General features: G+C 42.6%; 1 protein-coding gene and 1 long non-coding RNA gene across 3 annotated transcripts; both read left to right on the top strand.

Annotated features, from left to right (window-relative positions):
* The first annotated feature begins 12,258 nt into the window (after nucleotides 1-12,258).
* Nucleotides 12,259-16,355, top strand: FOXD1 (forkhead box D1). The gene is made up of 2 exons (XM_067464568.1): nucleotides 12,259-13,663; nucleotides 13,734-16,355. Exon 1 carries the CDS (start codon nucleotides 12,348-12,350, stop codon nucleotides 13,629-13,631), a length of 1,284 nt encoding a protein of 427 aa, XP_067320669.1. The 5' UTR covers nucleotides 12,259-12,347; the 3' UTR covers nucleotides 13,632-13,663; nucleotides 13,734-16,355.
* Nucleotides 16,356-18,356: 2,001 nt separating this feature from the next.
* Nucleotides 18,357-39,946, top strand: LOC137096147 (uncharacterized). Of its 2 annotated transcripts, XR_010909344.1 has the most exons (4): nucleotides 18,357-19,002; nucleotides 25,447-25,814; nucleotides 29,787-29,932; nucleotides 39,056-39,946. It is a non-coding gene; the product is annotated as an uncharacterized lncRNA (long non-coding RNA). The 2 variants fall into 2 exon arrangements; XR_010909343.1 differs by lacking the exon at nucleotides 18,357-19,002 and having other exon boundaries at nucleotides 25,059-25,814.
* The last annotated feature ends 32,143 nt before the right edge of the window (nucleotides 39,947-72,089 follow it).

Below are 72,089 nucleotides of genomic sequence, written 5' to 3'. Positions count from 1 at the left end.
ACAACAACAACAACAACAACAATCCTATCTCATCAGCCAAAAGCAGGCCCACACTTCCCATTGAAGTACTAATAAGTTTATATTTTTAAAAATTGTTCTTCATTTTAATTATTGCATTGTTTTAAAGGGGTTTTTTTTTTGCACTACAAATCAGATATGTGCAGTGTGCATAGGAATTCATTCGGGTTTTTTTTTTTTCCAAATTATTATCTGGCTCTCCAGTTTGAAGGACTGTGACCTGGCCCTCTGTTTAAAAAGTTTGAGGACCCCTCTTCTACTGTGTAGATGCACCCGATGCAAGGTTGTGGGGTTCTTTTAGAAAACAATTCCTAATACAATGAAAAAAATATTAAAATAATAATATTTATTCTCGCATGAGAGATACATCTTGGAACACGAGTGCTCCCCAACATACTTCTGAAAGAGAATGAAAGTCTAAGGGTGCATCTATATCAAGTTTGGGCATGCTTGGGCCCTCCAGGTGTTTTGGACTTCAATTCCCACCATTCCTAATACCCTCAGGCATGGGCAAACCAGGCATAGGGCAAACTTGGGCCCTCCAGGTGTTTTGGACTTCAACTCCCACCATTCCCAATAGTCTCAAGCCCCTTCCTTTTCCCCCTCAGCCTGAGGCTGTTAGGAATGCTGGGAGTTGAAGTTCAAAACACCAGAAGGGGCCAAGTTTGCCTTTGTCTGATCTATACTGTTGAATGAATGCAGTTTGACATCCCATGGCTCAATCCTATGCGATAATGGGAGCTGGGGTTTGTGGAGGCATCTTTTGGCAAAGATGCAAAACTACAGATCCCATAATTCGATAGCATTGAGATTTGGCAGCAAAAGTGATGTCAATCAGGCATGAGTAAATTTTGGCCCTCCCCAGGTGTTTTGGACTTCAACTCCCACCATTCCTAACGGCCTACCGGCTGTTAGGAATGGTGGGAGTTAAAGTCCAAAACACCAGGAGGGCCGAAGTCTCCCATGCCAGGTGTAGAGGCACCCGGAAATGGAGCCAATAGATAACCACCTGGCTTTCCTCGAGAGGGCTGCACCGTCCTTCCACAAACAGGAATGACCAATCCTGGGAAGCGAAAGCCCTGCTCCTTGGGTTCCCGGCCACTAGATGGCGCGCTTCCTCTACACAGAACCTCCTCCCGGCCCAAAGCGCCCGGGGAGAAGAGAGAGGTTGCTCTATTTTGCAGGTAGATCTAAAGACCTTGTAAAACTACCACTCCCAAGATTCTATAGCAGTTAAAATGGTGACAAATCTGTATTCATTCTACAGTGTAGATGCACCAGTAGAGTCAGAGGCAGCTGGGGAATCCCCTGCCGATGAGGTGGCTATCAAAAAGGTCTGTGTCCCTTCGTATACATTCTGAAGTGCCTCCAGGCTTCCTTATATAAGGCAAAGGTTTTTTCCCCTGACATTAAGTCCAATCGTGTCCGACTCTGGGGGTTGGTGCTCATCTCCATTTCTGAGCCGAAGAGCCGGCGTTGTCCGTAGACACCTCCAAGGTCATGTGGCCGGCATGACTGCATGGAGCCATATATATGTATGTGTGTGTATAAAAAATATTTATAATATTATATTATTATTATATAATATAATATAATATTATAATGTAATGCAATATAATACTACTAATAATAATATGATATTATAATTATATATTTATATTACATGTAATATTACTAATAATATTACAATATAATTGTATAGTACAATATAATAATATTTAATCATTATATTGTACTATGCTAATAATATAATATATTGTGTGTATATATCTGGTAAGCCGCTCTGAGTCCCCTTCGGGGTGAGATGGGCGGCATATAAATGTCGTAAATAAATAAATAAATAAATAAAATATCTATTTAAATAAACAGATGTTTGCGTCCTCCCTTGTGTAAATAAAGTAATGTACGCCGCCGGTGGATGGATGGTGTATTTCCTCTTTTTTTTTCTCCCTGACCTCACTGCCCCCCCTTCCACCCACACAACCACATCGACTTTATTTATATATACACATGTGAAATTCTGGCTAAAGTCTCATGCGTCCAAGGAAGGGCACAAAAGTCGCTGCCATAATAAATCAGTCTTTTAAGAGGCTACTGAGCTCTTGTGTTTTGTTTTGTTTTTTTTTTCTTTTTCCTGCCACAATCTCCCTGGAGATATATTTCAATGTCTAAATAAAAAGAGCTGTAGGGAAAAGTGCCTTGTGACGTCTTTTGGGTGCATCTACATCTCAGAATTAATGCAGTTTGAAACCACCTTCACTCTCATGGACCAATGCTATGGGATCATGGACGTTGTAGTTTGGTGAGCCGCCATCCTCTTTCGCAGAAAAAAAAGGTAAAGGCCTTGTAAAACTATAACACCCATGACTCCATAGCATTGAGCCAACACTAGTCAAAATGCTGTCAGAATGTATTAAATCTGCAGTGTGGGTGTATCCTTTGAGACACTTTGTTTTCAGCGTGAGCTTTCATGAGTTCCAGGAGAAAGCCCATGCTGAAATAAATTGGTTATGCTCAGGAGTGCTCTAAGGCGCCTTTCCTTCTGGTACTGAAGCACAAATGCCTCATTCGCTGCTTCTACCGCCCCCAGCCCAAAATAGAGGCAATTTTCTGCTCAAATTGGGAACCCTTCCCATTACAAAAATATGGAGTTCTTTGAAAGAGGTGGAAACAGCACCAAAGATTTGCAACACTTCAAGATTTACCGTTCAAGCCTAATCTAGGGCTACTGAGAAGTAACAGGATGGCATGTTTATTTTGGCATAAGCCCCGAAGAAGGAGAGCTGGAGAAAGTTTATGCCATTGTATTTTCCCCAGTTTAAGACATGCCACAAGACTGTCTGGGTTGTTTTGTTGGAACACACTCACTAAGGGTGTTCCTCTGGAAATGCCGCCATTTAGTAAAAACGCCCATTGAGTTTAAGGATTAGTTGGAATTTTTATTTTTATATCAGCACGTTTAGAAAAACTAAAGGTTCCTCGAAGAATTTCAACCTAAATATATAGCGATTCTGAATATGCAAGGGCAAGTGAAAACAGGACCATCCAGAGCAAGGAAACATATATATCCGGAGGAGGAGGAGTTGTGTGTGTTTTTCCCTGCCTATCTATATCTATATCTAGACAGATATATTTAGATAGATAGATAGATAGATAGATAGATAGATAGATAGATAGATAGAACACCTCGTCGTCCTTAGGATATATATATATCTGTGCTCTGGATGGTCCTGCTTTCACTTGCCCTTGCATATTCAGAATTGCTATGTGTGTATATAATCCAGAACACTGTAATATATATGCTGCAATGTTATGGATTATAGATATTCCTCTGTGTATATGCACACACACATCCATACCCTTTTTATTATTGTTATATTATTATTGTTATTATTAGTAGTAGTAGTAGTAGTAAGAAAGTATATATTATATACACAGAAACAAAAAAAACCCACAAGCACACACACACACATGGTCCACACACATATATGATGTGTACACACATATATGATGTGTGTGTGTATACACTAGCCTTCCCCTGCCATGCGTTGCTGTGGCCCAGTCTGTGTATATGTGTTTTGTGTGTGTATGTATGTGTATGTGTGTATATATATGGTTTTGTGCATGCGGAGTTTTGGGAGTTTTTTGCTTTTAAAGTCTCTTCTGCTGTGTTTTCCAGTGTTTTTATGAGTGATGGTCACTCGTTGGCCTGATAGGTGTATTGTGTCCAAATTTGGTGTCAATTCGTCCAGTGGTTTGTGAGTTATGTTAATCCCACAAACGAGCATTACATTTTTATTTATATAGATATATATAATCCAGGACACTGTATATATATATATATATAGAGAGAGAGAGAGAGAGAGAGAGCGCAGTGTTTTGGATTATACACACACACACACGCATATATCCATACCCTTTTTATTACTGTTATATTATTATTATTATTATTATTATTATTATTAAGATATATATTATATACAGAGATAAACACTCGTAAGCACACACACACATATATGATGTTTATATATGATCCAGAAAACTGTAACATATATATTGCAGTGACATATATATCCATACCATTTTTATTATTGTATTATTATTATTATTATTATTATTATTATCATCATCAAGAAAGTGTAGATTACATACACAGAGACAAACACACATTTGTGATCCAGAACACTGCAATGTTCTGGATTTTGTATACATAGGTACATATACATACACACATCCTCTTCTTCCTCCTCCTCCTCCTCCTCCTCCTCCTCCTCCTCCTCTTCTTCTTCTTAGGAAATTGGTAAAGTGACCAATAAGAGGTCGATCAGTTCCTCCCCCTTTGGAATCATTCCAGTTCCTCTAAATTACTGCTGTGTGCTTTTTCTTTCATGGGAGAGAACCTTTTTGGATGAAAATATTTCAGATTAATTAATAAATCTTTTAATAAGGGAGGGCGAGAAGTATGAAATGAAATGAAATGAAATGAAACGAAATAGCCACCGTGGCGGAACTTTTGTGAGATCTGTTAATTCTCGTATTTTGGAAACCTGACCTAAAGGGCTAATTGGAGACCTGCTAAAATCATAAGGACTACCAATGCAGTCGTGGGCAGGTAGGCCTACTCAGGAACAAGGAGTATCGCCGTTCTGTGGGAATGACAGCCAGGGAAGTAGATACTGGAAAGGACTGCTCCACACCAACGCTTCCAAGTTCATTTGGAAGCTATTTCCACCAAAGTTAGGTCCATCTTACCGCTGAGTAGCCATGCAAAGGGTCAATGTTGTTGACACATTTATTGCTTGCAAGACAATTACGAAAATGATTTCAGATCACTGTCTTGGCAATTGCTCCCATACTTTTTCCGTGGGATATTGTTTTCCTAATAATACCTAAGACCAAACTTTTACATTTTATTTTAGAGATCCTTGGCTATCATACAATTAGCGATACAATTAGTTAAATGGCAATGGCTTCGATCATAGACGATTTCCTAAACATTTCCTCAAGTTTTGTTTATGGAACTGCCAGAAAATGTGGTTGAATGAAGGCTGTGCATAGACACAATGCTTTTGGGCAACAAAGGGTCAATCAAAGATCACTCCTATTCGGATTAGGACAATTGAAGTGAAGGGGATTTGTTAATAACATACCAATAAAATTAAATAAAACTCTCTGCTCTTTCCTAGGCAGGGCAAGCCCACAATGGGAATAAAACAATACATCCTTGTATATAATGCCCTGTTTATAATATGCTTCCTAATGTTATCTATTTAGCTGTAAAACTCTGTATCTTCCATTCTTTCTGTGGGATGCCCGAATAATTATAGTATAGTGGTATAGTACAATACAATAATATAGTACATATATAATGTATATTAATATATAATAATATTAATTATATATTATATATTATATCATATATAATACTAATATTGTGATATGCTAATAATATAATGTATTGTATACACATATAATATTTACAATAATATTATAATGTAATATAATAATAATAATAATAATACAATATAGTGGTTGTATATTATATATTGCATGTGATACTGCTGGTAATATTGCAGTGTGGTGTTGTGGTACAGTATAGTAATGTATAGTACTGGTGTTGTTCTGTGCTGGTAATATAGTGGCTTGTATATACATATAATATTGATGGTGATGTTATGGTGTCATACAGGACAGTACTAACAGTAGTGCAATATAATATATTATAATAGTATTGTGGTATGGTAGTGCTAATAATATAATATATTGTATATACAGATAATATTTACAATAATATTATAATGCAATACAACATAATACCACTACTAATACAATATAGTGGTTGTCTGTTATATATTGTATGTGATACTGCTGGTGATATTGCAGTGTGGTGTTGTGGTACAGTGTAGTAATGTATAGTACTGGTGTTGTGCTGGTAATGTAGTGTATTGTATATATACATATAATATTGATGGTGTTTTTATGAATGAATTGTTTATTGTACCAGCCATAACCATGACATGACATAATATACAACCTCTAAAAACACAATAAGCACTTTCCAATATAAACATTAAAACTTATTCCATATACTGGCTCCTTAAAATTATAGTAGCAGTGACATGAGAACAATCACAAATATCTGATTTGTATCATCCCAAACTATCTCCATTTCTAGCCTCTGCTGTGGACTTTACTAATTTAGCTTGGATTTTTTGGGCTGAGATGATGATTATGATGATGTTATGGAGTCGTACAGAACAGAACTAATAGTAGTGCAATATAATAATAACAATAATAATAATAAATGTGGTGTGGTAGTGCTGATGTCTTTAATGTAATTATTACTGATTATATATAATAATATATAATGATATACTGCTTTATTATTGTATATTCGTATATTTGAAGTTGTAATGTTTGTGATTGTGAGCTACTTTGAGTCTCCGTATGGAGAGATAAAGCGGGAAATAAATAAATTCATAAATAAATAACTATTTAATAATGATGATGATGATATTGCTAAAGTTAATCACTCTGATATGTTTGGGTTTGAGTTGTTGGCAAATCAGACAGATTATCCGAGAAGTTTGCTTAGGAACAAGAGCTGAAGAGCAGAGTTCTCATTCTATTTGGTCATAGAAACTGACCGAATGACCTTGGGAAGATCACACTCTCTCAGCCTCAGAGGAAGGATCCGAAAAAAACATACCACGAAAACCCGGGAAAGAGTGTTGCCTTAGGCCCACCCTGAGCTGGAAAGGGCATGAAGGCAAACAAGAAGTGTTCAAGTCCTATTATAGGAGTTGTCTCTCCTCTTATTTACTTTTTCTTCCAGCAAAGACCTTGGCAGTTAATAAACCCCATCGGATCCCTTTCAGGACACTTGTCTTTTCCAAAGAAGCGTACTGAGGCTGTGATTCTTTGCCTAAGAAAAGCCTATGGAAGTCACCAGCGATTTGAAAGCACATCCACAGAGACGTTCATCTCCCCTGTCCTGGGAATAAACCTCTGAATTGGATTGCACTATTAAAATCTGAGGATTCCTCTCATGCGGAGTGGGGGGCTCAAAGGTTAATTAACAAGAATTTCCAAGCGCATTCACCCCAAATATCTGTAATCGTTTCATCTTTCAACAGGCTTGTAATTATCATCACCCTCCTTTTCATCCTTCCTTCTCCTCCTCCTCCTCCTCTTCATCTACTATCATCCTCATCCCCATCTCCCCCTAACTCCAAGGCTATGTTATAATAGCTATGTAATTATTATTATTATTATTGATAGTAATTAAATTATTATTATTGTTTTTATTGATGATGATGATATCGAATAATGATACAAATATGCAGCCTAACCTATCTTGGTTTTTAGGCCTGTTCCTAGGATTATTTGGGGCCCTGATTCAGGAAATGGTGCTGGATAGACCTCATAGGCTCTAGAACAGGGGTCCTCTAACTTTTAAAACAGGGTCACAGTCCCTCAAACTGTTAGAGGGCCGAATTATAATTTGAAAAAAAACATGAATGAATTCCTATGCACATTGCACATATCTTATTTGTAGTGCAAAAAATACTTAAAAATAATACAATAATTAAAATGAAGAACAATTTCAACAAATATAAAATTATTAGTATTTCAATGGGAAGTATCTCTTTTGGCTGATGAGATAGGATTGTTGATGTTGTTGTTGTGTGCTTTCAAGTAGTTTCAGACTTAGGCTGACCCTGAGCGAGGGAGGGCCGGGTAAATGACCTTGGAGGGCCACATCTGGCCCCCCGGGCCATAGTTTGAAGACCCCTGCTCTAGAACAAGCATGAGCAAACTTGGGCCCTTCAGGTGCTTTGGACTTCCACAATTCCTAACAGCCTCAGGCCCCTTCCTTTTCCCTTTCAGCCGCTTAAGGGAAAGGGAAGGAAAGGGAAGGAAAGGGAAAAGGGAGGGGCCTGAGGCTGTTAGGAATTGTGGGAGTAGAAGTCCAAAACATCTGAAGGGCCCAAGTTTGCCCATGCCTGCTCTAGAGTCATAAATAGAGCAGCTATTATCATTGTTTTCTATAGGCAAGATGAAGTGGTATAGGGCATCTTTAAGTTCTTATTATTACTTTGTTATTAAGTTTAGAGTTAGGTTTGTTAGAAATAGCAACCTGTAAGTGTGTATAATTGTTAACCCATACTGTATTTACATTTTGATTTGTCAGTTTGACTGTTTAGTGTGGGAGGGGCTTCAGACACAGTACTCCATTTTATATTTAGTGTGTTTTTAGACCTCAATGGAGGTGGATTGTATGTCTGTTTTCAGACTTCAGTGAGTAGAGTTAGACAGTTTGGACTGTATCTATTTGTTTAAAGACATTGGACTAATATGCTGACTATATACAAAAAGTTTGTCAGTAAACAAGATATGTTATTTTCCAAAGTAGTATAAACAGAGTGCATATTTTAACTAAAAGGTTTCAAGTGCATATGTTTTTGGGCAACTGCAACTTCAAAGAAACAACCATCCTCTGCTAATCAAATATATTTCTGTAGTGGCATGTCTTTATCCTTGGCAGTTTAAAAGCATGGTTCTTTAGCTTATCAGCAGAATTACCTGTGTGCCATTGCATGGATGTTTATGAATATCACTTGTTCAAAGAGTTGACTTCTAACAAGGTCATACTTTTCTTGACTAGTGGTTTTCAAAAGGTGGTCTCCACATGTTCATGGAGATTCACATTTGCCAAACCTATGTGACATAATTTTTACCTTTTCAATAAGGTTATGGTGCAGTTATTTCCTATAGGTTATTGAATTTCCAATAAGGTTGCTTTTATATTGTTCAGTATGGTTTGTCCTGATGTTATTTGTTTGAATATTTTCCCCTTTTTGATATTGAATGTTTGCCACACATGTTGGAAACCATCCTGAGTCCCTTTGGGGAGATAGGACAGCCTAATAATAAAGTTGTTGTTGTTGTTGTTGTTGTTGTTGTTGTTGTTGTTGTTGTTATGTGTTGTGTATCTCAAAAACTACAGCTGATGAGGGTAACTGGTGCCATTTTTTGAATCAGCAGGTGAAATATGCCAGGAACAGGACTAACTGTTGGCAGTGGAAGCATGCTGGGCCCATAACCCTTTGTTGGGGAATCTGAAGTGTTGGGCTCAAAAATAACCCTCAGTTGAGGGTGATTCCACCATAAATATAGCAGAAGTAAGCTTCATAACCAGCAAAAACTTACATGTGATGAGCTGGGATAAGCTTCTATTCCTTAGGATTGTACAGGATTGCAGAGTCAGAACTATAGGTTGAAAAGTGGAGAAGAACTGTGGCAAGGAGGAAGAGTAAAGACAAAGCCCTTTTGAGAAACATGCATAGGAAGTCGGGGAGGGTGGAATCCCTCAGGGATGGAGCCCAACACTAATATTTGAAGCACCACATTTTGTGTTGGTCGGCATTATTATTATTACTACTAGTAGTAGTAGTAGTAGTAGTATCGCTAATTGTATTGTTGTTATAGTTATAACAGTGTAGCCTTGAGGTTAGGAGATGAAGATCTCCCTCCCTTTGTGCCTGACCTCTGTGCAGTGAAAATATAGACATATTTGTGGCCTGTCGATTGGGCAGAACTCCCCAAAGCACTCCCTGGGCTCTTCCTTCCCACTAAGGACCGAACTCAGAAGTTCCTGCTTGCAGGAGAATGTCCTAAGAAGTCGCCTCTGGCGATAGACACAGACAGACGCGAGCACGCACACACACAATAAGATCCCTTCGAGGGGAGAGACTGAGAACTTGTCCATTTGTTGTGTTCCTGCACTGAGGTCTTGCCCAAATGTTATTCATCCACATTTTGGGCAAATGTTATTTCTCAGGCGAGTCCTTCCTTCTCCACCACCCTCCACTGAAATCATAGAGACTCTCTTCCCTCCCAACCCACAAACTCGGTCCTGAAAATTCAGGCATTGTCAGAGTTTGCTCAAGTTGTCAAGTTTCCTTCTATTTCACGTCACACTCTCCAATAGCTTTTGATCCCGACTTTCCTTCCTAAGGAATGGAGGGGGGGGGGGTGAAGCGTGGACAAGAATGTTGTTTGGACGGAGTGTGTGTTCGCGTGGCAGGAACTCGCGTGAGCGAGGGTAAGGACACGGGAGACCCCTCCAGCCCTCCCCTGCCTCGCTTTCTGACCCCTGCTTTGTTCCGAGAAATATTCCAAGGGAGACAAGACATGGGCGCTTCCACCCAGGGAAATCGCAGAGGCTTGGGAAGAGAAAAGGATGGTGACACTGCACTGCGCCCCGCGCGTGTTTTCCCCCCAGGACCTAGCTCACCTTTCCTAACCCTCGCCCACGCGAGTCCTTGCCACGCGAGCACACACTCCGTCCAAACAACATCCTCCAAGGCAGGGAAGAAGGGGGAGAGGCTGGAGGAGGGATGGGAAGGTGCAATGGTGGAGGTATAAGGGGCCGTAGGCACTCTCACGTGTGCGTGAGAGAGGAGAAAGTGGACTGATTCTCCCGCTCGACAGCCTAACCCCCACCCCTCCTAGCTCCACAATGGGGCCATTCAAGGGATCAGGATTGTGGATATATGGAGAAGGGGGTGTTTACATATTTAGTCTTTTTCTCTGTCTTGTGCAGACATGGGCAAACTTGGACCCTCCGGGTGTTTTGGACTCCAACTCCCACCATCCCTAACGGCCTCAGGCCCGTTCCTTTTCCCCCTCAGCCCCTCTGAAAGTTGCAGTTGGCAGCCTTAATTAGCATTTAATGGCCTTGCAGTTTCAAAGTCTGGGGAAAACCTTTGTTGGGGTTTTTTAGCTGGCCTTAATTGATTCTTGTCTGGAATTCCCCTGTTGTTTGAGTGTTGCTCTTTATTTACCATCCTGATTTTAGAGATTTTAAATATTGGTAGCCAGTTTTTGTTAATTTTCATGGTTTCCTTCATGATTTTGAAATCGTCCACATGCTTGTGGATTTCAATGGCTTCTCTGTGTAGCCTGACATGATAGTTGTTGAGTCAAAAAACTCTAAAATCGGGACAGTAAATGAAGAGCAATACTTGAAAAGCAGGGGAGAATCAATCAGGGCCAGCTAACACCTCCCAACTGAGGTCTGTAGGAAATAATAAAGCATTTGTGGCGAGATGCAAAAATTAAAAATTCAAGCAATACTATTCGAATTACATTCAAATTCCACCATCTCTCCCCTCAAAATCCCACCCACATCCCCCCCCCCCCCCCAGCAGTGTGTCCGTCATTCTTTCGCAAATCCCTGATGGCAAAGACTTGTCTTTGGGAAAGAGGGAATTGGTCTTCCCCAGCACGCATCATATTGGTCATAGACTGGAGGAGCCACGCGGGGGATCTTGTTATGATTTCTCCCGGAAGGGTCTGCTTGCGTGTGTCTCCCGTGTCCTCCCACCCAGCCAGCCATCCAGCCATCCACCCCCTTCGCCCTGCTGTGGCCTGTGACGCGGAGAGCCACGTGACGCCCCTCTGCCCTCCGCCGGCGAGGGCGAAGAGAAGAGAGGAGGAAAGGCCGCCCCCTCTCAGACCCCGCGCCCAAGGCTCGCCTGCCCTAAACGCCGCCGCCGCCTCTGCCGCTCCTCTTCGCGGCTCACCCCGCCCCCTCCTGTCTCTCCCGGCCAAGGCGGAGCCCCTCTCTCCCTCCCTTTCGCCCTCTCCCCCCAGCCCCCAAACCGTCCCCACCCCCCTCCTGGGTCTCATTCATGTCTGAAGGCAGCGGCGCAAAGCACGCAACTTGCCCCGGCGCGCCTCCCGAGGAGGAGGAGGAGAAAAAAAGGAGGAGGAAGAGGAGAAGGAAGAAGAAGGAACCGGTGGAGGGAAGGAGGAACCGGGCAGAGGCGGAGAAGGAGGTGAGGTGAGGAAGGAAGAGTAGGGAAAAGGGGAGGAAGAGAAGGAAGAGGCGAAGAAGAGGAAAAAGGAGGAGTGAGGGAGGAGGTGAAGAAGGAGGAGGAGGAGGAGGAAGAGGAGGAGGAGAAGAAAAAGGAGGAAGAGGAGGAGGAGGAGAAGAAAGCTGAGGAAGAGGAGGAGGAGAAGAAAAAGGAGGAGGTGAAGAAGAAAAAGGAGGAGGAAGAGAAGGAGAAGAAAAAAGGAGGAGGAGGAAGAGGAGGAGAAGCAAAAAGGAGGAAGAGGAGGAAGAAGAGGAGGAGGAGAAAAAGGAGGAGGTGGTAAAGGCGGAGGAGGAGGAGGAGAGAAAGAAGGAGTACGTCCCTTCCTTTTAACACCAGAAGCCCCCTCCTGCCAGACCCCTCTTGCCCTCCCTTTCCTCCTCCTCTTCCTCCTCTTTCTCTTCCTCCTCCTCCTCCTCTTTTGCTTATGCCCGGCTGCGCCCAGCGATGACCCTGAGCTCGGAGATGTCCGATGCCGCCTCGGTTCTGGCCGAAGAGACGGACATCGACGTGGTCGGAGAAGGAGACGAGGACGAGGAGGACGAAGAAGACGAGGACGAGGAAGAAGAGGCGGACGGCGAGCCTCTCCCCCGGCGGCCTTACGAGGAGGAAGAGGAAGAAGAGGAGGAGGAGGAAGGCTGCGAGGAGGAGCTGTGCCTGGCCCGGGCGCGGACAACCGGGGGCTCCTCTTCCTCCTCCTCGCCTTCCTCCTCCTCTTCCTCGGCGTCTCCGCAGCAGGGCTCCCTGCGCTGCTCGTCCTCGGGCGTCGTCGCGGGGCCGGGCTCGTGCTCCCCTCCCGGGCCGGGCTCTGCTCCGGCGGGGAAGCACAGCCTGGTGAAGCCCCCTTACTCCTACATCGCGCTGATCACCATGGCCATCCTGCAGAGCGCCAAGAAGCGCCTGACGCTGAGCGAGATCTGCGAGTTCATCAGCGGGCGCTTCCCTTACTACCGGGAGAAGTTCCCGGCCTGGCAGAACTCCATCCGGCACAACCTCTCGCTCAACGACTGCTTCGTCAAGATCCCCCGCGAGCCGGGCAACCCGGGCAAGGGAAACTACTGGACGCTGGACCCGGAGTCGGCAGACATGTTCGACAACGGCTCCTTCCTCCGGCGCAGGAAGCGCTTCAAGAGGCAGCAGCAGCAGCAGCAGCAAGGGGTGCCCTCCGTGGGGCCCGCGGGGCCCGAGCTCCTCCTCCTCCGCGGGATGGAGCCCGCCGCTTTCCTCCAACACCAGCCGCCCCCTCCGCCTCCCCCTCCGCCACCCCCCTTCGCCTACGGGCCCTACAGCTGCGGGTACGGCCTCCAGCTCCAGCCCTACGCCCCGCACTCGGCCCTCTTCGCCTTCCAGGCCCCGGCAGCAAGGCGGCAGAACCACCACCACCATCAGCAGCAGCAACAGCAGCAACAACAACAGCCCCCTCCTCCGCCTCCGCTGCTCCCGGCCCCGGAGCTGCCCTCCAGGACGAGCCCGGCCTTCGCCTTCCCGGCCCAGCTCAGCCCGGCCTCCCTGCAGGCCGCCGCCAAAGCCGTGCCCAGGTCGCCCTTCTCCATCGAGAGCCTCATCGGGGGAGGACTCAGCCCCGCGGCGCCGGCGGGGGAGGGGGGCGCCCCGCAATCCTCCCTGGCGCGTCCCTTGGCACCCCCGGCCCTCGCTTCCTTGGGGAGCCTCCACCAAGGGGCCGCCTTAGCCAGCGCCCAGGACTTCGCCGCCAGGATTCCCAACTGCTAGAACTCCTCCTGGGCCCTCTCTCTCGCTCGGAGCTCTCCCTGCAGTTAGCCAAACCCTTTGGCTTTGACTAGACGCCGAAATATGTGCCGGTTTGGTTGGTACCTCTGTTTATGCAAAGCCATTTCTTACACAGGACAGAGAAGGGTTCCTCCATTCCTTCCCTAGGTGCCCTCTGCCAAGAGATGGCCCTGTGGCTTTGGGTGGCACCAGAAGAGACTTTGACTAGACGCCGAAATATGTGCCGGTTTGATTGGCACCTCTGTTTATGCAAAGCCATTTCTTACACAGGACAGAGAAGGGTTCCTCCATTCCTTCCCTAGGTGCCCTCTGCCAAGAGATGGCCCTGTGGCTTTGGGTGGCATCAGAAGAGACTTTGACTAGACGCCGAAATATGTGCCGGTTTGATTGGCACCTCTGTTTATGCAAAGCCATTTCTAACACAGGACAGAGAAGGGTTCCTCCATCCCTTCCCTAGGCACCCTCTGCCAAGAGATGGCCAAGGTTGGCACCGCAAGAGAATTTGACTAGACGCCTCAATGTTTGGTACCTCTGTTTATGCAAAGCCATTTCAACCACAGAGGGACGAAGGGCAGAGAAGGGTCCTTCCACCCCTTCCCTGGGGACCCTCCCCTCCGCCAAGGGATGGCCCTGAACAGTGTCGAAAACTTCGCCGAGAGAATTTCCCATTGCCAAACTGTCCGGACTCCAAGGTAGGGTTGGTCTCTCTCTCTGTGTGTTTGATATTCTGATCTCGTCCAGCAGTTAACCATCTACTTGGGTTTTGGATGGAAGGAGAGATGGAATGAGAGGAGAGACTTTGACTAGACGCCTCAGTGTGTGCTTTCTCCAGGCTCCCCAGCCTTCGATCCCTCTATTTATGCAAAGCCAAGAAGGAGTTCTTCCTTCCTTCCTTGAAGGACAGCAGAGAAGTGGCCCTTCATTCCTTCCTCAACAAAAGACAAACATGGTCCTTCTTTTGGTCCCCAACACTTTCCTCATCAAGAGACAACATGGAACACTTGCCCACGAGGATTTCCAGTTGTTCAACCTGTGTCCGGCCCTCCAGGTAGGATTGGTCTCTCTGTTTTGCTTTCTCTCTGAGAGTTTCCCTCGGGTGGAACGAGCAGAGACTTGGACTAGGAGCCTGCATTCGTCCCGGTTTCAGTAGCTGTGTTTACATGAAACCATTTGTAACATCAAGAGAGACGAAGGCAGAGGAGTGGCCCTTCCTCCATTCCTTCCCAGAAAAAAGCAAAGAGACACCGCCTGTTTTGATTGTTTTTATATTTTTGGACCCCTCTCCTCCCCATTTTGTTCCCATTGCAAAGATCCCAGGGATTAAAATAACTGCAAACTGTAGCAAAAGATATAGACAAACAGTGACACCATGGGAAGGGGAGGAAATAGGAAAAGAAGACCTCGAGAGAGAGGAAGAAGAGGCCTTCTCGCTTGACTTCCATGCTTTTGTATTAACAATGTTTACACAGAAGAAAACCGAGATTATCAATTCTTATTTTAACCTGTGTTTTTTTGTATCATAATAGGTTTATGGAATCCCTCCCTTTCTTTTATTATTTTGTACACCTAATTCTTTACGAGGAATATTGTTTATGATGATCTGCAAGTATTATTGTTCCATTCTAATTGTAATTATAATAACAATACCCGACTTTTTTTTACACGTTTTCCAAAATAAAAGCAATTAATTTCCAACAAAAATAAACGCCATTCCTGGTTGAAGGCCTTCGGATCGTTAGTGTTTTCCACTACTACCGAGCTTTTAATACATGCCTTATTGATCTTATTCTGTTCTGCGGGTTAGCTTTGATACCGAGGGGGAGGAATATTATGATGGAGAAGATACAGGAAAGGGCTTTCCTGGCCAAATAAAAAGATTGTGAAATATATATATATATAGGCAGTGTCCCCTGGGCAACGTCCTTGAAGACGGCCAATTCTCTCACACCCTTGCGATTTCTCAAGTCGCTCCTGACACACACACATACACACACACACATATATATGTATATATACATATATACACACACATACATACATCCGTGTCAGGAGCGACTTGAGAAACTGCAAGGGTGTGAGAGAACTGGCCGTCTTCAAGGACGTTGCCCAGGGGGAGATAGATAGATAGATAGATAGATATAGCATATAATTTAACAATCGTTTTATTTGACCAGGAAAGCCCTTTCCTGTAGCTTCTTGAGACTTGAGAAACTGCAAGTTGCTTCTGGTATGAGAGGATTGGCCGTCTTCAAGGACGTTGCCCAGGGGACCCTGCCTTTGACTCTGTTGTCCCCATAGCATTTGGTGGGACTGACATCCTAAATATGAAAGCTTAGTTGGGATAAAAGCCTCGCTCCTTTGACTCCCCTGAACTTCTGTAAGTAGAGAGAATCACTGTCATCTTTAAAGTAGTGTACTTCTGACTGAAGGAATCAACAGGGTCCGTTCTCCAGTTAAATGGGATCGGCTTACTTTCTGGACGGTATTTAAGCTTCCCTCTCACATTAGGCGAATTGTTATATAGCAGATGGTGAAAATCTTATTTTTTTTCCTCTAAGTCCAGGTGACTAAACAAAAAAAAAATCAAACGAGAGTCACCAAAGAAAAGAAGACTAACTCTTCTAAGGAGACATTTCAGACTCCGGTTATGAATGCAACATTTTGTATTTGAATGAAATAAATGTACATTATTTTAACAGTTTTAAAGCGTTGTCTGTGGGTCTGCAGCATGGGACCTTTGTGGTTCTGGGGAGCAATGTTGTGTTTACCTTAAACCGACATATAGCAAGTTATTGTCTGGGTTCAGAATATTTACCCCTAGAAACTGAGAAATAATTTGTACTTCTCTATAATATCTCTATAATATAAAGTATTATGTTTAAAAGTATTATGTTTAAAAGGGAACATTAGGTATCAGTTAAATGAACAGATACCAATGCTTTCTATTTTGCTTTCAAATGTGTTCTATGCTTTCTATTTTGCTTTCCAATATATGAAGGGTTGGGAAACAGATTTGAGATTGTATTGTATAAAAATAGCCATCAATCTGGATAAAATCACCAGATTTAATCAGTATTAAGGTCTAATGTATTGTCGAAAGCTTCCACGGCTGGAATCACTGGGTTGTAGGTTTTTCGGGTTATATGGCCCTGTTCTAGAAGCATTCTCTCCTGACGTTTCGCCTGCATCTATGGCAGGCACCCTCAGAGGTTGCCTGCCTCACAACCTCTGAGAATGCCTCCCATAGATGCAGGCGAAACTTCAGGAGAGAATGCTTCTAGAACATGGCCATATAGCCCGAAAAACCTACAACAATCCAGATTTGAGATTGCGTTGTCGAAGGCTTTCATTGTCGAAATCCCTGTGTTGCTGTGAGTTTTCCGGGCTGTATAGCCATCTTCCAGAATCAATCTCTCCTGAACGTCAGGAGAGAATGCTTCTGCAACATAGCCATACAGTCCGGAAAACTCACAGCAACTCAGGCTTCAGATTATTCATCATTTTTGAAACTGGAAAGCATTTCAAAATGTCTAAATGTATTGATCAAAACTAGAGTTGGTGCCACCTAGGCCAGCATCAGGCCTTCCCATTTTGAAATCCCAGTTCAAATAATAAGATTTTTTTTTCTCCTAATGAATGTTTTTAGGAGAAATCTGGAGAAGACTGTTTTATTGATTGAGGTCGGGTGAGATTTTGTTTAGCTTTATAAATATTTAACTTTTCCTTCTTATGAATCTGCAAAACAGGGATTGGGGGCCTTTCCACACAGCCCTATACCCCAACATATCAAGGCAGAAAATCCCACAATATCTGCTTTGGACTGGGTTATCTGAGTCCACACTCAGATAACGTGGGATTTCCTGCCTTGATATTCTGGGATATAGGGCAGTGTGGAAGGTCCTGAGGATTCTAGGAAATTCTAATGCCTTAGGGATCGTGGAATAAATAAATGGGGAGACCTAGATTTTCCAGAGGCTTGAACGAAAAGGAGAACCAAGTTCCAACCACATTCCTTTGTCAAAAGTTTGGCTAAAGTAGGAGACATGATTATTATATGCCTGATGTTCATCATATTCAGACTCTTTTCAAAGGCAGGAATGGATGCTCTGAGTTGTGTTATCTTCAACTGCTGTTGTTTATCGTCACCCCAGAGAAATGCAAAACAACATGTCAATCCCTCTCAAGAGGAAAGTTGCAAGAGTTCTTTAGAGACCCAACAGTAAAACACATGAGATGGTATATTGATGGGTTGCTGTGAGTTTTCAAGGCCGTATGGCCACGTTCCAGCAGCATTCTCTCCTGATGTTTCGCCCACATCTACGACAGGCATCCTCAGAAGTTGGGAGATCTGTAATATTATATATTATATTAATATTTATCATATTCAGGCCTTATTGTAAGTAGGAATGAATGGTAGGAATGTTTTCTTCAGCGGTTGTGGTTTATTGACACTCCAGAGAAATGCAACAGTATTTCCTTTAAAGAAGGAAGTGTATTGTCGAAAGCTTTCTTGACCGGTAACACTGGGTTGTTGTAGTTTTTCGGGATGTATGGCAATGTTCTAGAAGCATTCTCTCCTAACGTTTCGCCTGCATCTGTCGCAAGCATCCCTGAGGATGCTTGCGACAGATGCAGGCGAAACGTCAGGAGAGAATGCTTCTAGAACATGGCCATACAGACCGAAAAACTAACCCAATAGTTTTTTTTTTCCCAGTCCGTTCAGCCATGTTTTAAAGCAGGAATAGATGGTAGGAGTTATGTTTTCTTCAACCTCAGAGAAATGCAACTGTGTATTTGGCAAAAGGAGGAAATCGCAAGAGTTGTTCCCAGTCAAACCCTCGAAATGTGCCACGTTGGATATAATCTGGCGTAAAATGTGTGTGTGTCTCGCCAGAAGGAGCAGGTGCCGGCTAGTGAATCGTGACTAGGAAATCGTACAGGGAGAAATACTAATTTCACTTCTTTCCAGATGTGTGTCAGGGCTTTACAAAACATCAGGTGAAGGTATCTAGCTTGAAACGAGTAGGAAGCAGAGGATGGATTATTTTTTTTCCTCACAGTTTAGTACTAGACCAGGCCTAAATGCATTTGTTTACCTGGAAGTGAAAGGAGCGCCATTCATTTCCGCTTTCCAAACGAGGAGGCCGCTTTGGAAATGGGATGCGACGGAAGGCAAGGCAAGGCCACCTCCTCCTTCCCTGTGGCGCATTTTACGAGGGTCCAGAAGTCTCTGCTGTGGGCAGAAATACCACGTCTTTTTCCCGACGAAGGAGGAGGCCACCATCCTCTCCACCCCGCTTCCTTCCGGAAGACTGCGCTTCCACTCAAGCCCAGGTTGCTGCTGCCCTGGCAGGTGAGCTTCCGCATCGGTTTGTCTCTTGATATCAGGAAAAGGGGGGGGGGGGGGAATGGAGCGGTTTAAGTTCAATACTGTGTTGTTGCTGCGCGTAATGGGCGGCTGGGGTGGGTGTTGTGGCTCCCTAAGGCCCCATCTACGATTTTTCTGCGGTTTTCCTGCATCTTGGCAAGGCGTTGGTGTGGATGGCCCACGAGGTCTCTTCCAACGCTATGATCAAGGGTCTGGAGAACAAGCCCTATGAGGAGTGGCTGAAAGAGCTGGGCATTGTATTGTCGAAGGCTTTCATGACCGGAATCACTGGGTTGTTGTAGGTTTTTTCGGGCTATATGGCCATGGTCTAGAGGCAGGCGAAACGTCAGGAGAGAATGCCTCTAGACCATGGCCATATAGCCCGAAAAAACTTACAACAACCCAGAGCTGGGCATGTTTAGCCTGAAGAAGAGAAGGCTGAGAGGAGACATGATAGCCATGTATAAATATGTGAGAGGAAGTCATAGGGAGGAGGGAGCAAGCTTGTTTTCTGCTGCCCTGGAGACTAGGACGAGGAACTATGGCTTCAAACTACAAGAAAGGAGATTCCATCTGAACATGGGGAAGAACTTCCTGACTGTGAGAGCTGTTCAGCAGTGGAACTCTCTGCCCCAGAGTGTGATGGAGGCTCCTTCTTTGGAAGCTTTTAAACAGAGGCTGGATGGCCATCTGCTGGGGGTGCTTTGAATGCAATATTCCTGCTTCTTGGCAGGGGGTTGGACTGGATGGCCCATGAGGCCTCTTCCAACTGTATGATTCTATGATTCTGTGACCACTTAATGCAGTGTCCAGAGCGACTTGAGAAACTGCAAATCGCTTCTGGTGGGGGTGAATTGGCCGTCTGCAAGGACGTTACCAAGGGGACAATCCATCCAGTTGAGGCTTCTCTCATGTCCCCATTTAATCTTCAAACTACTCTTGCCAGACAGCAAACTCCCACCAAAGCTCACGGAAGTTCTTCAACAGGCTTCTGGAATGAGCTTCGTGTATTCCAAGTTAACTGGAACGTACTTAGTCCTAATCCTTTTTTTATACTGGTTTTAAACCACTTCATTGGATGTGTTGCAATAGCAGATTCCCAGATTAGTTTAGTGTTTACTCCTTATTTAATTTTTCTGGTTATTTAATATTTAATGTTTATTTTACTTAAGTGATATTTGTCTTGACTGTTCTAATGTAGCACAAATCCTCTGTAAAATCATACTACGTATTTTTGACATTAATATTGAAATCTGAAATATATACAGAAAGTCTTTACCCCCTCATCAGTGGGGTTTGTGTTATCACCTCAAACTGGTTCTAGGATTTCCTATGTAACCCTAACCAATTTGAGCCCTCCAGATGTTTTGGACTTCTACAATTCCTAACAGCCTCAGGACCCATCATTTCCCCCCTAAGCCGCAGAGGCTGTTAAGAATTGTGGGAGTTGAAGTCCAAAACACCTGGAGGGTCGAAGCTTGCCCATGCCTCATCTGCACTGTAGAATTAATGCAGTTTGACTCCACATTGCCTGCTAGGGCTTAAAACTATGGGATCATGGGGGCTGTAGCTTTACAAGCTCTTTAACCATCTCCCCAAAAAAAGAGTGAGACGGAGAACTAAACTACAATTCCTAGGATTCCCTAAGGAGCCATGACAGTTAAATAACTATCAAACTGCATTCTACAATGTGATATATTCCCCCCCCCCCCCATGGAACCTGGACTGCATCTACACCATAGAATGAATGCAGTTTAGGACCACTTTAACTGCCATATCACGTAGCTATGGAATCCCAGAAGCTGTATTTTTTTTGTGTGGCACTGTTGAGCAGAGAAGGGGAAAGGCTTTGTAAAGCCGCAACTCACATGATTCCACAGCGCTGACCCAGAACAGGTGAAGTGGTGCCAAGCAGCATTAATTCTCCAGTGCAGATGCAGCCCAATCCCAATGTGAGGATACTGTGCCCTTTCCCGAATTCCCGAGAGTCTTTCAGTTTAATGAAAAGCAACTCCACAAGTCTGCCTAGTGAACAGAAACTTGGCAACACACGTTTTCGGTGGGAATGTGGGTTGTTTCGTTTCGATATGTTGCAATGGCTCAAATGCATAAACACAGGATTATTTATTGTCGAAGGTTTTCATGGCCGGAATCACTGGGTTGTTGTGAGTTTTCCGAGCTGTATAGTCATGTTCCAGAAGCATTCTCTCCTGATGTTTTGCCTGCATCTATGGCAGGCATCCTCAGAGATTGTGGACCTTCAAACCTCTGCCTGCCATAGCTGCAGGCGGAACGTCAGGAGAGAATGCTTCTGGAACATGGCCATACAGCCCGGAAAACTCACAACGACACAGGGTTATTTCTCACTGACACAACGGGTATGTGTTTTTCTCCCTTCTCCAAGAAATTAGACCTATTGGGATCTGAAAGTGAGGAAGTCCGGATTTAAGAGCCCAGTGTAAGTGGGATGGGACTCAAGGCATTTTCCTCCATGGCACTGGCTGGTTTTTCGCTCCTTCCGTTGCTCTCTGGCCTCTGGGCCCGCTTGGTGTGGGCTCTAAACCGGCGGAAAGGGGCAACCAAAGCAAGCGGAGGCCGGAGGAGGAGGCCACCCCGAGCAGGTGCTGCTGCGAACAAAGGCCGGGGCGCCTTTGAAGGCCTTGCCTCCTTCCCCAGGGGCTCCCCACCGACTTAAGATGGAGACCGGGCTCCCAGGTCGCTTTGAAGGCGCAGCAAAGGGCTCTGCGAGGGGATCAGGCCCCCATGGTTAGGCCAATCGGCCCAAAAGACCCAACTGGGAGGGAGGAGGGGGTCATAGCTCTCCCCTCCCTCCCTCCTCCTTCCTTCCTTCCTTCTCCCCATCCTCCTCTTTTCTCTCCAGTCCCAACTACAAAGTGTAGATTCATTAACCCATCTTTTCTTCCCTGGTTCCCCTCTTTCCCCGGAGAGACCAAGGGCTGGGGCATTTGAATTGGGGCGAAGGGGAGGGGATGGAGGGGCTGAGCTGCTCGTCCAAGGGAGAGCTAATGTTTCAATCGCTGTGCCCCCCCCCCCCCCCCAGGACCACACAAAAAGCCACGGCTTCGTTGATGGGGCTATTATTATGTGGCCTTTGCAGCGAACGGTGGACTTAACCAAACTGTTATCTATTGGGGAACGGTCATAATGAAGCCCTTGGGTATGCAAGCGAGGTCCATGCCACACACGGTGCCTCACACGCCACAGGTCTCGGACTTAGATCCTCTTTGTCTTTCCTTCACTTTTAGGGAGAGAATTGAGCGAGGCAGCCCCTGTTTGTCCCACCACCGGTGGCACCTTTAAGACCAGTTACCTTGACTGGGCTTTTGTGTGACTGCAGCCCCTGTGCCAAGTCAAATGTGCTGTTCTGTAAGGCAGGGCCAGAAGAAATTGCTCTGTTCCCTTTTCTTTAGAGTTTTGTCTCCCTGACCCCAATATTCCTAGTTCAATGTATTGTCGAAGGCTTTCGTGGCCGGAATCACTGGGTTGTTGTAGGTTTTTTCGGGCTACATGGCCCTGTTCTAGAGGCATTCTCTCCTGACGTTTCGCTTGCATCTATGGCAAGCATCCTCAGGCGAAACGTCAGGAGAGAATGCCTCTAGAACAGGGCCATATAGCCCGAAAAAAATCTACAACAACCCATTCCTAGTTCAGTTTGATTTTTGAAAAGTATTTCCCCGAAGGGTTGGCTTCAGCCTTTTTATTGGAGCAAAGAAGATTAATAGAAGTTGTGCTTTGATGTGTAAATTACACTAGGGAACACAATTTTTGTTCCTGGGTTCTAAATGTCATTTCCTAATTGGTTCTATCAAAAAGCATGGGAGAAGTTGATTAAACTGCGAAAAACATTGTTTTTGCGGGACATCCTATTGCTATAGTTTTCCAATGAATACCACAGGCCCTTCCAGACAGGCCCTTTACCCCAGGATCTGGTGCCAGGTTTTCTGTTTATGCCGGATTATCTGGCAGTGCGGACTCATATAATCCTGGGATAAAGGACCTGTCTGAAAGGGTCCTCAGAGTCTCAACCAATTCAACCTAGTTTGTGGCAGTCACATAAAAGAAGTTTCTGGAGTATTACAGAAACTTCCAAGTAAGTACAGGAAATAACATTTCCAGGAATAGGAAAAATTTCAAATTTTGTTGTTTCTTCTTCTTCTCCTTCTCCTTCTCCTTCTCCTTCTCCTTCTCCTTCTCCTTCTCCTTCTCCTTCTCCTTCTCCTCCTTCTCTTTCTCTTTCTCTTCTTCTTCTTCTTCTTCTTCTTCTATAAAGAAGTTTAGTGCACAGCAAACAAGATCACTATCCTGGCTTTTGTATTCGATCACACATTATTGTTGTTATTGTTGTTGTTGTTGTTGTTAGGTAACTGAGTTTTCCGGGCTGTATGGCCATGTTTCAGAAGCATTCTCTCTTGACGTTTCTCCCACATCTATAGCAGGCATCCTCAGATGCATCCTTTGTCACAACCATAGATGTGGGCGAAACATTAGGAGAGAATGCTTTTGGAACATGGCCATTCAGCCCGGAAAACTCACAGCAATCCAGTGATTCCAGCCATGAAAACTTTCAACAACACATTATTATTATTGCTGTTGTTGTTACATTTATCTATACCCTTCTGCAGGCCCGTGGGGAGGGGGGGTGAGTTTGATGGGGGGAGGGGCTGAGGATCTACCCTAGCAAACCTTTTGTATCGTTACCCCAATACCCCCATGCATATGGGATATATTGAGCATGGTGATCAGATCATGATACGAATAAACACAACAGTTTAAATAATGTACCAGTAAGGCCTTCTCGTGGACCACCCTGAGAATTTGGGGGGAGGGGGGGGAGGCTGAAGCCCCTCAAGCGCCCACCCCCCATCCCGCTACGGGCCTGCCCCTCTGTACTCTCTTGAGATCCAAATTAAAACAATTAAAAACAATGCACTTTAAAACTTAACCAAACTATTACATCAATTGGTTAGGTTTTAAATTGCATTGTTTTAAATTGCATTGGTCCGAAATACCACTTTCCCAAGCTGCGTGAGGGCAAGTAAACATTGGCACCCAAGTATGTAACTATGCAGAAATGAGAGAACTGAGGCCTAAAATACCACCCTCACCCCAGTAGTTCTTTCCCGCCCCAAACTTGTAGCACGGTAGCAACTCATAGCTTCATTTGAGCCCTTAGGAAAACAGTTTAGGCACCCCAAGAAAAGAGTCAGGGAAAATAATCTGGAACTGGAAACACTGAAAATATAGGAGTTCTAGGTACCAACCCTTTTAAATAGAGATTAGGAGAGTGAATAAAAATTTCATTTGGAAGGAAGACATAATTCCTATTTGGGGAAGGGGTCAATGCCTTAATTTCTCCCTTGAGGACACTGGTACTGACACCTAAATCTGACAGTCCCAACCAAATAAAGACGTTGAATGGGGATGGGAACTCTCTGCCTCAACCCTTTGCGTGTCCCATGGATTGAATAGGCTGGATTGAGTTGGGAACACCAAATGGATTTAGGACTGGAGTTGTTGGCCGGCTCAAAACAGCCACCTATTGTTGTTGTTGTTGTTGTTGTTGTTCTCAAGGATCGAGGAGGAGCACAACATGCATAGATGAAAACATAATAGTAATAGTAATAGTAATAATAATAACTTTGTTTATATTCCTCTCTATCTCCCTGTAGGAACTCAGGGATTATTCCAATCACAAAAAGGCAAGCATTCAGTGCCTGAACACAACAACCAATACATACATAATAGGAAAAAATAATAACCCAACATATAAAAAGAAATTATAATTTAACATCTAAAATTAAGATAAAACATAGCCTATCAAATAAATGATATCAACATAGAACAAAGCATCAATCAGAAGCATCCATTTGCCAGAATTCATTGGGGGTATATAATTTGATTTGAATTCCTTGGGGGTATATAATTTAGTATATGAAAACACATATATTAAAAACATAGATTTGATATAATAATAATAATCCATACCAACAAAATATACATCTAAAATTCATAGTGTAAAATTATTTGGGTATCCCCATCGTAAGCGTTTGAAAAATATTCTATTTTTGGTGTTTGTGACCCAACATGCAACTGGATGGAAAACCAGAGCCTAGCTTGGAAATTGAGGATGTTTTCCCCCTTAGGGACCAAACTGAGCTTTACTTTCCTACAGCAAACAGGAAGTTCTGTAGAAGAAAAATATCCCTGGAGATTTTTTTTAATTTCCATTCCAAGATGCTTCCGACCAGAAATAGAAGGATTCTCCCACTTCGGGTTCACTTGAATTGGGTGGCCTTGGGGTGCGATACACTAGGGAAGTAATGCAGCCTGACATCACTTTATCTACTGTAACTCGATGCTATTTTTTCTGCTTTCTACTACTATTTCCTACTGCTTCCTCTGCCAAAGTGGACAGGTGCCTTCCCAATCCCACAGGATTCCCTACTACTGAGCCCGGGATTCGAACTTTCGGGGATTCGGATCTCTGGGGATTCGAACCTCCGATCTTCCGATCATCACCAAGTTCTGTAGCTTAGCTCTTTAACCTGCTGGACCACTGAGGCCCTGCTGCAGAGGAGATACACCTTGGAACAAGGCTTGGACGTGGAACAGAAGGGGCACCTCGTTTCCCAAGATCTCCACTCCTTCCCAGAGGACAACCCCAAGGAGGAGGGAGGGAGGGAAGCGTCTTGAGGAGGGCTTCCTGGGGGCTTCCTCCACCTCCAGCCCTAGACCTCCCCTCTCCCTCCCTCTCTCCCAGCCCCCCATCCGCCGCGGTAAGTCCTTATTGTAACCCCTGATTATTATTATTATTATTATGCCACCAGGCTGGGGAGGGGAGGACATTGAGATCATGACCATCTGGCCCTCACGGTTGGATTTGTATTTTCCTAGACTTCCATCATCCTGTTTCCCTTGGAGGGGGCTTCCCAAGGGGAGGGGTGAAGGAGGACAAGGCACTTCTTAGTACAGTGGTTCTCCACCTTCCGCATACCGCGACCCCTTAATACAGTTCCTCCTGTTGTGGTGACCCCCCAACCATGACATTATGTTTGTTGCTACTTCATAACTGTAATTTTGCTACTGTTGTGAATCATCTGGTAAATATCTGATAAACAAAATGTATTTTCATTCACTGGACCAAATCTGGCACAAATACCCCATACGCCCAAATTTGAATACTGGTGTGGTTGGTCTTGATATTGTGGGGTATAGGGCTGTGTGGAAAGGCCCCTGTGTCATCCGATTTTTGTTCCTGGGTGATAAATGTCCCTTTCCTAATTGATTCTATCATTAAAAATATGGAAAAAGTTTATTAAACTTTTAAAAACTTTGTTTTTGTGGGACATCCCGCAGCATATTTTTAATGAATATTTCATAGAGTCTCAACCAATTCAATATAGTTTGTGGCAGCCACAAAAATGAAGTTTCTGTAGGATAACCACTACTTTCAAAGTAAAGACCGCACAATTAAACAGGAAATAACACTGTTAAACCAGGAATAGATACTCCTCCTCCCAAATTTTGTTACATAGCTTAGTTTTAACACAGCCTTGTCTTTGAATGCTACAGTTGTGAAGTGTATTTGCTGTATGTTTGGGATGGGAAAAGGAGGGCAAAAAGGCGCTACTTACGATTATCCTCCTTCCTTCCTTCCCTTGTCTCTCTCTTTCCCTCCCTCACTCCTTCCCTTTTCTTCTTTTTCTTCCTATTTCAAGAAGTAAAATCGGTCCAATTTATGCTGTTATTTTTCACACGACCCCACAAATCATGGCTTAACTCAGAATACAGATTCGACTTCATTCTTTCACTTGATTTTTGGATTTAGTAGGATTTTCCCACGCAAAGATAGATGTGTCTCAGCTGGGTCTAGGCCAGGCATGGGCAAATTTGGGTCCTCCAAGTGTTTTGGACTTCAACTCCCACAATGCCTATCAGCCTCAGGCCCTTTTCTCCCCCCCCCCCCTTTAGCCGCTTACGAGACCCCATAGGATGGTAACACATAGGATGGAGTCCCCTGGGCAACGTCCTTGCAGACGGCCAATTCTCTCACACCAGAAGCGACTTGCATTGCTTCGGACACGATTAAAAAAATGAGGTATAAAGCTCCCCTTCAAGATCCATACAATTCCTATTTTCTACAATTCCTAATTAATTTCCAGCCCTTCTGAGAACACTTTATTCTGGTGGTGTCTTGCGAACAGAGAAACCCTCCAGTTTCGAAAGCAATTTATTAAAGAGGAAAAATCGCTTAGACTGGATTTGTGAGGTTTTGCTTCTTCGTCGTAATTATTATTATCCTAGCTGTGAATGGCAGGGGGTTGGACTGGGTGCCTCTTGCAGTGTGTCCCAACTCTATGGCGCTATGATCTCCCTCAAAAAGAAAGCATTTGTAAAACTAACTAAAATCGTAGTGGTTATGATTAGTAGTGGTGATCCTGGCTTTCTTCTGAATTCATTTGCGCTTGAGTGTAATTTTTTTTCCTGTTTTCAGTCAGATACAACCCAAAACCTAAATCAAGCTGGTAGACCTGCCTAGAAGTGGGCCCTAGAATCAATTGCCACAAAAAGTGAAGTCAGCACTTATGCAATTCCCAATTATTCAATGGTTCTACTTATAGTTTAGTTGTGGGGTTTTTTTTTGTTCTTTCTGTTTTTGCTGTGTGCCTTCAAGCCAAACTCCCCACTGATAGCAACCCTAAACTATCCTATAATGAGGTTTGCTTGGCAAACTTTATCCAGAAGCTTTAAATTGCTTAAAGCTACAGACATGGGATGTGTTGCAATAGCAGATTCCCAGATTAGTTTAGTGTTTACACCTTATTTTATTTTTCTGGTTATTTAATATTTAATGTGTATCAGCCTTCGGGCTCATATAAATGTTGTAAATAAATAAATAAATGCGGGTCAAAAGCTTGTGCTTCCTCTATTTTATCAAATTTATACTTATTTATGCAATACTTTCGACACGAAATAAATAAATAAATTCAAAAGCTGTTCCCTTTTGCTTTCTTCAGAGGCTGAGGCCCCTTCTATACTGCCATATAATCCAGATTTTTAAAGTAGATAATCCCCATTATCTGCTTTGAACTTGATTATATGAGTCTATATTGCCATATAATCCAGTTCAAAGCAGATAATCTGGATTTTATGTAGAAGGGGCCTGAGAGAGTGTGATTTGACCGAGGACCGGGAAGTCTAGTTGAAACTAAACTAATAATAATAACAACAACAATAATATAAGACTTTATTTATAGTCCGCTTTGAACTTGACTAGATGAGTCTACATTGCCATGTAATCCAGTTCAAAGCAGATAATCTGGATTTTATGTCGCAACGTAGAAGGTGCCTGAGAGAGTGTGATAAAACGGGGAAGTCTAGTTGAGACTAGACTAATAATAATAACAATAACAACAACAACAACTCTGGCACATAACAGTAAAGGTGATCCCAGTGGTGATCGGCACTCTGGATGCAGTGCCTAAAGACCTTGGCCTGCACTCAAACACAATCGGGCGCTGACAAAATTGCCATCTGTCAGCTACAAAAGGCCACCCTACTGGGATCTGCAAGCATTATTGATACATCACACAGTCCTAGAGACTTGGGAAGTGTCCTACGTGTGATCCAGTACAACAGCCAGCAGAGTGATCTTGTTTGCTGTGGACTCATCTTGTGGTGTTTCAAATAAATAAATAAATAAATAAATAATATAAGACTTAATTTATAACCCGCCTTCTCCCCCAATACAGAAATAACAAAAATAACGAACACTCAGTGCCCAAAAACAGATAAACAACAATCAAGGCAAAGCATGAATTGAAATAAATTCAATATAACTTATCAACAACCGAAGCCAGGAGTTAAACTAAATAAACATAATAAATACAAGGAGACAGACCAATTAAAATACTATACATATTATATTATATTATATTATATTATATTATATTATATTATATTATATTATATTATATTATATTATATTATATTATATTATATTATATTATATTATATTATATTATATTATATTATATTATATGTAACACGAAAGTGGGGGGGGGGTGAACCTACACTGTAGAATTAATACATTTGGACCCTAACTTTCCTGGCTCGATGCTATGAAACCGCGGGAGTTGAGGTTTTATGAGGCACAGACTATTTGGCAGAGAAGACGAAAGACATGATGAAGCTATACCTGATCCCAGACTTCCACAGCATTAAACCAGGGCAGTTCAAGTGCTGTCGAATGGCATTAATTCTACAGAGTAGATACACCCTTGGAAGCAGATCCTGGAGTGGAAGTCCTTCCGCCGGAAGACGGGAAAGAGGGATTGTATTCTCTTCATGGCTGTCCTTGATTTTCTTTGAATTCAAGCGACTTGATTTACTCCATCAGCCTAGATGCAAATAAACAAGCCCAAACTCAGCAGGATTATGCGCATCACCAAGGACAGGAGTATGGGGATTGAAGCTGGATCTACACGGCCATACAATGCAATTCAGAGTAGAGTAGATCCATATAATACATTTCCTATGGCAGTGTAGATCCAACCTGAGGCTCGGTCGGGGAGACAGAGACGGATGAGCCAGCTACAAGGCTTGGAAAGGCTTTATTTATCTATATTGCTTTCAGTGGCACTCGTGTTGTGGTTGACACTGACAGTCACCGGCGTCTTCACCTACTTCGCAACTTCCTCTCGCTCTTCCTTTGGATTTTAACTCCTTTCTTCCGATCCTCTTTTCAGAGTCTTGGGAAAGAGAGGATGGCGAGGGAGTCCAAGCCGGCGCTTGAAGCGGGTCCAAAGCGAGAGAGAAAGAAAGAAAGAAAGCAACCCTTCGCCTGCGGAAGAAGAAAGAGAAAGAAAAGGATGAGCCGCACTCGCACGCAAAGGTCTGTGGCGGAGGGATCTTTCCACTTCTTCCCTTTGGGCTCTTTGGACATGAGATGATGGCATATTATTTGCAATTGCCTTTTCCTCTTCCTCCATCCTCATTTATCCCTCCCAAAAGTGAGATTCTCTAGGGAAGAGTTCGAACAGATAAAGCAGAAGCGTCCCCTCTTTGCTAAACCCCCCCCCCCATGAGGTCCTTTGGATACTCTAGTAAAAGGAGTAAAGTTTTCCCCCCTGACATTAAGTCCAGTCGTGTGGTTGGTGCTCATTTCCATTTCTAAACCGAAGAGCGAGTCGTCTGCAGCCATCTCCAAGGTTTTGTGGCCGGCATGACTGCATGGAGGCGGTTACTATGGGTACTCTCTAGAATTAATGTAGTTTGACACAACTTCAGCTGCTCTGGCTCAGTGCTATGGGATCCAGAGAGTGGTACTAGGGTTGAATGAAAAGTAATGCCTCCTTCGTAACTCCTCAACAGATGGCAGTACTGGTATAAGGCAGAGGTACTGGGCTGTTCAGTAGACGCTCCTCTACAGTTCCATTTTGGCGGGAAGCCTTAGCATTGAACGGTTGTGTTGTTAAAGTGCGAGGCATGGAGCAACGTGCAGTCATTGAATTCTTGACAGGAGAAGGTGTCACCCCAAAGGAGATTCATCAGAGAATGCAAGCTGTTTATGGTGATTGTGTTGATGTGAGTACTGTTGGGCGAGTAAGTTTAAAGATGTTGAGGTGGGAACATCTGACTTGCATGACAAACAAAAAGTTGGATGTCCTGTGACAGCAACCACCGAGTTTCACAAGCATAAGGTTGACAGATTGATTCTCGGAGATCATAGTATCTCTGGGAGAGAGAGATTTCAAGCATAATCGGCATTTTACAAGTGCATGTTGGTCACATTATTGCTTTGCTTGGCTATTGGAAGATCTGTGCACGATGGGTTGCGGAAACAGAGTGTCTTATCGTTGGCAGAAATTTATCCAATTGTCTGGTGATTATGTCAAAAAGTGAATAGTGGTAGTTAAAGAGCACTTTCTAGGGATTATTTCTGTGTATGATTTATTAAAATATTCCCATTCAAACCCAAGTAACGAAAGTGGAGGCATTACTTTTCATTAAACCCTCGTAGTTTGGTGGGGTACTAACTCTATTGGAAATAGGAGCCTAAAGTCATCTGGAAGTTCAAAGCAACCGGAAAACTAGAGTTTGAGGATCACTATTCTATAGCATTGAGCCCTGGCAGTTAAAGTAATGTCGAACTGCATTGCACTCTTGTTGCTGAGTGCCTGCTTTATAGCGACCACGAAGGAAAGACAGGGAAACCTTTGAATGAGATAGTGGTGGAGGGGAGCCCCCTATTGCCTACTCCTGATATAGAATTCTAAAGCTGGAAGAGACCCCCAGGGCCATCCAGTCCAACCCCCTGCCATGCAAGGAGGCACAATCAAAGCATTCCCGGTAGACAGCCTCTGTGGAAAAGCCTCCAGAGAAGGAGACTCCGACCACACTCCGAGGTAACCTATGCTATTCTCCAACAGATCTTTCTCTCGGGAAGTTCTTCCTAATCTTTTCAGTCAAATCTCTTTCCCTGCCATTTGAAACTATTGCTTCCTTGTGCTCTGGTCTCTAGAGCAGCAGAAAGTCAGTTTCCCCCACTCTTCCTCCTCAATGAGACTCCCTTTTAAATCTGGAAACATAGTTCTCATGTTCCCTCTCAACCTTCTCTTCATCCCCCGAGGAGGAAAGGAGGAAGGAAAAAGATATGGAAAGGAGGAAGAAAGGGAGGAAGGACAGGAGGAAGGGTGGAAGGGAATGGAGAGAGGAAAGACAAAAGGGAAGGAAGGAAGGAGAAAGAGAAATAGGGAAGAAGGGAGAAAAGAGGGAAGGAAGGAAGAAAGAGTTGAAGGGAAAGAAGGGAGAAAGAAGGAGGGAAGGGAGAGAGGGAGGGAAGGAGGAAGGAAAGAGAGAAGGAAGGATAGGAAGGTGAGAGAAAGGAGGGGCTGAACAAATTGCTCAAGGGCCTAGCTTTGCCCATATCTGATCTACAGTGTAAAATTAATACAGTTTGATATCCACTGTAAAGGTCATGGCTCAATGCTATCCTATCATGGAAGCTGGAGTTTTCAAGTCCTCCCTGCCAAAGAGTGTTGACGCCTCACCTAATTGTAATTCTCATGATTCCATAGCATTGACCCAGGACTGTGAAAGAAGTGTCAAACTATATTAATTCTACAGTGCAGATACAGCCATAGTCCAAGTCCCAAACTGCTGTGGCCCTAGTCACCAATGTTGAAATATAATTATAGTGTGAAAAATTATTCAGAGCATGCCACTGAAATAGGGGGGAAAACAACAAATATAGACAATTAAGCACTCTATTAATGTCCCTCCCAACCCCAGCAACCCATCCTCAGGGGAATACTATATACATACAGTTGTGTGTGTGTGTGTGTGTGTGTGTGTGTAGAAACAAAAAATATAGAAAGCTCAGTGCTTTACTGAAGTTCACTGAGAAGGTGAGATAGAATAATAGAATCCTAGAGTTGGAAGAGACCTCATGGGCCATCCAGTCCAATCCCCTGCCAAGAAGCAGATGGTGGTTTCAGCAGAAAGGGCTCCCCCAAAATATCCCAAAACATGGCCATGGTTTTATTCAAGGCTTTGAATTGTACCTGGAAATGAACAAGTGGTCAGTGGAAATACCTGGGTACCTTTTTGGAATTTTGTGTGACTTCCAGTCTCCTTTGGCTCTCCAATTTTTGATTTCACTGTGTGGGATACAAAAAACATTCAAGGAAAGCCTGGGAGGGAGCTGTGCAAAGTGAAGGGCAAGGAAAGCTGGAGAGGTTGACTTCCAAGCCTGGAGGAGTATTTTTAAGCTGGGGGGCTTGTGAATGAGTGCCAACAGCAAGGGCTTGGGAAAGAAATACTTTGAGACACAGGACGTAGCTTCTGGAGGATTCTAGGAATTGTAGTCCCCCAAAGGCCATTTTAAAGCTCTGTTGTGACACAACAGAAGGGACCTAAGTAGTGAGTGACTGTGCTTCTGAATGATAACTATTGCTAGGAGAGCTGTCTGAATTTAAGAAGGTTTCCTTCCACGAAAACCTGTTTCCATTCAGGATGGGAATATTTTTCCAAGCGGTGGTATTTGAGGCAAGTGCTTCTGGTTAAACCCTCGCAACATTAATGTCTGGAAATTAATTCCATTCGATCCTAATGAAATGGAACATAATTCTAAACCCAGTGTTTTCAAGTAGGCCCCTTTCACAGCTGAATAAAATCCCACATTATCTGCTTTGAACTGAGATATATGGCAGTGTGGACTCAGATAACCCAGTTCAAAGCAGATATTGTGGGATTTTTTTGGTCTTGATTTTCTGGGTTATATGGCTGTGTGGAAGGGCCCTGAGTAAGTAAGTAAGTAAAACTGACTCACAACATAAAAGTCAAACATTCAATGCCATAAAATATAACAACAAGACAGTCGCATCTCCATATGCCTGGATACATGAAAGGGGCCTACTTGAAAACACTGGGTTTAGAATTATGTTCCATTACATAGTAAGGTTTTTATTTGCTTCCTCCAATGCCCTTCCACACAACCCTATATTCCAGAATATCAAGGCAGAAAATTCTACATTGGGAACTCAGATAACCCAGTTTAAAGCAGATATTGTGGGATTTTCTGCTTTAATATTTCTGGGATATAGGACTATTTGGAAGGGCCCCGTAGAGAGGTTACTGCTCTGGTATATTCCTCAGTATTCAGGGTTCCAAGGTATAAAACCCATTGCCTCTCCTCACTGCTATCAGAGACTTGGTGGTGGAAAGAGTCCATTGGCTGCTCCCAGGACCTGCAAGTTTGGATGTCAGTTGCTTTGTTGTTGTCCATGCCTTTAACACTGGTGCACCCCATGCCTTTTGTTACTGTGGATCATTTGTCTTCTTGCATAAACAGGATTGTTCTTGTTGTTTGTCTTGTAGTCATTTTAAGCTCTGTGATGTTTCCCACCTGCTTTCCTCTGAGGCTGGTGGAGTGTGTGTTGCTCAAGGTCTCTCAGTGGGTTTCCATGGCTGAACCCTGGTCTCTCAAAGTCCTAGGGTCTATCTACATTGATCCTGGGATATAGGGCCTGTCTAGAAGGGCCCTCACTTGGGTTGGAGAGAAACAATCCTGTTTGCAAGAAGACAGCAAGTGATTCACAGTAACAAAAGATATGGGGTGCATCTACACCGGAGAACTGATTCAGTTTGATCCCACTTTAACTGCCCTGGTTCAGTTTTATGGAACCCTAGAATATTCTGCCTTCTTTGTCAAAGGGGGCTGTTGCCTCACCAAACTCCCACTCCTAGGATTCCATAAAATTCAGCCAAGGCAGTTCAAGTGATGTCAAACTGCCTCCGTTCTCCAGTGTAGATGCACCCCATGCCTTTTGTTACTGTGGATCGTTTGCCTTCTTGCATAAACAGGACTGTTTCTCTCCAATTCAAGTGAGGGCCCTTTCAGACAAGCCCTTTGTCCCAGGATCTGATCCCAGACTTTCTGCTTTAAGCTGAATTATATGAATCTGCACTGCCAGATAATCCGGGATAAACAGAAAACCTGGAATCAGTTCCTGGGATACAGGGCCTGTCTGGAAGGGCCCTGTGTGTGTGTTTATCTCCCTATAACTGCATTATAGGTGTCTGGGCTGACCATATACTGCATTACAGTTTCAAACAGTGTACATGGGGCCCTGCTCTTGGGGAGGAAAGAACCCTGGGACTATTTTTGTCTTTAAAGTTAAGGAGGTAAAAAGAAAGGGAGTTAAGGGGCTGAAAAATATTTCAGTAGGATTGAAAAAGAATCATAGAGTTGGAAGAGACCTCATGGACCATCCAGCCCAATCCCCTACCAAGAAGCAGGAAAATGGCATTCAAAGTGAAAGCTATCTGCATAGGAGAATTAATGTAGTTTCATAGCACTTTAACGACTATTGCTCAATGCTATGGAATCACAGGATTAATAGTTTTTACATGATCTTTAGCCTTCTCTGCCAAAGGCTGCTGGTGTCTCAACCCAACTACAACTCCCAGGAGTGGCGTCAAACTGTATCAATGCTACAGTGAAGATGCGCCCAGAGAGGGAGTGCCTGTGCAGCAGTAGTCTAAAGTAGCATTACTGAATTGCTTAATGTATCATCTTTAAAACTACTTGGCATCCATCCCTCTGCGAGTCTTCCTTTTCCCTCACATTTTCCCCAGCATCATTGTCTTCCCCAAGCTTTCCTGCATTCTCATGATGTGGCCAAAGTAGTTCATCTTTGCCTCTAATATCCTTTCCTCCAGTGAGCAGTTGGGCTTTATTTCCTGAAGTATGGACTGGTTGGATCTTCTCGCAGTCCAAGGCACTCTCAGAATTTTACTCCAACACCACAGTTCTATCTTCCTTTCCCAGCCTTCCTTATGGTCCAGCTTTCACATCCATAGGTTACTATGGGGATGTCCATGTCTCTACTCTTAATCATTTTATTGAGTGGGTTGTTGTAGGTTTTTTCAGGCTATATGGCCATGTTCTGGAACCATTATCTCCTGATGTTTCGCCTGCATCTATGGCAAGCATCCTCAAAAGTTGTGAGGTCTTTTATCGAGATTGGTAATTGCTCTCCTCCTAAGAAGTAAACTTCTTCTGATTTCCTGGTTGCAGTAATCTCTCACCTAGAAATACAAAGCCTGTCACTGCCTCCACCCTTTCTCTCTCTCTATTTGCCAGTTATCAATCAGTCTGGTTCCCAGTATTGGGTTTTTTTATGTTTAACTGCAACCCAGCTTTTGCACTTTGTTCTTTCACCTTGGTTAGCAGGCTCCTCAGCTCCTCTTTGCTTTTGGCCATCAAAGTGGTATCATCTGCATATCTAAGTTTGTTAACGTTTCTTCCAGCAATTTTAACTCCAGTCCTGGATTCATCAAGCCCCACACATGGCATGATGTGTTCTACATACAAGTTGAATAGGTTGGATGAGAGTATACAACCATGCTGTATTCCTTTCCTAATCTTGACTCAGTCTGATCAGTTCTTACTGTTGATACTTGTTCCTTATACAGATTCCTCAGGAGACAGACAAGGTGGCTTGGTATCCCCATACCACCAAGAACTTGCCACAGTTGGGAGGCAGGCTAAGCTAAGTATACATTGCTTTTCAGAAATAAAAAGTCAACTTCTAATGGATTTTTCCATCCTCCAAAGTGTGCAAATGACAGGGAGGGTTTGGAAATCCTTCAATTTGGCTCGCTCCTGCCCCCTATATGTTCCTAGCTCTCAACTGACTTTCCCCTTATCTCTGGGTGATCATTGCTGGGCTACTAATGATACATTGAGAATGTTTAAACACGCATAAAGCAATCGGGAATCAAATCAATAGAGTCGTGCGTAGGATTGCAGACGGTGTAAGCCCTGTACAGCCTTTCCTAGAAGTCCCTCTAAACATAAAGGAGAGTTAATGTTCTGAATAAACATATATTAGGACCTCAGAAATACCTCAACTTTATGACCCGGTTCGTAATGCAAACCGACACTTACCTTTTACAAGTTGAACATTTATTGACTTAACCAGGAATTATTCGCAGGTGTTCTCTGTATATAGGAAGGCAGCTTTAACTGGCATGTAGTAATTGGCATTGCAATTTTTTTGTGAATGTTTTTCCCATAGAAAAGGAGAAGTCTGAGATCTGAAGCAGGAATAAGAAAATCCCTAATGTTTTCCTTGTAGATCAACCTACAATTCAGGCCAATCCGAAAAGTACTTGTGCCGATTTAAATAGAAATATTACACTTTTATTACTTCCCTTCTTGGAAAGGTAAGTAAAAAAAAAAAACCTTCAAAGACAATTAAACAACACTACTTTAATTACATCAGTGGGAGATTTGAGCGGAAAGCCTCTGATTGGTGGGAGCCACTGCTGTTGGGGGCAGGACAGAGTTAACCGGAAGTAGTTGCTTCTAAGATGTTGCTTCTAATTGGAATGTGGCAGTACCCTTAAGACTGGGTTTTTTAAAAACGATTTTAGCATGAGCTTCCATGGATGTAAAACCCATTTCTTCAGCTGGAGTGCCGAGTAATATTGGGTGCATCTACACTGTGGAATTAATACCACGTGACACCACTTTAATGCAGTGGCTTAATACTATGGAATCCTGGGATTTGTAGTTGGGTGGGTTGTAGAAATGGTTGGAAATAGCAATCTTCTTCAAACCTCCACTAGTGATTTGTTTATATAGAATTGAGATTGCTTATTGTATTGTAAATGTGTGTATTGATATGCAATTTTTCCTTAACTCTATGTTGTGCAGACCATGTTATCACATCTGGGACTATTAAGGACTCAGGCTCCCTTTTAGAAATAGTATGCTTTTAGAAGTCAGTTGAAACAGAAGGCTTTAGAGAAACGACTTCAAAGCCTATCAGTAACTGGATTGATAAGCAATACACCTGTATGCTGAATACACGAAGTTTGTAAGTTAACCAACTATGTTACTTTTAGTGAAGACTACTTTATTTTTGTCTCTTGAGAGCATGATATTTAAACCAAGATGTTTTAAGAGAGAGTAGATGTTTTTAGGCAACCTAAAATAACACTTCTGAAACTCTACTATATATACTAGCCGTCCCTTGCCACCCTTTGGTGTGGCCCAGTCTGTGTATACCTATTTTGTGTGTGTATGTATGTGTATATGTGTATATATGTGGTTTTGTGCATGCCTTGTAATGCATTTTTATTTTTGGCTTTTGAAGAATCTTCCACTTTGTTTTTCAGTGTTTTTATGAGTGATGGTCACTTGTTGGCCTGATAGGTGTATAGTGTCCTAATTTGGTGTCCATTCGTCCAGTGGTTTTTAAGTTATGTTAATCCAACAAAGGGACATTACATGTGTGTGTGTGTAATGTGCTTTGGCATATCTTTGTTCCTAACAGTTCAAAGAGACATCTAGGTCTCTCAGTTTAACCTTGCATGAATACTAGTGGATATTTACAACTAAGGAGAAGGTTGATTCAAGCAAGTTTTTTACTCTCCTCAGGGAGATTCCTGATTTTCCTAAAAGGTTATGAATGCCATTTTCCAAAAGGTTATGAAGATTTCCATTTCCCAAAATAAATTATGGAGAAAAATTGCACATTTCAAATGTCTGGCATACAAAAAAGCAACGTTAACTTCCCAATGAGAAGTTTTGGCTGAACGATGCCTTCTGAGTATTATGTTATCTCTTCTTCCACCTATTATTATTATTATTATTATTATTATTATTATTTGTTGTAGAAGGCGGAATCATTGGGTTGTTGTTTATTTTCCGGGCTGTATGGCCATGTTCCAGAAGCATTATCTCCTGACGTTTCACCTGCATCTATGGCAGGCATCCTCAGAGGTTGAGCCTCACTACCTCTGAGGATGCTTGCCATAGATGCAGGCGAAACGTCAGGAGGAAATGCCTCTAGAACATGGCCATATAGCCCGAAAAAACCTACAACATCCCAGTGAGTCCGGCCGTGAAAGCCTTCGACAACCCTATTATTATTATTATTATTATTATTATTATTGTTATCTTTATTTATACCCTGCTTTTCTCCCTGTGGGGACTCAAGGCAGCTAACACTCCACACTAAACAAGTTTAAAAGGTGCAGTACTAAAGTTAAAAAGCAATTAAACAGTAATAGTGTGGTAAAAACAATATTAAAATACAGAAAATATATTGAAATGGCCTTTCAAAATAACGCAGATATGGAGCTTTTTAGAGCATCAGGTCTGGATGTGTGGGTCTATAACTGCTCTTCCCCATTTCCTACTGCCACTTTTCTCAGCTTTGTCCTCTTTCCCAATGGATTGTATCTGCTTCCTTTTGCACCTCAGTGTCACTTTAGTTGTTTTGGCTTGTAGGGAGTGTTCAGGTTTGATTGGCTGTCATACCTACCTTCTCTTGGCAGTCCTGAGACTTACACACGAGTAGACATGGGAAGGATTTTGCCTTCTTACCCCATGGAAACTGACAAAGCCATTCCCCGCCCTTTCCCACAACTCTGCCGCTCAGTTAATGGACGATACACCCATCGTTTCCAACCTAATGGCATGCTGCTTTGTCTTTTGTAGGTCCAGAGTTTAGAGCCGATCAAACTTGGGAGCAAGCTATGTGTAGAGCATTCTTGGCCTCCTCCACCGCCTCCTTCCAGAAGTTGGAAAATATTTTTGGAACGAAGACTCTGTTAGAACATCCTTGGAGTAACGTTTCCAAGCTCTGCTTCGTCTCTGAAAACCTTCCCAAATCACCAACAACTCTTTTATCTGGATATCTCGTTTATCTCCAATCCAGCAACACCTCTTGCGATTTTGTTTGGCTCCTGATTTCATCTCAGTCCAGTACTATGCATTCATATAGCGTAGAGTTGGGGACGATTCCCTGCCCTTGAGGCTTCGAACCTACTCCAGATTTTAGCTAGATTTAAAAAGAGATCTATACTGTAAAACAGGTATGGGCAAACTTGGGTGTTTTGGACTGCCACTCCCACAATTCCTAACAGTCTCGGGCTTAAGCAGCTGAGGGGGGAAAGGAAAGGGTCTGAGACTGTGATGAATTGTGGGAGTTGAAGTCCAAAACACCCGGATGGCCCAAGTTTGCCCATGCCTGCTGTAGAATTAATGCATTTCGACACCAGTCTAAATGCTATTGCTGTGGAATCATGGGAGCTGTAGTTCTACAAGGTCTTTAGCCTTCCCTGCCAAAGGGTAACTAAAATACCACACCCAGCATATCGCAGAATTGAGGCATGGCAGGTAAAGTGGTGTCAAAGTGCATTAATTCTATAGTATAGATACACTCTTAAGGTTCTGAACCCAATTTAGGAATGGGGTCAGCACCTTGGATCTCCCTTGTTCGTACTAAATCCCAGAGAGGATTCACTACCACACTGTGAAGGGAAGCTAGCAGCTGATAGCAGAAAGAGATCACCACATTTGCTCTTTTAAGGACCTCATAACACAAGAGAATGAATCCACTTTAAATCCAGTATCTGCATCCTGCAAACTTCTGGGTATTTTTTTTTTTAGTTTAGTGAGGCTGTTAAAGGCTCCTCCCTAAACTACAAACCCCAGAATTCTGCAGGAGGCAGCAACCTGATTTAAAGTGGGTTCGTTCTCTAGTGTGATGAGGTCCTTAAAAGAGCAAATGTGGCGACTTCTTTCAGCTACCAACTGCTGGTAGCTGAAACTACAAGAGAGGCGATTCCATCTGAACATGAGGAAGAACTTCCTGGCTGTGAGAGCCGTTCAGCAGTGGAACTCTCTGCCCCGGAGTGTGGTGGAGGCTCCTTCTTTGGAAGCTTTTAAGCAGAGGCTGGATGGCCATCTGTCAGGGGTGATTTGAATGCAATATTCCTGCTTCTTGGCAGGGGGTTGGACTGGATGGCCCATGAGGTCTCTTCCAACTCTTGATTCTATGATTCTATGAGGTCCTTAAAGAGAGCCTTCTCCCCTGTGCCCCCCCCCCTCGAACTCGCTACCTGGTGAGATTAGGCAAGCCCCCACCCCAGCAGCCTTTAAGAAGGATTTGAAAACTTGGCTTTTCCGATGTGCCTTTGGAGAGTGACCATACATCCCATTTTGTTTATTCCACCTACAGTGTTGTCTTCATGATGCAACCCTCCCCCCCTTAAAGAAGGCCCAACCCCATTAATGGGATTGAGCCTTCATTAAGGAGGGGGAGGTGCATTATCTTTTTTGGGCTCCTCTCTCATTAATACACTCCCTCACAATTACACTTTCTCCCCACTCCTATCTCATCCAGGGTTTTATCGTTTTATCTTGTGCATTTGACCCGCCCGTTGTGTGTGACTTTCTATTATGTTATTTTGCATTGCTTATTTTATCTTGTTACATTATGCATTTTATCGTGATGTAATTTTTTGTTGTTTTGGATTTAATTTTGCTGTATTGTATTTTTGGGCTTGGCCTCATGGGCTTGGCCCCAGTCCCCTTTGAAGAGATTGTGGCGGGGTATAAATAAAGATGATGATGATGATGATTATTATTATTATTATTGTGTGGCCTGCCTTATATTCGCTCTTATTCAGCAGCCAGACCTGCGTAAAGGCCCAGGATGATGAGAAATGAGTGTATGCACCACCAACAACCCCCTGGACTTCCACTGGAATGCCTTGCAAGAAGTCCTGCCAAATTTTTAAAACTTGACACTCATCTCCTCTACACTCCAGGTCGGTCTTGAGACAAAGTAAGGAGTTCTCTCCTATTTTGAAACCAGGAGAGAGGCGGGAGGAGACTTCGTGCAGCCTTAAGGAGCTCGGGCAAATCCCTCGCCAAGCGAGATCTGGATCTTTGGGTTGAGAAATCGCTTTCCTTCCTTCTATGGAAATAGTTGACAAGAACACGGAGGATTAGTCGCATTCCACTCCGGATCACCACCCACCACCCCCACACACACATTTTCCCCCCCTGGCAAGATGTAGAAACGATTGATCCCTTCCCAAGGCTGGAAACAAGGCCCAGGGAAAGTGATCTAACGAGGATTTGGGTTGTTTGGCTTTCTCGCTTGGGAGTCCCTCTTGGGCCGCTTTGGCCAGAAAGCTGATGGGGGGCTTTGACAGGCAGTTCTCTCCCCTCCCCGGCTCCTTCTCAAGACATTTCATAGTATTTATCAGAAGCGAATCAAACAGCTGTATTGTACGTATTAAAAAAACACAAAGTTGGAAAACTTGGCATTCTATTAAATGTCCTTTGACCAGTAACTGGCCACTTGGAGTGCCTCTGGTGTTGCTATAAGAAGGTCCTCCATTGTGTATGTGGCAGGGCTCAGGCTGCACTGTGATAGGTAGTCTGTGGTTTGCTCTTCTCCACACTCACATGTAGTGGACTTCACTTTGTGGCCCCATTTCTTAAGGTTGGCTCTGCATCTCCTGGTGCCAGAGAGCAGTCTGTTCAGTGCCTTCCAAGTCGTCCAGTTCTTTGTGTCTGCCCAGGAGGGAGTCTCTCATTTGGTATCAGCCATTGATTGAGGTTCTGGGTTTGAGCCTGCCTCTTTTGGACTCTTGTTTGCTGAGGTGTTCCAGTTAGTGTCTCTGTAGATCTTAGAAAACTATTTCTTGATTTCATGGTTAAACCCTTCGCTTTTCTGTCTCCTCACCTTGCCATTCCTTTTGCAGTCTGCCGTGGGGAAGGTGGGTTTGTGAATTTAACAATTGGGAGGAAGAAGTTGGAGATTGAAGGCAAAACCAACTACAATCCAGACTCCCTCTGTGTGTGTGTGTGTCCTCTCTCTCTTTAGTTCTCTCTCTGTAATATATTTACTTGAAAGGATCCCAGAAGGGCTTATAAATGAGCAAGGGAACAAGATCATCTTGTGACTCTAAAATGCAAGATGGCAAAGGAATGGCGGAGGGAAGAGTCTACCTGTCCGCTACTTTATTTTAAAGATGGCATTCATACCGATTATGCTTGAGACAAGATTCTTCCCCAATGGAACAGTGAGCAAACTATACTTGTAGACTACTAACAAGATAGGACTTTGGAAGCTATTATTCAGAGTTTATGGAGCCATGATAGGGCCCTTCCAGACAGGCCCTATATCCCAGGATCTGATCCCAGGGTTTCTGTTTATCCCAGATTATCTGGTAGTGTGGACTCATGGGTTTAGCATACAATGGGCTGACTGTGCCTGGAGCAAACTCTTCTTGAAAGCTTAATTAGATGTCCCTGCAACAGCAAAAACAGCAGAGAGGAAACAGGCAGGGACATCTAATTACCTTTCAAGAAGAGTTTGCTCCAGGCACAGTCAGCCCATTGTATGTTAATCAAGGTGGTCGGTTGAAAGATTCACACCTAGCCCAACTGACAAAAGTCCTTTGTCTCACCCTGGTCATTCCACAGATATATAAACCCTTTTTCCCAGTTCCAACCGACCTCTCCTCTGAGGATGCTTGCCATAGATGCAGGCTAAACGTCAGGAGAAATGCCTCTAGAACATGGCCATATAGCCCGAAAAACCCACAAGAACTTATTACAAGTTGGCTTTTTCATTTCTGAAAAGCAATGTATACTTTAGCTTAGGGCCCTTCCAGGCAGACTATATCCTAGGTTTTCTGCTTTAAGATGGATTATATGAGTCCACACTGCCAGATAAGCTGGGATAAACAGAAAACCTGGGAGCAGATCTTGGGATATAGGGCCTATCTAGAAGGGCACTGTCTGGCTCAACTATAGGATTGCAATGCCGAATATGCTGCATTTTGACTTTTGAGGCATTGGGAAAGCTGAGAAAGACTGAGCTAGAGGGTTAAGCAATCTATATAAATAAAAATGTAATGTGTTCGTTTGTGGGATTAACATAACTCAAAAACCACTGGGCGAATTGACACCAAATTTGGACACAATACACGTATCAGGCCAAGGAGTGACCACGACTCATAAAAACACGGAAAAACACAGTGGAGCAGACTTAAAAGGCCAAAAAACAAACAAAAATACATTACAACGCATGTGCAAGACCACACATATACAGAAACATAATATATACACACAAATATACACACACAAAACCCATATACACAGACTGGGCCACAGCAAAGTGTGGCAGGGGACGGCTAGTGACTAATATTTATTTGTAGAAGGGAGAAAAAGGTGACCACCACAGAGCCACGCGAAAGCGGTGAGCTGAAGGCGGCGGAGCAACGTGTGTGTTGCCCTTCCTGACCGAAGCCATGCAGGGAGCGTGCGAGCGGAGGGTTGCGTGCGAGCCTTGCCAGGGAAGCGTGCGTGGCCGGGCTCCCCCGCCCCTCCTGCTCAGGAAAAGGGCGCGGCCTAATGACGTATAGATGGAGGCGTGGCCTAGGACCCAAACTTCCCCGCTCCCACTTGCTGCTGTTTGGGTTTCACCTTTCTCCGTTTTTTGCCATTCCTTTTATATTTTCGCTCCTTCGGGGTATTTTTGTCGCAAATTTCGCCGGACTAGGCTTAAACAAGGGCTGCATTTCTATACTGTAGAATTAACGCAGTTCATCACCACTAACTTATCAGTGCTCAACACTGTGGAATCATGAGAGTCATAGTTTGGTATAGATTCACTTAGGGCCCTTCCCCACAGCCCTATATCCCAAAATATCAAGGCAGAAACTCCCACGTTATCTGACAACCCAGTTCCAAAGCAGATAATGTGGGATTTTCTGCCTTGATATTCTGGGAGATAGAGCTGTGTGGAAGGGCCCAGAGACGGCTAGAGACCTTGTGAAACTACAGCACTCCTGGTTCCATAGAGTTATGCCACAAGAGTTTAAAGCGATGTCAATCTGTATACTACAGTCTAGATGCGCCAAGAGTTTGGGAAGTTTTATGTCACACCTAAACATTAGGAAACATTAGGAAAAAAACAAAACCAAACCAAACGCAGCACCCAAACATGAATCAAGGAACATGAAAAGCACTGCAGACTTCTTCAACCAGAGAAATCAGCCATAGCAGAGCACCTGATGAACCACAGCATTTTATTTGAGAAAACAGAAATGCTGGAGCACTCCAACAACCACCATGTCAGACTACACAGAGAAGCCATTGAAATCCACAAGCATGTGGACAATTTCAACAGAAAGGAAGAGACCATGAAAATGAACAAAGTCTGGCAACCAGTATTAAAAAACTCTAAAATTTTAACAGCACAACAACAGAGAGGAAACAAACAAGGACACCTAATCACCTCACCACAAAAGTTTGCTCCAGGCACAGTCAGGCCATTGTATGCTAATCAAGATGGTCAGTTGAAACATTCACACCTAGCTCCAGCAGACAAGAGCCCTTTGTCTCACCCTGGTCATTCCACAGATATATAAACCCTTTTCCCTAGTTCCAACAGACCTCACTACCTCTGACGATGCTTGCCATAGATGCAGGCGAAACATCTCTAGACCATGGACATACAGCCTGAAAAAACCTACAACAACTCAGTGATTCCAGCCATGAAAGCCTTCGACAACACAGGAAAAAAAACTTCGTGAAAGTAAAAGCTGTTTGACACTGGAATACGCTGTCATGGAATCTCTCTCTCTGGAGGTTTTTAAGCACGAGCTGGATGGCCATCTGTCGGGAGTGCTTTGATTGTGGATTCCTGTATGGCTGGGTATTGGACTGCCTGGCCCTTGTGATCTCTGTCAATTCTGTGATTTTATATATAATAGAATATAAATCATCCAAATAAAAATGTATTGCATTGTTGCTGTTGTTGTTTTTTTGCAAAGCAAACAGATGAATACATATAATCAATATACACAAGACTATAAACCACGCATGGGCAAACTTGGGTCCTCCAGGTGTTTTGGACTTCAACTCCCACAATTCCTAACAGCCTCAGGCCCCTTCCTTTTCCCTCTCAGCTGCTTGGAGGGAAAGGAAAGGGCCTGAGGCTGTTAGGAATTGTGGGAGTTGAAGTCCAAAACACCTGGAGGACTCAAGTTGGACCAGGCCTGCTATAAACCGACTAACATGCCAAAAGCTTTGAAAAACAAAGTTTTCAACTGAGATTGCAATTCCATAATTCTGCTTTTCCAAGGGAATTAAGAACCATTGCCCTAAGGGTATAAACATGGACTGAAATACCCTAAAGCAGTGGTTCTCAACCTGTGGGTCCCCTACAACTCCCAGAAATCCCAGGTGTCAGGATTGCTGGGCATTGAAGGCCAAAACATCTGGGGACCCACAGGTTGAGAACCACTGCCTGAAAGACAACAGATCTTGTTCGATCTTGGGAGCTAAGTGGGGTCAGTCCTGGTTAGTACTTGATGAATATCAATAAATATCAGATGCTGCAGGCTGTATTTCAGAGGGGGAAAAGTCACAAAACCAACTTATTAAGAAAAACTATTAAATTAATGGCATTAATATTGGTTATTGGAAAATCACTGGTCACATAACCAAATGGAGGAATATGATCTGTTAGGATCATAATCTATTGGATTATGACCAATTGGGAAACCATAATCTTTATATCTTTTAAGAAAAGAAATGGTATCTACATATATTAATGATTGGCAATTGGTTTTCAACTGCTAGACTGATTTCCAGGTGACTGAACCATTAGGAACAGAGAATATGCCAATGCACAATATAGAAGATCTTCAGAAGTGTTGTTTAGTATTCAAAAACATCTACTCTCCCATAAATATCTTGTTTCTATTTCATGCTCTCTGGAGACAAGACTTCAAGTAGACTTTTTAAAAAGAACATGTTTATTTTACTCATAACTTTGTGTATTTAAATATACCGACACATTTCTTGTTAGTTTAAACTTTGAAACATTTCAGTCTGTTTCTTTAATTTTCTTTGTCTTTATCTGTCTCTTCAACACTATACAGCTCTGTACAACTCTCTTTTATAACTGTCTACTTCCAACTGTCATCTTCAGTGGTCATCCCTCAACTGTGTTGCCATGGGAGATAGTTCTTCAGTTGTCAACAAATCTGACTACAACAGTGGTTCTCAACCTGTGGGTCGCCAGATGTGGGTCCCCATCTTTTAACTGTGTTCCAAACAGTTTCTGATCTGGTCACATGGTCTGCAGCCCTTCCCACAGCCTCAAGAATATAGAGTTAGGAAAAAGCTGCATGCCAAAGAACACATATACACTTCAGCAGTGGTTCTCAACCTGTGGGTCCCCAGATGTTTTGGCCTTCAACTCCCAGAAATCCTAACAGCTGGTAAACTGGCTGGGATTTCTGAGAGTTGTAGGCCAAAACACCTGGGGACCCACAGGTTGAGAACCACTGCACTTCGGTATTGAAGCAGCACATTATATACAGTCAATCATTAAACAGAGACTTGAGAAGGTGGCCTATTTCCAACAGCTAGGACTTGTAGTCCAGCAAATCCCGGAGGACCAGATGGTTCTCACCCTTGCTGTAAACAAACATAATTCAATCTCCTGGATTACTCTAAACAACAGGGACATTTATATTATTATTGTTGCCCTCTTTGTTCATGGATTGAGCTTTTTGGTGGTTCTTTTAATAAGGGCCATAGTTTTGAGTTTACTGCATTGGAGCACTTCCCCTCAATGTTTGTGTTTTACCACTACAAAGGGACTCCTAAATATTGTTCTTTCTTGGAAACAAATTTATTTTTAATATGAATTATACCACAAGGAATGGATTATAACAAAATTTCAAAGCAGAATGTTTATTTTTAGAAGACCATTCATACACATGTTGCTTAGCAGAACAGTCATATGCAATGACTAACACAGGACCAGTCCCAAGGAGTTTGTAGTGAAACCAGTTAGGGACAAGGTGATGGTCTCAATTATTTCACCACAGTTTCTACCTTGTGGATAAGATTTATTTTCATCCTTGACTTTCTCCCAAGGAGCCTATTCTTAAGTATGTGTTTTGCAAGTGCAAAGCTATACATGTTTACTCTGAAGTAAATATCATTGTGTTTAACATCTCATTTTCCACAGGGGTTCAGATTCTGTAATCTCCAAATAAATTTAGGAAGAGTTTTTCACACCCTGGAAGGCTACTGCTAGCCACTGCTCACAATATTGACAGACTATTGTTCTGAATCAAATTAAAGCAACTTTCAGTGTTTTATATGTATGTACTTTTTGAAAACCAGAATCTTCATAGCCTTTTGGACACATGACCTTTTGGAAGCATGACCTTTTGGAGATTAATTGGCATTCACACCATTTGGAATAATCATGACCTTTTTGTAAAGTATGATCTTCCTGAGAAGAACTTAAAAACTCATTTGAGTGAATCTTCTCTTTAGTGGTATATATCCACTAGTATTTATGCAAGGCAAATTAGGTTTCTCAGTTGTTAGACTGATATACCTGGTTATTTCTTTGAACTCTTAGGAAAAAAGATTTATGCCAATGCACAAAATATATACCAGATCTTCAGATGTGTTGTTTCAGTTGTCAAGATTTGAGGCCGAGAGAATGTGGCTTGTCTAAGTCAGCAATAATAATAATAATAATAATAATAATAATAATTCAACCCCTGCTGTCCAGAGTCTTAGCTCAGCAACCAGTATGCCATGCTGACTGGTTGGTAAATACTAATTTACAACCCCATGATTTCATAAGATAGAACCATGGCATTCAAAGTGGTATCAAAGTACTGTAAATGTGTAGTGTGGATACCCCCCTTTTGGGGGACAGTGGTAAACAACTCTCCAAATCTCCTAGGATTCTGGATGAAATCCTTGAAAGGAACTTTTGTAAGCTGTAGTCCATTTCAAGAGAGAAAGTATTTGGAATTGTCTCTCTTTCTCTTCCTTTAGGTCACCAAGGCCTCACTAGAAGGAGAAGGGGAGACAAGACCAAGATAAGGGTGGCCTCTTTGAAGTTTCCATTTGCTCTGCAGGTCACTTTTCACCATCAGGGCCACCCATTCTTCTCCAGGCTTGACCACACTATGAATCCCCTTTACCACCATGTCAGGCTCCATGACCTTTTCAAAAAAGGAGAAAAAGAGGGGGGTTGGGGGAGAAAGACAATGTTTTACAGAGACTAAATACTAGCTCCCAAATTGAGCCTGGCAGGCCTGATCATCACCCTAACTCCGCTCTGTCTGCCTTGCCATCTATCAATCCACCTTCCTAATTAGACTAATTAGGAGATCTGTGGACGCTTGCAAGCCCCATAGACACAGTGCTTAGGGGTTGATGAAAAGACCCCCTGAATACCCACCATGGGAGGGCGGCTTTTCAGTGGGGCGGCAACAGTTGCCACCATTTATCCTTTTCCCCATTGAAAAGAGCTCGATTAAAATGTTTGGAAACTTTGGCTGCCCCCCTCTTCCCTGCATCCCCTTCCCAATTAGGGGGCAGAGAGATCACTCAGAGGGGCAGGGGAGGGAAGGCCATCCTCATCGCATCCCCAGCCAATGCCTTCTTGCCTTTACTGGAGGGATCTAAGAGTAGAAAGAGAACTGTAGGCTTCACATTCTGTGAGGGGTGTGGGCAGATGCCACCCTTATTATTTTTATCTCCTCTCCTCAGTCATTCTCCCTTGTTCTCCTCTTCAGAAAGCATCTTTGTGGTGCATCTTTGTGTTCAGCCCTTGGAACTGCACAAGAGAACTCCTGAGCATGTGCAAAGTACATTTCAGTCATTGCTGCCCTGTCCTTCCCACAGATTAGCAGGTGCTGAATGTCAGAAAAAAGGGTGACTGGTTATTTGGAAGCTTGGTTTCTTTGAGGGATTAGGTAGCAGGCAACTGGATCCTGGAAGTGATCTTGAGACTGTGAGTATGTCAAAAAGGGATATTAATGCCTGGTTACAACGCTAGTATCTGGAGCCCCCGGGTGTGCCGGCAGGACTGAAGACCGAAGACCGACAGGTCGCAGGTTCAAATCTGGAGAGAGGCAAATGAGCTCCCTTTATCAGCTCTAGTTCCTCATGCGGGGACATGAGAGAAGGCTCCCACAAGGATAATAAAACATCAAATCATCCAGGCGTCCCCTGGGCAATGTCCTTGCAGACGGCCAATTCTCTCACAACAGGAGCGACTTGGTCGCTCCTGACACAACAAAAAAAAAAACAAAACCCCCCTAGTATCTCATTTATTTTAAAATCCCTCTTATGGGGTAATTAAGGCAGTTCGCCACTATTTTAACTGCCATGGCTCAGTGCTATGGAATTCTAGGCATTGTAATTTTAAAGGTTCTTTAGCTTTCTCTTCCAAAGAGTGCTGGTGCTCACCAAACTACTACTTCAAGGATGACATTGGGCTATTTCAGTTAAAGTAGCATCAAACTGTATCAGTTCCACAGTGTAGATGCACTGTAAAATGTGTGAACTTAATTTCTGATTTTATTATAAAGATAAATATCCCATCAGGAATTTAGCTTTGTTCCACCATGCACCAAATGCATGGGTTTGAATTGTGCCGCAGTTAGCACAATGGGTTAACTTTCAGCAGCAGAAAATCTTGCTGACTGGAAGGCTGGTAGTTCAAGCACAGGTTCGGGGTGAGCTCCTGCTGTCCGCCCCAGCACCTGCATACCTAACAATTCGAAACAGTAGTGTGAGTAGATCAATAGGTACCACTTTGGTGGGGAGGTAAAAAGGTGCCCATGAAGACATGCTGGCAATTTGATCAGTAAGGCATTAATGGACAACAAACTATTCACCTTGGAAGATGGAGCGACAGCATCTCCCTGTGGCCAGAATTGAGCACAACCTCCAGATGCCGGTGATGGAAAAGGGTGGGAAGCCTTTACCTCTGCTTATGTACTGTCTGTCTTTGTTAATTGTATAATGGCATTGAATGTTTGCTGTGTATATGTGTTTTTTAATCTGCTCTGACTCCCCTGGGGAAGATAGAACAGAATATAAATAAAGTATATTATTATTATTATTATTATTATTATTGTTATTATGATTGTGTTGTTGCATGTTTTTTTCAAGAGCTAAATCCAATTGCCCACTTGAAGAGAAATACCTTTTCAAATATGTTGTCACCAAAAAAAGGCAACCAGATAAGCAAGAAATGCCCTTTAAATATGTAATCCTTTTATTATTGGAGAATTGAATCCCAACCCTGATAAAAGAGAAGCACTTGCTTCTTTAGCTGTTATTAAAGCTAAAATTAGTTCCACCAAAGCTATTCGAGGGCACTTTCATGCAGAAGAGGGACTTCAGACACACCATTTCCTCCAGCAATATGCCTTTGGGGTGACTCTGAATTGGTGACCTCTTGCAGTGCAAAGAGTTTTAATTTTTTTTATTCATAATACCGGCGGCACAAAGTTCCCTATTTTTATTAATAATACTAGAAGCACAATGTAGTAGTTTGACCTGCATTGGCCAGGGATACAGATAGACCTCAGTTTGAGGGGGTTGAGTTTGCTTTCCTCTGAGACTGAGAGGTCGTTAGGAATTGTGGGAGTTGAAGTCCAAAACACCTGGAGGGCCAAATTTTGCCCATGCTTGATCTGCACTGTAGGATGAAGGCAGTTTGACACTACTTTAACTGTCAAGGCTCAATGTTATTGAATCACGGGAGTTGTAATGGGGTGAGCACCACAGTTGGAAAATGGATCATGAGAGTTGCAATCCAACAACATCTAAGTAGCCTTAAGATTTTCCTGCTTTAGATAATGTGAAAAGAACTGCAAATGGTAATTAAGAGAGAGAAGGAACCAGTGTTCCCTGAGAGTTCAGTTCAATGGTAGTCCCAACTAGAGCAGATTCATTGAAATGCAGGAAATCTGCTTCCATTTATGCAAATCCGATTGATTTAATTATGTCTGGTTTGCATGGATGTTGACTCTGTTCTGGAGCTGGGAATTGCTGCTAGACTGCAACTCCATCATCCCCAGTCACTTCAACAGCAGAAGAGCCAATATATTTGACCAAGGAGGGCCCTCCCCAATATGCATATATCACCTCAGGTGCATCTGCACTATAGGAATAATACACTTGAATTTCTATGATTGAATAGTATGGAATTGTGGAAGCTGTAGTTTTACAAGGTCTTTAGCCTTCTCTACCAAAGAGTGCTGGTGTCTCACCAAACTACTGTCAGAAATATTAAAAATTAACTAGGTATTTTTAATTATAAAAATTGTGAGTCAAACATTGAAAGAGTTAAATGGATGAAATGACTCAGCAAAAGCTGTAGTTCTATATAAGCAGGTGTGCCTGTAGCTTAGTCACCCTCAGTCTGTGAGAGGCCTCAGTGTGAGAAGGTCTAAGTTTTAGTTCGCCTCAGTCCGTGAGAAATGTCGGTGGGAGAGGGCCTCAGTATGAGAAGGCCTCAGTGTTAGTTTGCCTCAGTGTATGAGATATTGAGAGAGCCCTCAGTGGGAGAAAGGCCTCAGTGTTAGTAAGCCTCAGTATGAGAAGACCTGTTCTGAGAAGCTGAGGTGAAAGAAGCCCCAGGTTGAAGGTGATCATATGTATGGCAAAGTAGACTCATATAATCCATTTCAAAGCGGAAAATCCAGTGTAAATCCAGCCTGAGTTGTAAGGATCAAGTCTGTGGGTGCATCAACATTGTAGAGTTAATACAGGCTGACCCCACTTTAAATGGCTGTGGCTCAATACTATGAGACGATGGAGTTTCACAATATTTCTAACCTGACAAAGGATGCTAATGCCTTACCAAACAACAGCTCCCAGGATTCCATAGCATTGCACCCTGGTAGTTAAAGTAATGTCAAACCACATCAAGTCTACAGTTTAGATATACTCTGCAAGATCGTATTAAGCCATACAGTGGTTATTTCTCAAGGCGGTTTTTTCACCCCTTAAGCGCAGGAGAGTTTATGGTTCAAGGGGTTTTGAAAACAGCTAGGGCTGACATTTAGTTAATAACATCTTTTGCTAAGGTTCCCTTTTTCTAACCTAACAAGATTAAGAACATTGACCTGATGATATTTCTTTTGTGCATCTGGCTCTTTTCCATTAAGAGGGATTATAGCGGGACCCTCAGCTGTACAGATGGGAAAGTCTTTCCCTTCTTCCAGCTTTAGAAGCAGCCCAGGCAAAGAAAAACTAAGCTGAAGATTAGGAGGGGATTCAGCTGCATCAGGTGCGTCCACACACGTCTCTTCCAAGCTGGGAAGCCCCTCCAAACACTGTTAAAGTCTTAGTTTTTCCTTCTCCTTGAGCCTTTGGAGGGAGAGCTTGCTGCCTCCTCCCAACACAAGTCAAAAAGAAAAAGAAAAGATGCTGATTTTAATTCCCTAGTGTTTAGCTGCTAGGAATTGGCAATGAGTTTTCGGCTCAGGGTGCATCTACAATTAGGTTTGACACCACTTTAATTATGCTGAATGCTATGGAATTCTGGGAGTTGTGTTTTGGTGTGGCACCAATACTCTTCAGCAGAGAAAGTGAGACTTTGTAAAACTTCAACTCCCATGATTGAATCATAGCAATTAAAACAGTGTCAAACTGCATGAATATGTAGTGTAGACCAGGAATGGGCAAACTTGGGCCCTCCAGGTGTTTTGGACTTCAACTCCTAACATTACTAACAACCTCAGGCCCTTTCCTTTTCCCCCTCAGCTGCTTAAGATGAGGAAAGGGTCTGAGGCTGTTAGGAATGGTGGGAGTTGAAGTCCAAAACGCCTGGAGGGCCCAAGTTTGCCCATGCCTGCTATAAACCAACAAAATGCCTAAAGCTTTGAAAATCACTCACTCAACAACAGGAAAATCAAAGCAGAGAGTTATTTAAGGCAAAAGAGAAAAAAGGTTTAATATCTGGGTTGCTGTAAGTTTTCCAGGCTGTATAGCCATGTTCCAGAAGCATTCTCTTCTGATGTTTTGCCTGCATCTATGGCAGGCATTCTCAGAGGTTGTGAGGTCTGCTGAAAACTAGGAAAATGTGGTTTATATATCTGTGAAATGTACAGAAAGAACTCTTTTCCATTAGAGCTAGGTGTGAATGTTTCAATTGGCCACTTTGATTAGCATTTGATGGCCTGGCAGTTCTCAAGGTATCTGGGAGAATCCTTTGTTGAGAGGTGATTAGCTGTCCCTGATTATTCCTTGTCTGGAGCTCCCCTGTTTTTTTTAATGTTGTTCTTTATTTACTGTTATGATTTTAGAGGTCTTTTTTATAATACTGGTAGCCAGATTTTGTTCATATCCATGGTTTCTGCCTTTCTGTTGAAATTGTCCACATGCTTGTGGATTTCAATGGCTTCTCTGTGTATCTGACATGGTAGTTGTTAAAATGGTCCAGCATTTCTGTGTTCTCAAATAATATGCTGTGTCTAGGTTGGTTCATCAGGTGCTCTGCTATGGCTGACTTCTCTGGTTGAGGATGCCTGCCATAGATGCTGGTGAATTGTCAAGAGATAATGCTTCTGAAACATGACCATACAGCCCAAAAAATTTACAGCAACCCAGTGATTCCAGCCATGAAACCCTTTGACAACACGTTTAATTCTCTGTTTTGAAAAGTTTGTGCCTGCCAAGGTTTCTTGAGAAGCTATCTTTGTAGAGGACAGCCCTGCCTCCACAGCTGAACACATCCAGAAAAGATGGGAATTGAGGATAGTAAAAAAAGGATCATAATACAATTCTATACTTAAGTACTGGCTACAGTATGTGGATAATATATTCCGAGCTGTGAGCATCACTACATGGGTAGGATGGCTAGGACCGTTTTAAATAGTGTTATTTTAAATGGTGTATTTTAATATTTCAATAAATGTTTTTTAATGTTTATGTATTGTATCCAGGTATTGAATGTTTGCCTTGTATATGCTGTGCTCCGCTCTGAGTCCCCTTCGGGGTGAAAAGGGCGGAATATAAATGTTTTAAATAAATTAATAAATAAATAATAGTATTTACCCTCATTACTTTTTTAAAAAGCTAGTGGAGGGTGACTGAATGGGCAGAAAGAATGGCCCATCATGTCTAAAGAGGGGAGTTACTGACCACCTCCCATGCCATTATAATTTATAATTATCATCACTTTCTAATGTTCCTTTTTTGCACAAGGTTCTAAGGGGTTCTGGATAAGATGGATTATCATCTAGTCAGTGGTTCCAGATTTTAGATCCTCCAGGTGTTTTGGACTTTAGCTCCCACAGTTCCTAACAGCTGGTAAACTGGCTGGGATTTCTGGGAGTTGAAGACCAAAACATGCTGAGGACCAAAGGTTAGGAATCACTCATCTGTGGTTCCCAAACTTTTGTCCTTAAAGTGTTTGGGACTTTAGCTTCCTGAATTTCAGACAGCTGGTGGGGGCTTCTGGGAGTTGAAGTCCCAAGCACCTGGAGGACCAACTATTGTTCTACAATCCAATTTGATCAGGTTTCAGGCTTGGTTATGGACCAAAGATGTCTTTGGTTATGTTGCTGGTTGAACTATGTAGGGAGCTGGACTATGTGAAGTTTGTGTTCCTGCTGGTTCTGGGACTGTTCCTGCTGGTTCTGGGACTGCTTTTGATATCAGTTTGACAACACAGCAAAGGATTGGAAGAGACTACAAGGGCCATCTAGTCTACCCTCCCCTCCTCTACCCCCAATGTAGAAAAATACAATCAAAGCACTTCTGGCAGATCTTGTAATTTGAATCCATTGCTCAGTGCCCTACTACTGCTGCATCACACTAGAGAATTGGGTTTCTGACTCCTGCGGAATTCTGAGGTTTGTAGTTTAGTTTGGCTGTTAAAGGCTTCTCCTTAAACTACAAACCCCAAGAAGATGGCTGCTGGAACTCTAGCAAAGAATACCAAGTCAGGATCCATAAGAAACTGGTGTCCCACAGATTATCTTGGATGGAACAAAGCTTCTGTTTTGAATAAGTGATTTCAAAGTGTTGCCACTTCTTACATGGGCAAGGAAAGAAGACAACATATTAAGAAGTTAATTGGCTGAAACATCCCTATGATGCCAGAAGGAGAAAAACTCTGCTCTTCATTATGAACCCAAATCAGAGAAGGTCTTTAAAATAACAGAATACACACAACGGAGCGTGTTTCTGCTCCAGAGTTTGCAGAGGTTACAAAATCTCCTCTGCACATCACTGCGGCAAGCTCCAGGGAGCCATGCGATGAGAGGAAGATGAGGTAAGGCCAATTAAAACTAATCATAACCCAGCAGAAACACGGGGGGGGGGGGGGCAATCACAAGGTGGTGGTTACACTCCATGGTGGGCTTGAGAGACTGCAGATCACTTTGCAATGGAGCGCCAGAGAGTTAGCAAAAACTTTCATGACACAGAAGCACACTTTCCAATTTCCAGGGGATGCTCAGCACAGATGGAAGACCAGGTTGCCTCATCTTTTTTCCTCAGCAGCAGAATCGCACAAGTTCCCAGAAGAAAGTGAAATGGTTGTCAGGCTGAGAAAACACTCCTGACTGTTTGTGAGCAGCTTCTGTATTAGAAGCAGGTTGGAGGAGGAAGGACCAGGTGTCCAAAGGCCAAAGGCAGTCTGCTCTAAGATGGTGATGTAAAGGAAGGCCTCCAGGGTCCTACAACCAGCTTCCCTCTTCCCAGCATGACCACCCAGAGAGCCACAGATGATGTGGAGGCCAACTCCTGGGCCCACCCACTGGGACTGATGCTGGTCCCCCACCACTTCTTTTCATTATAGTTTCATTAATTAGGAAGTCACCATCTGGGCACGTACATGCTCTTTTTATGATGTTAATTCGAAGCTACCTTATTCTTTTCTACCACCAATTGATGCTCTAGTCCCCAGGCCCATGTGTGCAGCATTTGGTAACAATAAAAATTAATTACCTGCCTCTAGTTCCAAAGGAAAAAAAATGACACCACTATCATTGGGATTTATAGTTTGGTGAGGCACCAGCTCTCTTAGGCAGAGAAGGCTCAAGACCTTGTAAAAGTACAACTCCCAGTATTCTAGGGCAGTTAAACTGGTGCCAAACTGCATTAATTCCATAATGCGGGTGCACCCAGAGTTACTCAAAAACTGCACCAAAGGTTTCTCTCACAAGTGAAGGACTGTATCCATTGACTAAAAGGGAATGAATTGGATTTCATTCACTATAATATAATTGTATATGATAATGGTATAGTACCACTATAGTGGTATTGTACAATATAGTAATATATAATGCTAATATTATGCTATGCTAATAATATAATATATTGTATGTACATATAATATTTATCTTAATATTGTAATACAATATAATACTATTTTATTTATTTATTGTGTCAGTATCAACCAGACAATTGTATTACATTTTTAACAACTTTTTAACAAACAGACAAAACAGAGTTTGCAAGCTTGGTAGTTGATTAAATGTCCTTTGACTAGTAGCTGGCCACTTGGAGTGCCTCTGGTGTTGCTGCAAGAAGGTCCTCTGGTGTTGCTGCAAGAAAATAATAATAATAATAATAATAATAATAATAATAATATGGTATAATAATATAATAATTATATATTACATGTAATATTACTAATAATATTGCAGTATAGTGGTATAGTACAATATAGTAATATATAATATGAGTATTGTGCTATGCTAATAATATAATATATTGTATATACATATAACTTGTAAGCCACTCTGAGTCCCCTTTGGGGTGAGAGAGGGCGGGGTATAAATATTTTGTTGTTTATTCGTTCAGTTGCTTCCAACACTTCGTAACCTCATGGACCAGCCCACGCCAGAGCTCCCTGTTGGCCGTGACCACCCCCAGTCCCTTCAGAGGCAAGCCAGTCACTTCAAGGATACCATCCATCCATTTTGCCCTACGTCAGCCCCTCTTCCTTTTTCCTTCCATTTTCCCCAGCATCATTGTCTTCTCTAAGCTTTCCTTTCTTCTCATTATGTGGCATAAATATAGTAAATAGTAAATAAATAAATAAATTTCCTCTAGGACTACACTGACTTTTTTCTTCCAAGAACAAAACAAAACAACAATGATACAATAACAACAATAATAATTGCTTTCTTTTCCAGCCCTGGAATTCAATCCATCTCACAAAAGACAAATCAGATACAGGTAAAATTGCATCTCTTGCAAACTTTAATAGACTAAACAATCAATAAAATCAATTAAAAAGGAAAACAACACGTACAAGAAACACAGCATGTAGTTTGACACCACTTTAACGGGGGTAGCTCAATGCTATGGAATCCTGAGAGTTGTTGTTTGCTGAGGTTTCTTTGGCAGAGAAGGATCAAGACCTTGTAAAACTACAACTCCCAGGATTCCATAGCATTGAGCCATGGAGCAGTTCATAGCACTAATTCTACAGTGTGGATGCTCTTTGGGCTTGGGGGTCCTGGGAGGGATGTGCGGCCGGCACTGTCTTCCCAGGCACCTTCCTAACCCTGTGCCTCTTCTCCTCTGCTGCACTGCTGTTTCCAATAAATTCAAGGCAAACACTGCAACAAACCAAAATAAATAGACGGGTGGATTCTTCAGCCTTGCCAAGGGAGGAATAAAAAGCCAGGGAGTGGAGCAGACTTTTTTGCTGCTTGTCACTGGGGAACCATTTGCTTGGGGGCCCTTCCCATCCCTTTTCTTTCTTCCTTCCCCATAGTGGGTCTCTCTCTGTGCTGCTTCCTCCTGCTTTTTAGCCCACTTTTCACCCTAAAGGACTTGGGCCCTTCCCTTCTGGCTTTTAGCTACTGTTTGATTATGGGATGAGGGTGGAAATTTAAGAGATAAAGGGTGCATCTGCACCGTAGAATTAATGGAGTTTGACACCATTTGGTCTGCCATGGCTCAACGCAATAGGATTCTGAGAGTTGTAATAGACCTTGTGAAAATGCAGCTCCCACAATTCCATTGCACTGAGCCACGACAGTTAAAGTGGTGTCAAACTGCATTAGTTCTACAGTGTAGACGTCCTCAAAAAGAACTCCCTTACCACTGCAACTGCATGTTGGGATAAAGTGGCCTCTGTCTTTCAGGTTAGATATTAAGATGTTGTTGTTCATTCGTTCAGTCGTCTCCGACTCTTCGTGACAGATATTAAGGATAGACAAGCTAAATGCAAGGTCCTGGTTTTGACCTATAAATTCTTAAATGGGTATCTGAAAGATTACCTCCTACCAAATAAGCCTGCCCAAAATTTGAGATTCTCAAAGGAATAACTTGCCTAAAAAAAGCCAATGGGATTTTGGCCTGCATAAATAGGAGTATAGTGTCTAGATCCAGGGAAGTCAGGCTACCCCTCTATTCTGTCTTGGTCAGACCACACCTGGAATACTGTGTCCAATTCTGGGTACCGCAATTGAAGGGAGATGTTGAGAAGCTGGACTGTGTCCAGAGGAGGGCGACTAAAATGATCAAGGGTTGGAGAACAAGACCTATGAGGAGCTGCTTAAAGAGCTGGGCATGTTTAGCCTGCAGAAGAGAAGGCTGAGAAGAGACATGATGGCCATGTATAAATATGTGAGAGGAAGTCATAGGGAGAAGGGAGCAAGTTTGTTTTCTGCTGCCCTGGAGACTAGGTCATGAAACAATGGCTTCAAACTACAGGACAGGATATTCCACCAGAACATTAGTGGAACTCTTGCCCTGAGTGTGGTGGAGGCTCCTTCTTTGGAGGTTTTTAAACAGAGGCTGGATGGCCATCTGTCAGGAGTGCTTTGAATGTGATTTTCCTGCTTCTTGGCAGGGGGTTGGACTGGATGGCCCAAGAGGTATCTTCCACCTGTATGATTCTATGATTCTATCCCAACATGTCACAAAACTAGGTTCTTAAGCACACCTTGCAGAGCTTTCTTTGTAGCAGTACCCCAACTGGGAATCTCACTGCCAAAGGAAATTAAGCTTGCTGTATCTACTTTGAGCTACCTGTGGGTAATAATATGGTTCTGTGTGGATTTTGATATTTAAAAATGCTGTTTTAATGGTTTGTTTTGAAATTATATATTAGGATTGTTTTAAAACTATTGTAAGTATATTTTATAAATATTTTAATGTGTTTTAAAATGTTCATATTTGTACTGGGCAATTTCTTTTGGAGAGCCACTGTGGTGTAATATTTTGAGAGCCAGGGTTTGAATTCCTGCTCAGCCAGGGAAACCCACGGGGTGACTTTGGGTGAGTTAAACTCTCTGAGCCTCAAAGGAAGACAAAGACAACCCTTCGCTGAGCAAATCTTGCCAAGAAAACTCTGTGATAGGTTCACCTTGGGGTCACTGTAAGTCAGAAATGACTTGGAGGCACACAACAACAATTGCTTTTATTTGTTGTGTATCACCTCTGGACTTCTTGTAGTCCGAGAAGTGATATATAAATGCTTTAAATAAAATATTACATAAATACCTTCCACAATTCTCCTTTATGATAGCCTACATCACATATTATACATGATAAAGGAAGATGAGAGCCTCCGATCCTCTCAATGACCTTAGACTTCAGTTCCCATTAGCCTCACTCAGCATGGCCAATTGTGAGGGCTGATGGGGGATGACAGTCAGTAGCATTTGGAGCACCACAGGTTTTCTACCCCCTGTAGTTACATTTTCCCAAATGGCACCCATGGGTGGAAAAAACAACGTGATTTGCTCTTTCATCCTACCAGAACACACACTTCATGTAGCATGTAAAAAAGAAAAGGAAAAGAAAATTCTAACTTAGCTTTGCTTCAGGGTAATGCACAGTGGCAAGGCAGTACACAACCATCAGAAGAGAAAACAACCAGACAACTCTTGCTTTGTAGTAATAACAACTAAGGGAAAATAAAAGGGAAATTATTTTAACTGGACTAGATCTGTTCCTGAGAAAAGTGAATTACAAATCGGGAGCTGGAGAAGGTTGGCTGTCTGCCCACATTCTGTGTGGACACCCAGGGAAGGATGGTCAATGGTCTGTTAACATCCACTAAAGAGCAAATATTGCATATAATTTATTTAGATGAAGTGTGTGGAGTGTTTGTATTTGTTCTACAGCTTGCTGTCTCACCTCTAAGTGAACTCCCCGAACCGAGATCTCTTTGGACGAGTATGTGGCTCTCCCTTCTGCACACTTCCCTCCAACGTGTTTGCTTTGGCAGCTTGCGTGTTCTTACAAGCAATTCTTCCAAGGACATCAATCACTCTTGCACCCAAGGAGAAATATTGTACACTCAATATGATGACAAAATGAAACATGTTTGAAGCAAACCATGTGTTTCCATGTGCCAGGGATTATGTTATTTGCTCAAGGAAAATGTTCAGAGTATTTTAGGCTTCTGTTAAATCCAGGGCTTGTAAATTTTATTGTCTGGTTTTGGAATTCTTGAGTTTCAGAGATAATAAAAAAAGTTTCCACTGTAGAAAGATCATTTCTAAATGTAAGAAAACATCTTTTTAGTAGCACCTGAAATTTATTGGCTAAATAGGGAAGTTTTCTACTTAATGATTCGGAATGCTCAACAATTATATGGGGATTTCTGGGAACAGAGGATAGTTCCAATTTTTAGCATACTCAAAATCAAAACATATAAACTGGTGATTTTGACACAAAATGTATATTTTCTGTACTCAGTCCAAAAGTGGGAAATTCTGTCCCATTTCCCTCAGGAACTATCCACAGACTGACTCAACTCCTAAGGCATAAGTGGTGGCATAAAGGACTGATGCAGATTTAAGAATAAGGTGGGAATCATGTGACCCTCCAGATGTTGTTGGATTGCAGGTTCCAGCAGCTCTATCCAGTATAGCAAATGGTAATTAATGATAGAGATTACAACCCAAGAACGTATGAAGGACTGCATCATTCTCATTTCAACTTATACCAAAGCAAGCACGATGCAATTTAGCACAAAACTTGAGCATTCATATTTTATACTCTGGGCAACCAGCTCTTGCAGTATAGTCTGTTTTCCCTTTTCTCCTGGTTTCCTGTCCTGCACCAATTTATCAATCAATCAATCAATCAATCAATCAGTCAATCAATCAATCAATAACTAAACATCCTCATTAGGTTTTCTCCTAAATCAGATGTCATTGAACTTCAACTCTTCCCATCCCTGGACAGCATAGGCAATACTGAGGAATGCTGGAAGCTACAGTTCAAGGACCTCATCACACTAGAGTAGGGATCAACTTTAAATCCAGTTGCTGCCTCTTGCCAAATTCTCAGGCTTGTAGTTTAGGGGAAGGGGCTTTAAAATGCTCAGCTAGAGAGGTCCTGGGCCTCACTAAACTACAAGCACCATAATTCTGCAGGAGGCAGCAATTAGATTTAAAGTAGATCCATGGGCTAGTTGTGATGAGACACTCAGGTGTACTGCAGGATTTCCACTGTTTTTCTAGTTCTGCAAGTCTTTATGCTGCCCTAATGGTTATCTAAATGACTGCTTTCAGGTCATGGAATAACACTCCAAGGGAGGCTTTTTTCCTTTTTCCTGTTGTCCTGTTGGTTGGGTGTGTGCCTTGTTCTGCTCTACCTTAATCTCTTTGCTGCCCTCAGGTGTGGTGTGGGGATACCATCCAGTTGCCAGTGTTGGTGAGATTGTCATATATGTCCACACTGTTTTATTGTAGAGGTCACAAAATATTCAAGACTGTACCTGTCACTGAGGAAATGCTAAAGGAATGGTATGGAACAGGTACAGTGCCAGATAGTTTCAGGGCATATATTCTCTCAAAGGGTCTGACTTTACCCAGATGTTGTCAAAAATCCTCTTTTGTCTTAAAAAATGAAGTCACAATGCTGCTCATTGTGATCCTTCAGTTTGTTTCGTTGGGAAACTGTGGAGATATTTCCCAGAGATTTTAGAAGGCAGGGCTTGCGTCAAGATGACTGGAGTGGTTAGAACATCCAATCATGACGTTCTTTGTTTGTAAAACTCAGAAGATGAGATCTTGTTAATATTTCATTTCAGAGATATTTTCTTTGAAGTGAGTGGCACCAGCCTTCCCACAGCTAGCGCTGAGTCCGTTTTGTTTGCTCAGCTGTAAGAAGAAGACGGCATTCAGTTTCAGCCGGGACCTCCAAGAAAGTTCCTGCGATGGTGTAATTTCCACTGTTCTTCTCGGTGCATATGAGAGCCTGATAGGCATAATTTTATTTAGCACAGTCCTTTCAGACTCGGTGGTTCATTGAGAACCAGTTTTGCTTTGTCTAGAGTAAGTGAACTTTTACAAGGGTTCTTTCTGAAGCATGCATATATGAAAGCAAATTTCATAAAACTAAGCAAAACTTGTAAGCCAAACCTAGTCTCAGAAATTCCACTGAATTTGAAGGGAATGTATCTCTTTCTAAGCATGCTTGTGATTGCTGCCTTATTATCAGGTTATATAATAATAATAATAATAATAATAATAATAATAATTATTATTTATTTATTTATAATCCGCCCTATCTCCCCGAGTGGACTCAGGTACTATCTGCAATTGCCTTCTGTACATGATAAGTGAGACTTTGTACAAAAGCGCAGTTGTAACTATTAGAAATCAATAGACATTTTGTTAGTGTTCTTAGCAGAATGTGGAATGTACTTTTCCAGTGTAAGTAGCCTTCAATAAAAGCACAACTTGCTTGTAGCATAGATCCATCTTGCTGTTTCAGTTGTCCTCTGTTTATCTGACAAAGTATAGTAACTAATGTGTGCAATCTATCATGTCCTTTATGCAAACAAAGGCTTCCATGGAACAAGGGCAGAGTCTGAGGTCAGCTGCATTGATAGAAATTGGGAGTGAAGACAAGACCTAGACTTCACCTCACTGATGTCTTCAGTTATTTTCTAGACTTGGATTGTTATCAGGATAGAAAGCCAAAAGTCGAAAGAACCAATTCTGAAGTTGCAAGATTGTGTTTGCTCCATACACAACAATTAGCACATGTGAAGAGAAAGTGTCATGTCCTTAGAGAGTGGAGTGTGGAGTTCTTTCACACCACAGAGTTATAACACTATGATTCTACTTTAATTGCCACAGTTCCATCTCACAGAATGCAGAGGTGTGTTATTTATTTATTTATTGTTTCAGAAGCAAATTAAGAATCCAGTTATAATGTATAAAAAACTACAAAGTTAAAAGTTTGGCATTATACTAAATGTCCTTTGACTAGAAGCTGGCCACTTGGAGTGCCTCTAGTGTTGCTGTGAGATGGTCCTCCATTGTGCATGTTGCAGGGCTCAGACTGCATTGTAGTAGGTGGTCTGTGGTTTGCTCTTCTCCACACTCACATGTCATGGACTCCATTTTGTAGCCCCATTTCTTAAGGTTGGCTCTGCAAGTCATGGTGCCAGAGTGCAGTCTGTTCATTGCCTTCCAGGTTACCCAGTCTTCTGTGTGCCCAAGAGGGAGTTTCTCACCCGGTATCAACCACTGATTGAGGCTCTGGGTTTTAGCCTGCCACTTTTGGACTCTCGCTTGCTGAGGTGTTCCTGCGAGTGTCTCTGTGGATCTTAGAAAGCTGTTTCTTGATTTAACTCATTGCCATGCTGGCTGATATCCGAACAGAGGATGGGCCAGAGATATCAATGCCTTGGTCCTTTCATTGCTGGCTGCTACTTTCCGGCAGATATCAGATAGTGTAATACCGGCTAAGCAGTATAATTTCTTCAGTGGTGTTGGCCGTAGTCATCCTGCGATAATGCGACATGTCTCATTAAGAGCCACATCCAATGTTTTAGCATGGTGAGATTTATTCCATACTAGCATGCGTATTCAGCAGCAGAGTAACAAAACACAAGGGCAGATGTCTTCACTGTATCTGGTTGTGATCCCCAGGTTGTGCCAGTCAGCTTTCGTATTATATTATTTCTAGCACCCACTTTTTGCTTGATGTTCAGGCAGTGCTTCTACAAATCAGAGCACAGACCAGAATGACTCCCAGGTATTTTGGTGTGCTGCAATGCTCCAATGGGATTCCATCCTAGATAATCTTCATTTATTTTTGGAGGACCATTTAGAAATCTCAGAGAAAGAAATGGCAGATCCCAGGATTCCATAAGATATATAGCCATGGCAGTTAAAGTGGAATCATAATGATAGATCTGTGGTGTGTGAATGGGCCTGTGGGTTTTAAGAGTTCCAGGTTCTAATCATTGAAACATTGGGTTTACTGAGTAACTTTAGACCAGTCACACACCCCTGAGGCTTGATCTAACTCACATGGTTGCTGGGAGGATTAAATGTGAAGGAGCAAGTGCCTGTTTGGTCCACTGAACTCTTTAAAAGAAATAGTAGATAAAAAGGTAACAAAGACATTTAAAAAACAAAACAAAACCCTTTATCTTTCATATTTAAAAATACAGTTTTGTAAGATCAAGTAAACATTACATCACAGAAATGGGGATGTACGATCCCAATTTCTATGTTATAGGACATTTCTGAAATGTAGGCAAGTTGTATCCACTGGTGTTTGCTTGAGGGGTTTTCCTCCACTCTGTTTCTTTTAATCTTTGTCTTATCCATGCCAGGCTTGGTAAAGCAAGTAAAGCAAATAGATATTGTGGAGTTCCTGATGGAGATGTTGGTATCGTATTACATCTAAAATGCATACTGGGACAATGAAGAAATATTTGTGTGTTCTTCTGCAAACCTAGGGTTTTCTTGAGTTTGTAGATACTTGCCACTTGTTTGTCTATAAATTAAAATCCTCACAGAAATGAGTTTTCTAGTTGAATATAGAATTGGAGTTTTTGCATTGGAGTCACCTATTTTTGGCTTTAATGCAAAGTGAAGAACTTCACATTGGGTCCCACACTGCCTTGGGCTGCATACCAAGAGAAAGGTAAGGTAATCTATGGACAAACAAACAAACCTACTTCAGATCAGTGACCAAATCCAGCTGTCTGGGGATTCCCAGTCTGGCTCTTTGGGATTCTCCAGATGGCTGCATACCATACTACATTAAAAACATGGTTTGGTGGTGTTTCAAATGCTTTCCTTTTAATTCTCAACAGTGGAAATACCTCTCTTAAAGCTGAGGTATTGTTAAGAGCATGATGCTAAAATATGCTGGTATTTTAAATCCTACCCTTTGATCCCACACACCACTGAAGTGCATTCCCCAAGAAATTATCTGAAATTAAATGCTGATTTTGGTGCATTTAGGGTAATTGGGCCCCACACAATCAATTACTCCAGGGGAAATTCCTTGCAGTTAAAAATGCTGTCAATTTCTGTTGAGTCTCCTGCAGGAGAGATAATGCACAGGGTATAAATAATAATAATAATAATAATAATAATAATAATAATAATAAAAACAACAACAACAACATGTTTGCTATGGACAGAAATGTTGACTAAACTAGCAATGTCTTCCACACTGAAGATGGCATTGGGATCAAGTGACTACTTTGTCCATCTGGAGCAGATGGGCAGCTCTTGCAGGGGCCATGGTGGCACAATGGATTAAACCCTTGTGCTACTGAACTGCTGACCTGAAGTTTGGCAGTTTGAATCCATGGGACGGGGTGAGCTTCCGCTGTTAGCCCTAGCTCCTGCCTACCTAGCAGTTCGAAAACATGCAAATGTGAGTAGATCAATAGTTGTGATCCCCAGGTTGTGCCAGTCAGCTTTCGTATTATATTATTTCTATTATATTATCCTGCTTTGGCGGGATAGGCAAAAAGATGCTCCATACAATCATGCTGGCCACACAGCCAGGAGGTGTCTATGGACAACGTGGGCACCTCTGCTTGGAAATGGAGATGACTATCTCCCGCAGAGTCAGAGATGAGCACCACCTCTAGAGCCAGAAATGAAAGGAGAAGCCTTTGCCTGTGTATGTGTGGTTCATTGTATTTCACTGTAACAAGGCATTGAATATCTGCCTCTGTCTGTTTGTATGCTGTAATCCACTCTGAGTCTGCTCAGGGAGAAGGGTGGAATATAAATAAAGTGTTGTTGTCTTGGGAAAGTTGCTTTTTTGTGCTACAATTCCCAGAATGAATCTTTTGGTCAGGCTAGCTGGAGGATTCTGCAAAGTGTAGACTAAGATATCACTTTCCCCATCTTTGATTTGCCCTGTTCAATCTTGGGTTTTCTTTGCATACCTTTGTTGTGATAGCTGAGCCATATACAAACAAGTGACTCTTAAGCCTGCATAAACCACCTTGCCCACTCCATCACCACATGTATGAATCAATGCATATGAGTTCAGAACTTAGAAAAAATCCTGCTCGTAATAGCAGTTTCCATGATAGTTGGAGCATTCTGACAAATGCAATCTAAAAGTTATTGTCCAGGCTGGAGGAGTCTACAAGTCATAATTCAGGTGACCTCATACCATCTGGAGGATTTCAGAAGCTGTAGTCAGAAGATGTCATTTTGCCAAGCCCTGCAAATCGGGAATGAATATGAGATTGTCAGGTAAGATTAGCTGGGTAAATTGGCAGAATATGGCAGAGTGGAGAAATTTTGGAATTAAAAACTTTTCCTGTGAAGTCTAAAACAACATTTTGTCGAACTGGCATCTACCGATCTCTACCATGGTGTTCTGGCTGATGGAGTGTTACCAAGAAAGGTTTCCATATTGCTCCAAAAGCTCACCCCACATTGTTTGCCTTAGACACATGTGGTGAGGGCATGGCACATGATGCTGTTGAATGCTGAAAGATGTGCTTCTAACTGCTTATTTTACTCTAATAGATATATTCTCAGCAGTGATTGATCTCTAGAGTCAGGGCAAAATAATCTCAAACACATTTGGTTTTATAACAAATTAATGCTGCAGTCTATGTGTTGTTTAAAGGGAAGTCTAAAGCCAAAAGCCAGGGCCTGAAAAAATAAACACTCATCAGCAAATATTTTGATTAGCCTAAAATGCTTTAAGTGTCTACCTCTGTAAGAGAAATTGGTGGGGGGAGAGAAAGCAAGCCAGTTTATAGCAATACCAAATGATTCCCAGCTCATCCCGTTTAGTTCATTTGGGGCCCATCTAAACAATAGCTTTAAGTCAGTTTCACAACCAGATGAAGAAACTTTGTGTGCTCCAAAATCTCAACCTCTGGGAATGCTAATTTATATGAACATGCTGGAAATTCTTTTGTTAGAGAACACTAACCTCTAAAGTTCCCAGTTTTCCAAATTAGGGAGCCAGAATCATTTTTAAATAAACTTGAAACTGATTGAAATTTATGTCATAGATATATGCTGACAGGGAGGTCGGGTTTTGCTGTAATTGGTAGAATATGCAACCAGATCGTATTAATATTTGATTGGAGTTATATCTGATAATATTTGGGTCTTGCTTCCATTATCAACTTCAAAAATACCCATTGGAAGGAATTTGAATAGGAAAAAACAATACAAGGGATGTCTCCCTGGGAGCCTTTGTCAGTCAAGAGTATTAAAGCTAGGTTCTTGTGGGTTTTTTCGGGCTATAGAGCCATGTTCTAGAGGCATTTCTCCTGACGTTTCGCCTGCATCTATGGCAAGCATCCTCAGAGGTTGTGAGGTCAGACCTCACAACCTCTGAGGATGCTTGCCATAGATGCAGGCGAAACGTCAGGAGAAATGCCTCTAGAACATGGCTCTATAGCCCGAAAAAACCCACAAGAACCTAGTGATTCCAACTATGAAAGCCTTCGACAGTATTAAAGCTGTCCCCAGTGAATCAAAGAGAGGTAACCTTGTACCCTTCAGATCAGGCATGGGCAAACTTGGGTCCTCCAAGTGTTTTGGACTTCAACTCCCACAATTCCTAACAGACTCAGGCCTCTTCCTTTTCCCCCTCAGCCGCTTAAACAGCTGAGGGGAAAAAGGAAGGGACCTGAGGTCAGGAATTGTGGGAATTGAAGTCCAAAATGCCTGGAGGACCCAAGTTTGCTCATGCCTGCTTCAGATGCTTATAACTACAACTCTTATCAGTCCCAGAACTATCATGGCCAATAATTGGGAATTATGGGAACTCAAAACATCTGAAAGATACTGAAGGGGGAGATGCCCCAAAATAGTCAAAACTGGTTCAAAATTGTGTATGCAACTAATTGAAGTATAATTCAATATGCTTCAAATTTCATGATTAAGTCACATGGAAGACTGTGGAGAAAAGCATAGAGCTATAGGTGCCTGCTAAATCCAGTGTCAGTGAATCTGTTCTAGGTTTTAGTCTGAAATCAAAATATGTTATCTAAGGTGCTGGACTGATTTGGTCAATGGAATTCAGCACCACGGATAGCTCATTTAAAGCTGAAATTAAAACATGAAGAAGGTTAACTGCTCCCCTGACAAAGGGGCCACTAACTATCACTGAATGGGGTTTAAGGTAAAGGTAAAGGTTTCCCCTTGACATTTAGGGGATGCTGCTCACTTCAATTTCTAAGCCGAAGAGCCAGTGCTGTCCATCGACACCTCCGAGATCATGTGGCCAGCAAGACCACATGGAGTGCCTTTACCTTCCTGCCAGAGCGGTACCTATTGATCTACTCACATTTGCATGTTTTCAAACTGTTAGGTTGACAGAAGCTGGGGCTAACAATGGGAGCTCACCCCACTCCCTGGATTTGAACCATCAATGAAGTTCAGCAGCTCAGTAAGTTTAATGTGCTGCACCACTGGGCGCTCCGAATGGGGTTTACTTCGATGTAATATTTGCTCTGAAGAATTGCCCCTTTTGCTGTCTTTTGAGTGTTTGGGTCTACGTCTTCTAGTTTTTGGAAATGTTACTTTTTCAGATGACAGTTCCCAGAATTCTCCAGCTGAGAACTATGCTGGATTTGGAAGATAGCCACCCAAAATTAATATTTCCACCTTTGGGTATCTCTTTCCATGTTGGTTTTTTACACCTCCTTCACCTTGTGGACCATTCTTCTTCTGCCCCCCCCCCCCCCTTGTCTACTTGCTCCCCAGTCCCTAATGCACTTGGCTATGTGCTGTAAGCAACCTGTGAGGTTTTCAGTTTTCCAAGAGCCAGGACACTTTAAATATATGCCGCAAGTGCCCTTGTTCATAAGCTGAACCCTTTATAAGTGTCTTTCCCGTCAGCTCTTTATTAACTACTACCTCCAAGGAGTGTTGCTGTGGCTGCTGCTGCTGCTTCTCCTCCTCCTCCTGCCTGGTGGTGGTCTGGCTCCTCCACGAAGCACACATGCTAAACAGATTAGCATGCTTGGGCTGACCCAAACTTCACAAACCAGGGATAGAATTTCTTCAGCTCCATGTGGAAATTAACCTATATGTAGCACTGGTCAGCTGCAAAGACGGAGCTTCGGCTCTGGCCGGGCAATCTAAACAACCAATGTTCTTTGTTACCCGTGGCCTTTCCCTCCTCCCTCTCCTTCCCCAAAGCTAAATATTTATTAAGCGGGGCAGAGGATTGGGGGAAGCATTGTGCTCTACGTTCAGACTGGGCACGGCTCTGGAAAAGCTTTATTTGTAACTGTTTTTTGGCAACTCCAAGATTGTTTATAGACTTGTTAAAGATCCCTGAAGGATTGTTTAGATATAAATTGCACAGCAGAATAGGTCTGATTTTGATTTTAAAATATTCTCCCCCTCCTTCCCAATTGAGAATCAAATGCATGCCACTGTATATCCCTTTGCAGGGATACACTCTGGATTGGAGATCCCAGCATTTAGCATCTCTCTTCTCTAAAATAGATTGCCAATACTCAGCACTATGCAGCATGATCCTGAAACAACTTAAACAAGTTCAGCCACTTTAACATCAAGAAAATCAAGAGAAGAATTGCAATTACTCACACAGACAGTGGCCCAAATTCTAATGTTAGTCCCAACTAGAGCAGAGCCATTGAATCAATTGGATTTATCTGTATTGACTCTCCATTCAACATTTGCTTCAATGGATGTGTTTAACTCACAAATCTCAAGCATTTTCACTTGAAAATAAACCTAAGCAATCATAGCTTCATGAGCAATGTTCTCTTTTTTTGGGGGGGGGGGGGGGAGGGTTAGATGGTTTTGTAAAGGTGTGTCTTTTATTTTTTCTTAATGCAGGAGGGGAAAAAGCATAACCGTCCTCATAGAGCAAGTGTGGGCAAACTTCAGCCTTCCAACTGTTTTGGACTTCAACTACCACAATTCCTAATAGCCTACCAGCTGTTAGGAAGTTGTGGGAGTTGAAGTCCAAAACACCTGGAGTGCCCAAGTTTTCCCATGGAGTGTATCTCCCATCAGACCTACCCAGCATAGATAAATCTGAGAGATGGTGCAACACAACAGCATTTGAAGAACCATTCATTTCCTGTTTTAAAGCATCCTTGATATACCACTAACAGAATGTAACTACATTTGTGTTTACAAATCAGGGTTATGAATCAGTCTTTGGTCAACTTTAGATTTGTTTGGTTGTTTGGGGTGCCGAGTCAGAAAATTGCATTGAATGGACCACATCAGCTCTAATTTCTGATACAGAAACATATGCCATCCAGTAGTCACCATCTGCTCGCCCACAGAAAACCATATTTAATAAGCCTCAGCACCATAAGAGGGTTTTGCAAGACCAGTTGCTCTCGTTGTAAGTAACAGTTATAGTGTAGTAACAGCGAGGCCATGGACAATATTTTAGTGCTTGGGGACCACTGGTGGTCCATGGACCACAGGTTTGGAAAAAACTGATGTAAACATATGCTACCAAAGTTGGGTTTCCTAGATGTGTATATACTAGAATATAATGCCTGCCTGTTGCGGATTTTATGCTGGAGACACAAATTTAATTTTTGTTGCCTGACATAATCGTAGCATATGGATCTCTCCCAATCTTTCTTTTTGAGATTTACAGGTGAGAAAGTGAGGCTGAAACCGAGCCATTGACTCAATAGTCTTCTTTTGACTGAATCTTTAGAGTTCAATATTTGTCCTCCTCTCATAGCTCTGCTTTCATTTGGCACAGGGAACTTGTGGCTCTACAATATATTCAATGTATTGTGAAAGGCTTTCTTGGCTAGAATCACTGGGTTGTTGGAGGTTTTTTTTTTTTTTTTAAAAAAATATTATACATTTATCAAACAACATGTATAAGCATACATTCTTCCCTCTTTTTACAACATCTTAGACAGAAGAATTTGTCATATTATATACAATCTAACAGTAAAAATAATCAAATACATCTTTAAGCATATTTCTTATCATTCCGTTGCAACTTATACTATGTATATCTCTACCACACACCTTTTATCTACTTATACATGTTTTATTGTTAGAGGTTTTTTGAGCTGTATGGAACATGGGTTCTAGAAGCATTCTCTCCCGACATTTTGCCTGCATCTATAGCAGGCATCCTCAGAGGTTGTGAGGTCTGTTGGAAACTAGGAAAACTGGGTTTATATATATATGTAGAAAGTCCAAGGTGGGACACCCACCATGGACTTTCCACAGATATATAAACGTCAGGAGAGAGTACTTCTAGAACATGACCATACAGCCCACAAAACCTACAACAATCCTCCAAATATGTTGTTGGACTGTAATTGCTGTAAGGCCTCACCAGTATAGCCAATGGTGAGGATATTTGGGCAGTGCAATCCAGCGGTGCCTTGTAGGGTCACAATTTTCCCATGTTGGAAAAACATCTCTGTGAATTCTTAGCAGTTAGCATTAACTGATCTTCCAGAATCTAGTTCAAGATCAGCTACGAAGATCCCAGAATATACAGCAGAAGTCCTTATAAATGTCTGGACAGATTTCAATGCAGATTTTTGCCTTGCTTTCTCCAAGTGCAACTCCTTTCATTTTGGAGGGATAAAGGAGCAAACGCCAGTTGTTGCAAGTAACAACAAACAAAAGTCACTGTTGGTTTATGTCATGAAAGACTGTCAGGATAATAAAAC

This window comes from Anolis sagrei, chromosome 2 (genome assembly GCF_037176765.1).
Source record: "Anolis sagrei isolate rAnoSag1 chromosome 2, rAnoSag1.mat, whole genome shotgun sequence".
Classification (NCBI taxonomy): domain Eukaryota; kingdom Metazoa; phylum Chordata; class Lepidosauria; order Squamata; family Dactyloidae; genus Anolis; species Anolis sagrei.
Note: the sequence above shows the minus strand (reverse complement) of the source record. Positions and strands in the feature narration are given on the sequence as shown.

What these genes read in the sequence shown, in the direction of transcription:
- FOXD1 (XM_067464568.1), top strand. Translation starts at nt 12,348, where the DNA reads ATGACCCTGAGCTCGGAGATGTCCGATGCCGCCTCGGTTCTGGCCGAA.